The sequence below is a fragment of the Canis lupus genome, chromosome 27, assembly GCF_011100685.1.
Source record: "Canis lupus familiaris isolate Mischka breed German Shepherd chromosome 27, alternate assembly UU_Cfam_GSD_1.0, whole genome shotgun sequence".
NCBI classification, from domain to species: Eukaryota; Metazoa; Chordata; class Mammalia; order Carnivora; family Canidae; genus Canis; species Canis lupus.
Genome location: NC_049248.1, coordinates 40414507 through 40486595, shown reverse-complemented (window position 1 = coordinate 40486595; position 72089 = coordinate 40414507). Strand labels below are relative to the sequence as shown.

General features: G+C 38.0%; 1 protein-coding gene and 2 pseudogenes across 3 annotated transcripts; all 3 read right to left on the bottom strand.

The window, feature by feature from the left end:
* OR8S5P (olfactory receptor family 8 subfamily S member 5, pseudogene) lies at nucleotides 1735-2661 on the bottom strand (annotated as a pseudogene).
* Nucleotides 20100-23644, bottom strand: LOC100686805 (annotated as a pseudogene).
* A 5779-nt stretch (nucleotides 23645-29423) lies between these two features.
* On the bottom strand, nucleotides 29424-56355 carry C27H12orf54 (chromosome 27 C12orf54 homolog). 3 transcript variants are annotated; one of them, XM_038577499.1, is made up of 9 exons: nucleotides 56224-56355; nucleotides 55460-55569; nucleotides 49331-49361; nucleotides 48821-48859; nucleotides 45375-45407; nucleotides 43281-43305; nucleotides 41560-41608; nucleotides 30704-30874; nucleotides 29424-29628 (listed from the first exon to the last, which is right to left on the bottom strand). In XM_038577499.1, exons 2-8 carry the CDS (start codon nucleotides 55510-55512, stop codon nucleotides 30781-30783), a joined length of 324 nt encoding a protein of 107 aa, XP_038433427.1. In that variant the 5' UTR covers nucleotides 55513-55569; nucleotides 56224-56355; the 3' UTR covers nucleotides 29424-29628; nucleotides 30704-30780. The 3 variants fall into 3 exon arrangements, with proteins under 3 accessions (XP_038433427.1, XP_038433426.1, XP_038433428.1); XM_038577498.1 differs by having other exon boundaries at nucleotides 55966-56347; XM_038577500.1 differs by lacking the exon at nucleotides 48821-48859 and having other exon boundaries at nucleotides 55966-56349.
* Between the last annotated feature and the right edge of the window lie 15734 nt (nucleotides 56356-72089).

The window sequence follows — 72089 nt, the reverse complement described above, 5'->3', positions numbered from 1 at the left end:
TATCCTGTTCAATAGGGCAATCTGTTCTCCAACTTGGCTGTAGATTCATTTAGGGAGAAGGAAGATGACCTGGAGAAAGCATTTCTACATCTGGTGTCTTGGCAAAATTTATAAAATCCTATTGATGATAGAAAGCTTTACTGAATCTACACTAATAAATTTATATAGCCACAGGAAAGTTCTTTTTTTCAGAGTCTCACATACTTAGTTTTTCTTGTTTCTAACATCATATCTGTTACACAAAGCATTGTTTGGTTTTAATGAGTCCACAGAGCAGCCATGTTTAGGCAGCTGGAGGGTGTGATTCCCTGACCTTGGCAGGCTAGGCATGGTGAGGGCAACACCTTTTATATTCTATGGTCATAACCTGAAGTCATACTTAGTAGTAAAAATTTTTTTCAACATTGATTTTTATAAAGATGAGTGGGGATCAGTTAGGTGTGGCCTTCGGAACATTGAGGTGATGCAATGACCTTTAATCATTAATTCTAAACTCTTCTGAGTCTGTTGGGAGTTGAAAATAGAAAGAGTGGCCAAAGGGGTATTTGCCTGATTCCATAAGCAGGAAGAATAGTTTTCAATTGATAATCTAAGAGCTCTGTCTTCTCTTTGGGACTTCTCAGGCAAAATCAAGTCTACTCAAATTTGGTGTGTAAAAGTGATTTGTTATCAAAGAAGTAAAAAGGCTAAATAGAACAAGCACAGTTCTCTGCTTAAACTGTCTATCCAAATCCATTTCCTTTAGGTATGCATCTAGAGGCCTATACTTGGTCCTGTTACAGTTTGAATACTCCCATTTAGGAGTATTTAGGGAAGCATTGTGTAAAAGTTTATAATATTCTTAAGTACAAATAGACTGTTACAAAAATCAAAATTTTTATTTATTTATTTATAATTAGCTATTAGAATTTTAGTCAAAGTAGACTGTTCTGGTCCCCCATTGTTACTTGTCAAATAAATAACCAAAGGAAACATAATTCAAGGATGTTTGGAATAATTAAGAACACTTTTCTAAAAGAAAGTTTGCTTTCTTTGTTAACCTATATGTATTCTAAAGTATTTTGTTTTTAATTATTGTTATGATCATAACATCCATTCACACATGTAGCTAAGAAATTATACATATATGAAATTATATATACACATATATGAACACACATATACATGTTTAAGGGTTCTATAAAAAGATTATAGCAAGAAACAATAGGGTTTTGGAAGGTTTACTTGAGTCTGTCCTCTGTCTCAGTATATAAACTCACTTTCTTCAGCATCTTCAGTTCTTTTTTACCTACATCCAAGAATCACTCAGCTCAAGTTCATTATTTTCCTGCCACATAGCTGAAGTCTATTACTGTTTTTACTCAATCATCGAGAACCATCACTTAAGAGTAAAATATGGCTTTGCCTTTTCCTAAACTCAATTACTAATGATTGAAGACACTTTTTACATTTATTTTACTAATAAAAAGACTAAGGTAAATATTTGGGGAGTGGTGAGAATAATGAATGAACACTTTTATGACCACATTTTCTGAATTGAGATAGTTATTTAACCCATTGTTTCCTTCTATTTAGACTAAAGTAACACCTTTCTAATACTTCTATGTTCATTTCCTATGCACTGCTTACTTATAACATCTCACATAGTATAGACCTAGAAAGTTTTTTTTATTAAAGTCAGCTCATACAATGTGTGGCTGGTATCATATTATCCTCTAGCTTTCCTTTTGCACCTAGAATATGGCAAATAGGTTGCAATTTCCTTCTCACAGCTGCCTTCACCTCCTTGTTCTTCAGGCTGTAGATGAGAGGATTCAGCATGGGAATGACCACACCATACTGTATAGAGATCAACTCTAGGGGGTATCCAGAATTTGGCATGAGATAGCTGAGAAAAGCAGATCCATAGAAGAAGCTCACCACAATGAGGTGAGAGGGGCAGGTGGAGAAGGCTTTGCTTCTGCCTGAGGAGGAGCTGATGCTCAGGATGGTGGAGACAATGCAGGCATAGGATGAAATGATTGGGAAGAAGGTCCCAAGCCCATGAAGCAGAGTGGAGCAGAACAGCACTATGAGGTTGGTGAAGACATCAGAGCAAGACAAAGGGAAGAGAGAGGGCACCTCATAGCTGTAGTGGCTGGTGGTATGGCTCTCACAGAAGTCCAAGTTGGTAGCTCGGAGGATGTTGATGAGCGTATTCAAACCACCCACGACCCATGAGACCCACACAAGCTGTACACACAGCTGTTTCCTCATCATCTGTCCATAGAGCAGAGGATGGCGGATGTCAGCAAAGTGGTCATAGGCCATCACTGAGAGTAGAAAGCCCTCAGTTCCTGCAGGGATAAACACAAAGAAACCTTGAGCCAGGCAGCCCCTTACTGAGATGGTTTTTATCTCTGCTAGGAGGTCTTTCAGCATCTTAGGCACAGTAACTGAAGATAAACAAAAGCCCAGGAAAGAGAGATGACAAGGAAAAAGTACACGGGCACGTGGAGGTGAGAGTCAGCTCTGATCACCATCAGCAGCAGCAGGTTCCCCATGATGGTCAGCAGGTAAATATTCAGGAACAGCACAAAGAGTGCAGCCTGGGCGTGGGGGGTCAGTAGATAGCCCAAGGAGAAGGAATTGGGTGATGGTTCTGTGGTTCCACAAGCCCATTTATGAAGGCTTTTTCCTAAAAAGTATATGAAAAATCATGACGGTGAAGTTTTTTCTTTTTCTTATTTTTAAAAATTTTATGTGGGGAATGAACTCAAGACCCTGAGGTCAAAACCTGAGCTGAGATAAGTGAAGTTTCTTCTATCTTCTAATTAGATTTCACATTGGACTGATTCTCTTATATTATCACTATTAATCAGAAAATAAATTTTTAGCTTCTACACTAGGCTATAAGTTTTATGTCAGTCACTTTAAACGTAATGGGGAATAAGGCATGGTCTCTCTCATTTTAAAGGTCCCGTTTCAGTGAGATGTATATGTAAAGACAAGCAATTAGAAACCATGGTGATGGTGCAATGGCAGTTCTAAAAACGAATTTTGGAAGATTCAGTAATGAGTTAATATTGAGGTATTTGAACCAAGATTTTAAAATGTAAGTTTTCTCTAAAGAGACATGTAAATATACAGAAAAGTATGCTCAAAGGACAAGAATTAGGAAACTGGATAGTTCTTTATAGCTGTACCCTAGAGTATGAATTGAGCAGCATAGGTCGTCACAGGTGAGTATCAGCCCAGGTTCATCCTAGCTCCACCACTAATTAACTATGAGACCTTATACAAGTGACATAATTGTTCTGTACCTCAGTTTTACTGTCTATAAAGTAAGCTCATAACAGTAACAACCTTATAAGGTTTTGCAATGATAAATAGAATATATGTATTTAGAAACATGCCTACACAGAAAGCTCATGTATTATTTTTATCAGTATCATTACCATGGGCTACAACTGTAGGAAGAAGTCAGATAGCAAATCACTCTCACAAGGTGATGTGCTATCAGGAATTAAGTTTTTGCTGTAATAATCACTGCACTTGTTTCCCAAAGGAGGTGTAAGAAAATCATCTAAAGATCACTAAAGTGGCTTAACATTGACATTTTGAAATCACTCTGGTATTGTTCCCTCCAAAGTTAAACCATTTTACAATTGCAAGGGCAATTTCACTCAGAAGTGGGAGGGTATTGTGACTGCTTTCAAAAGGAAGAGCAGCTGTAAATGAGACAGGAAATATTAGGGACTCTGGGTATAAATTTGGTACTTGCACTTACATTATTCTCTGGGATAGATGCATATGTCAGTTGGGCAGAGAACTCTGGAAAAAGAAGAAACCAAAGTATGTGAATGGAAATCATGCTAGTGCTTGAAAGAACACCTAGAAAAGGAGACCCTCCCTAGAACAACACTCTCTGAACAATTCCCCTAGACAGAGTAGGACAGAGAGAAGGAGAAGAAGATTGGAGCTTATCCTCTCAATTCTGTGACAGCTTGAGCTTGACAGGGCCCTGTGTTCAGTTGAAATCATCAGTTGCTGCTCACTCCTGCCCCAAAGGATGTAGATTTCACCTTTCTTGTCCAGTCTAGAAGAGCTGCTTATAAACATTCAGTCCGGTATATACCACAGTACCACAGTTGTGTACCTCTTTGATCTTGATCCTTAAACACTTTGTCAGTGTCTAAGTTCCAAGTCCCATTCTCACGCCCAGATTATGTTCCTGTATTTATATTCCACGTTTTTTCTAAGATTCTGTATCTAGTTTATAACATCAGAGAGTGCAGTTAAACAAACATTGCCTGTCCTTTAGGAAACTTTTAGGATTCACCATGGTTCCCCAGCCTGATTCCTGGTTTTAGCTAATATTGAGTTGCTTGGTGGATGATAATGCAAGGTCTAGCCCAGTCTTAATTTTCCAACAAGGGTGACTCAGGAGCCCATACTTATCAATTCTTCATCCATGATCCTAGCTGCAAAGCCCTTCCTAGAGCCCAAATCCTGATTACCTATAAATTCTGTCTAATAAAACAATCTGATGCTCAAGAAGGCTATAGGAGTATGATTTAAATCCAGCTTCTAAGAAGATGAATGAACTCAAAAAGGTAGTTTATGCATCCTGGAACATGGTTAAATTCATAAAGTCCTATTGATAACTAGATGCATTACTAGATTATGAACTAAAAATATGAAATAGTCACAATACAATTGCTTCTTTCAAATGATATTCAAATGCCCTCATCCAGGCATCTCTTCATTTGAATTTCCACATGTTACTTTATAACATGTCTCAGCCACTCATTCAGTTTTCTGGTCTAAGTCTCAGAACAGCTATGGTTAGACAGCCTGAGCATTAACTCCCTGGCTAAGAAGCTCAGGGGAATGACAACTCTGTTATTCCCAATAGTCACAATTTGAAGTCAATTTTATAGTCAAGAACTTTAGCAACTGTACTCAAGAATGTAGGCAAGTTTATCTGCAAATGACATATTTGATAAAGGGTTAGTATCCAAAGTCTATAAAGAACATATCAAACTCAATAAACTCAACACCCCAAAAAACAAATAATCAGGAAATGGGCAGAAGACATGAACAGACATTTTTCCAAAGAAGACACACAAATGGCTAAGAGAAAAGATGCTCAACATCACTCATCATCCGGAAATACAAATCCAAACCATGATGGGATACCACCTCACATCTGTCAGAATGGCTCAAATAAACAACACAAGAAACAACAGGTGTTGGCAAGGATGTGGAGAAAGGGCAACCCTCTTGACTTTTGGTGGGAATGCAAACTGGGGTAGCCACTCTGGCAAGTAGTTTGGAGCTTCCTCAAAAAGTTAAAAATAGAACTACCTTGTGACCCAGCAATTGAACTACCAGGTATTTACCCAAAGGATACAAAAATACAGATTCAAAGGGATATAGAACCCTGATGTTTATAGCAGCACTATCTACAATAGCTGAATTATAGAGAAAGCCCAAATGTCCATCAACGAATGAATGGATAAAGAAGATGTTGGTGTGCCTGAGTGGCTCGGTTGGTTAAGTGTCCAAATCTTGGTCTTGGCTCAGGTAATGGTTTTGAGCTCTGCATTGGGCTCCATGCCCACCATGAGGCTTACTTAAAAAAAAGATGTGATATCTATATCTATATATCTGTATCTCCATTATATATATTGGAATATTACTCAGACATCAAAAAAATAAATCTTGCCATTTACAACAAACATGGATGGAACTAGAGATTATTATGCTAAGTGAAATAAGTCAGTCAGAGAAAGACAAAGATCACATGATTTCACTCATATGTGGAATTTAAGATGGTAAACAGATGAACATAGGGGAAGGGGGAAAAGAAAAAAAGGAGAGAGGTAAACAAGCCATAAAAAACTCTTAATGATAGAGAATAAAGTGAGGGTTGATGGAGGGAGGTGAGTCGGGGGGCTGGAATGATGGGTGATGGGTATTAAAAAGAGCATGTGTTGTTATGAGCATTGGGTGTTGTATATAAGTGATGAATCACTGAATTCTACTCTAGGAAACAATATTGCACTAAATAAGATATGAACCAGCATTATTAGCATCATTTGGAGAGTGTTAGAAATATAGACTATTGGGGACACTTGGGTGGCTCAGTGGTTGAGCGTCTGCATTTGGCTCAGGGCGTGATCCAGGATCGAGTCCCACGTCGGGCTTCCTGTGAGAAGCCTGCTTCTCCCTCTGCCTTTGCCTCTACTTCTCTCTCTGTGTGTCTCTCATGAGAGAATAAATAAAAACTTAAAAAAAAAGATTTTTGAACTTCGCCACAGCAATTTCTTGCAAGATGCATCTACGAAGGCAAGGGAAACAAAAGCAAAAATGAATCATTGGGACTTAATCAAGATAAAAAGCTTCTGCAGAGCAAAAGAAACAGTAAACAAAACTAAAAGACAACCTACAGAATGGGAGAAGATATTTGCAAATGATATATCAGATAAAGGGCTAGTATCCAAGATCTAGAAAGAACTTATTAAACGCAACACCCAAGAAACAAACAATCCAAATCATGAAATGGGCAAAAGACATGAACAGAAATTTCACCAAAGGCATACACATGGCCAACAAGCACATGAGAAAATGCTCCGCATCACTTGCCATCATCAGGGAAATACAAATCAAAACCACAATGAGATACCACCTCACACCAGTGAGAATAGTGAAAATTAACAAGACAGGAAACAACAAATATTGGAGAGAATGTGGAGAAAGGGGAACCCTCTTGCACTGTTGGTGGGAATGTGAAATGGTACAGCCACTCTGGAAAACTATGTGAAGGTTCCTCAAAGAGTTAAAAATAGAACTACCCTATGACCCAGCAATTGCACTGCTGGGGATTTATCCCAAAGATACAGATGCAGTGAAATGGGAGGACACCTGCACCCCAGTGTTTATAGCAGCAATGTCCACAATAGCCAAACTGTGGAAGGAGCCTTGGTGCCCATCGAAAGATGAATGGATAAAGAAGATCTGGTATATATACAATGGAATATTACTCAGCCATTAGAAAAGACGAATACCCATCATTTGCTTCAATGTGGATAGAACTGGAGGGTATTATGCTGAGTGAAATAAGTCAATCGGAGAAGGACAATCATCATATGGTTTCATTCATTCAGGGAATATAAAAAATAGTAAAAGGGAATAAAGGGGAAAGGAGAGAAAATGAGTGGGAAAAATCAGAGAGGGTGACAGAACATGAGAGACTCCTAATTCTGGGAAATGAACAAGGGGTAGTGGAAGGGGAGGTGGGTGGGGGGATGGGATGACTGGGTGATGGGCACTGAGTGGCGCACTTGATGGGATGAGCACTGGGTATTATGCTATATGTTGGCAAATCAAACTCTAATAAAAAATATACAAAAAAAGAAAAGAAATATAGACTTAAGACCTGTGCCTGCCTTACTGAATTAGGATATATATTCAACCATATTTCCATTTGTACATAAAAGTTTGGTAAAGAGTGGATTAAATCCAAATATAGTTTAGTCACATTGTTCTTTTCTTTCTTTCTTCTTCTTCTCCTCCTCCTCCCCCTTCTCCTCCCCCTCCCCTCCTTCTCCTTTCTCGTCTTCTTCTGGACACAGGGTTGGCAGCTCAAGAGGAGTGCTGAATTTTTACTGCACATGCTTAAAAATTCAGAGAGTAATGCTGAACTTAAGGGTTTAGATGTAGATTCTCTGGTCATTGAGCACATCCAGGTGGACAAAGCCCCCAAGATGCAACGTAGAACTTAACAGGGCTCATGGCCGGATTAACCCATACATTAACCTTGCCACATAGAGATGATTCTTACTGAAAAAGAGCAGACTGTTCCTAAACCAGAAAAGGAGGTTGCAAAGAAGAAAAAGAAGAAGAAACTGAAACTGAAGAAACAAAAACTTAGGCCCAGGAGTAAATTCTGCATAGAATAAATTCAAATAAAAATAAAACAATAAAAAATAAAGCATATGATTATACTTACTTTGTTAGATTTTCATCTATATTAAACATTAGTAGTATACTTTACCTTGCACATTTATTGGCTAAAAGTTAGATTTTATTTTATATTCACTAGTGTGAATAAATTTTGAATACTTACTAGACAATTCTATTTCTCCTATTGTGAAGTGCATACTTCATATTTTGCAAACATCTGATTGGTATGTCTGTATTTCTGAATGGTTTGTGAAATTTTCCTCAAAGTTTTCAATCCAAAACCAGAAAGGGCCAAACACAAAAAGGAACCTGAGCTGGAGAAGAGTTAAACATCAACTAAGAGTATTACAAAATAAATAGAAACAAATAGAATTTGAGTAGGTAAAATTAAATAAAAAATTTACTGAAATAAATCACATTTTAGAGTTTTAGAATAAAGTAAAGAATCTTTCTGGCATAGTGAAATTGAACTAGAGATCAATACAAGAAAGATAAATTGAAAAGTTTCCAAATACATTTCTAAATGTGCACAGGTAAAAAGAGACATTGCAAAGGAAATTAGAAAATATTTTGAATTGAAAGAAAATGAAAATAACATATCAAAATTTGTAAGGTGCAGCTACAAAAGTGCTAAAAGGGACAAGAAATCTTTTAATATACCTATTAGAAACAAAAAGATTGGGCAGCCCTGGTGGCTCAGCGGTTTAGTGCTGCCTTCAGCCCAGGGCCTGATCCTGGAGACCTGGGATGGAGTCCCACGTTGGGCTCCCTCCATGGAGCTTGCTTCTCCCTCTGCCTGTGTCTCTGCCTCTCTCTCTTTTTCTCTGTGTGTCTCTCTTGAATAAATAAATAAAATATTTAAAAAAAAAGAAACAAAAATTTTTCAATTTTTTGGAATTCAATTTTCTAAGCTTGCACCCCAAGAAGCTTGGAAATTCAATTCAATATTCTAAGCTTGCACTCCAAGAAGCTTGGAAAAAACTAGCAAATTATGTACAGAGAAAGTGGAAAGAGGAAAATAATCAAGAGCAGTAAACATAAAATAGAAAGCAGATGTACAACAGAGAAAATAAGCAAAGCCAAAGTTGATTTCTTTAAAAGATTAGTTTAAGTGATAAACTTGTAATACTGACACCCCGCCTCCCCGGGGGGCAAATTAGTGATACCTGAAATGAAAAGGAAGAATTACTACATTCTTAAAAGCATTAAAAAGTTATCAGAAGGATATCATACACAAATTTACCAAATACTCTTGAAAATATAAGTAGCAAACACTTATATTAAATATATAAATTCCTTGAGAAATACAACCTAGCAATTCTAACTTAAGAGGAAAATATGATTTGAATACTCCAATATCTATTAAATGGATTAAACATGTAATTACAAAATTTTCCATAAAGCAAACTCCAGCCCACATGGCTTCACTGGTGAAGAAATATTACCAGCTTTACACACAAATTCATTTAGAGAATAGAGATAGTAGGAGGAGTTCTCAACTTGTTTTATGAAGTTAATAATGATTCTGATACTAAAATCTGATGAAAATGTGACGAGAAAATAGTCCAATAATTATTATGAACATAGATGGAAAGATTGCAAACAAAATATAGCGAATATAGTCAAACAATTTATTAAAATATAATATACCATAATGAAGAGAGTTCATTTTGGGAATGCAAAATTAATCTAATGTCAAAAAACAATCAATGGAAAAGACAAGTCTAAATCACAATGAAATAATATTTTACACCCATTAACATAGCTATTATAACAACAGAAACAACTGCAAAAACCCAAAACAGAAAATAACAAGTATTGGTGAAGATGTGGAGAAATTGAAATCCTTGTATGTTGCTGGTAGAAATCTAAAATAGTGTAGCCACAGTGGAAGATAGTATGAATCATGTATGATAGTAACCATCATAGTATGATGGTTACTCAAAAAATTAAACACAGAATTACCATGTGGTCCAGCACTTCCACCTGACTATACCTGAAAAAATTGAAAGCAAGGACTCAAACAAGTGCTTGTACGTTACTATTCAAAGCAGCATTATTATTCACAACAGCCAAAAACTGGCAACAACCCATACCCCACCAAACCAAACAGATGAATGGATGACCAAAACATGGTCTATACCTACAATGAAAGATTATTCAGACTTAAAAAGGAAGGAAATTCTGATACATGCTACATTATGTTAAGTAAAATAAACCAGACACAATTATTATGTGATTCCACTTACATGAGACACCTAGAGTAATAAAATTCATAGGGACAGAAAATAGAATGGTGGTTTCTAGGGGTTTGGGGAAAGGGAAATGGGAGTTAGTGTTTAATAGATACAGAGTTTCAGTTTGGGAAGATGAAGATGTTCTGGAGATGGATGATACTCTAAATATTGTAGTCTCAACTGGTGAAATTCCAGACTGCAAATGGAGTAAGCCACTCCCAAAGGAAGTTCTTGGCAATTATAAAATTCTAGACGGTAAAGAGCTGGCCAAGGGTGAGATGGCTGACAGAGAGCTAAGCTCACTGAGACAGTCACTAGCACCCAAAGATGGCTGACAGAGAGACTCAGAGAGAACCATCCTTACAACCTGAAAATAACTGCCAGTGAGAGCAACACTTTAAACTGGACTTTATTAAAACTCATCCACTATATCCCAGCCTTTGCTGAAGATCTTATTTTGGAAATGCTCTTTTTCTAGAGTGCTATTTCTTTCCTAAATACTGTAAATCATAAAGGCACTTCTGTGGCAGGTTAAAAAAAATCATACTTGCAAATACTGATAAAAGATTAAAATAGCTAGAATTATAACTTCCACGAATAGCTAAGACTAAACACTACTGGAGGGAGTGCCTGGCTGGCTCAGTCAATAGAGCATGGGACTCTCCTCAGGGTGGTGAGTTTGAGCCCTGTGTTGGCTGTAGAAATTACTTAACAAAATCTCCAGTAGCAGAATCAGAATTACTGATCATATGACAGCTCTTTTTATAAAGTTTTGAGGAACTTCCATACTATTTTCCATAGTGGCTGTATCAACTTACATTCCCACCAACCATGCACAGAGATTCCTTTTTCTCCACATTCTTGCAAACACTTGTTTTTCTAGTTCTTTTTTTTTTTTATTTTTTATTTTAGCCATCCTGACAGGTAAAAAGTGATATGTGGTTGTGGTTTCGGTTTTTGTTTCCCTGATGGTTGGTGATGCTGAGCATCTTTTCATTTGTCTTTTGGGCATCTGTATACCCCCTGTGGAAAAATGTCTATTCAAGTCCACTGCCCATTTTTTAACTGGATTATTTGTTTTTTTTTTTTTTTGTGTGTGTGTGTGTGTGTGTGTGTGTGTGTGTGTATTGAGTTGTGTGGGTCCTTCTCCCATTCTGTAGGTTGCTTTTTTATTTTGTTGATTTCCTATTTATCCATTTATTATTTTTTTATTGGACTTCAATCTGCCAACATATAGCATAACACCCAGTGCTCATCCCGTCAAGTGCTCCCCTCAGTGCCCGTCACCCATTCACCCCCAACCCCCACCCACCTCCCTTTCCACCACCCCTTGTTCGTTTCCCAGAGTTAGGAGTCTCTCATGTTCTGTCTCCTTTTCTGATATTTCCCATTCATTTTTTCTCCTTTCCCCCTGGAATATTTTTTATATTCCCCAAATGAATGAGACCATATAATGTTTGTCCTTCTCCGATTGACTTATTTCACTCAGCATAATACCCTCCAGTTCCATCCACGTTGAAGCAAATGCTGGGTATTTGTCATTTCTAATGGCTGAGTAATATTCCATTGTATACATAAACCACATCTTCTTTATCCATTCATCTTTCGATGGACACTGAGGCTCCTTCCACAGTTTGGCTATTGTGGACATTGCTGCTAGAAACATCGGGGTGCAGGTGTCCCGGCGTTTCATTGCATCTGTATCTTTGGGGTAAATCCCCAGCAGTGCAATTACTGGGTCATAGGGCACATCTATTTTTAAATCTTTGAGGAACCTCCACACAGTTTTCCAGAGTGGCTGCACCAGTTCACATTCCCACCAACAGAGCAAAAGGGTTCCCTTTTCTCCACATCCTCTCCACCATTTGTGGTTTCCTGCCTTGTTAATTTTCCCCATTCTCACTGGTGTGAGGTAGAATCTCATTGTGGTTTTGATTTGTATTTCCCTGATGGCAAGTGATGTGGAGCATTTCCTCATGTGCGTGTTGGCCATGTCTATGTCTTCCTCTGTGAGATTTCTGTTCAAGTCTTTTGCCCATTTCATGATTGGATTGTTTGTTTCTTTGGTGTTGAGTTTAATAAGTTCTTTATAGATCTTGGATACTAGCCCTTTATCTGATATGTCATTTGCAAATATCTTCTCCCATTCTGTAGGTTGTCTTTTAGTTTTGTTGACTGTATCCTTTGCTGTGCAAAAGCTTCTTATCTTGATGAAGTCCCAATAATTCATTTTTGCTTTTGTTTCTCTTGCCTTCATGGATGTATCTTGCAAGAAGTTACTGTGGCCAAGTTCAAAAAGGGTGTTGCAAAAAGGGTGTTGTGTTCTCCTCTAGGATTTTGATGGAATCTTGTCTCACATTTAGATCTTTCATCCATTTTGAGTTTATCACGATTTCCTTTTCTGTGCAAAAACTTTTTAGTTACATAAATTTGAAAAGATATATGCAAAAAACCCCACCCTTCCCATTAGATAAAAAAACTATATCCATCCATTACAAACCAACTTTACCAAATAAGTATTACTCTAGAGACTGAAGAGATGACTTAGTATTGGGAAATAAATTAATAAATATATGTTAATTAGTTAAAACAGAAAACGTGTAACAACAGATGAATAAAAATATTCAATAAAATTTTAAAACCAAAAGAAAATTTGAAAACCATTTCTCACATTGTCTAAGTATCTAAAACTAGAGGGCTACTTCGGTAGCACTTCCAAAATCCTTTCTCAACCACACATGATGTGCTTTATGTTCAAGTCAAGCACCATCAAAATACAGGTGTGATAGCTTAGTCTCAGAGAAATCAGAAAAGGTGTTCCACATCTCTTTGGTCACACAGTCCAAAACAAGCTGCATGACCTGTTCAAGAACAGAAACCAAGATAACAGAAACTATGTGCTGCAGGCCATTAATCCATATATTTTCCATAAACAATGCTGACAAACTGACCCAGGGTTCCCCTAGTATATTCTGAACTTAGCACAGATGGGGATTAAGGAGTGCTCCTCATGATGAGCATAGGGTAATATATGGGAGTGTTGAACTACTATATTATACACCTAAAATTAATATAATGGGGTATGTTAACTAACTGGAATTAAAAACTAAAAAAAAAAAAGAAACATAGGCTGAAAAAAATAACTTGGCACAGAAATACACCAATCATGGGTTAATATATTCCTTTTAGATTTGGTTAAGGGTCAGCACTTTTGCTCCAAGCACCCCTGGAAATAAGCACAGGGATGCAATATTCTAGCCATGATTAACTCTGAACTTATATACTGCATTATTATTTACATATTTGAAAATTCTCCTACACTTGAGGTAATTTACATTTGTGGTAGATATGAGTCATTACTGACAGCTCACCATTTTTTAACATCCTCTCTAAATTTTGATGATTTTTGAGTCTTGCCTTCCCAAATTGTAATATAAAAAACTATATTATCTAACCTCTTTTGAAGCTAGATAGGGATCTAACTTCGACCAATCATTTTGATTCAGAAATGAAGATGATGAAACCTGGGTACAAGTTCTAGCAGAGATAGTGTGTCAGAAATACTGTAAGGTGACCCCCAATAAGTCATTCCCTTGGATAATTTCTCCCCCTGAGTGGAGACAGAATGTACATGACTTCTGGAATATGGTAAAGGTAAGGGGTGTCACTTTCCTGATTTGGTAATGCTATAAAGCACAGTAAAGAGATTTTGCAGAGGTAATAACGGTTCAAAACTACCTGAGTTTGAATTAATCAAAAGGATGGTTATGCTGGGAGAGTCTGACTTAATCAGCCATTAAAAGGGGGGCTTGACCGTTTTGTGCAAAGAGATGATCTTCCACTGACATTGAGAAAGTAAAATGTCATGTTGTGGCAGGTCTCCAAAAGCTGAGTGCAGCCAAAGAAGCTGAGAGTAGCTACCAGTGACTAAAAAGTCAGGGCCCTCCATCCTCCTCCTCCTGAAAATTTGAGTGAGCTTGGAAGAGGAATCTCATCCAGTAACCTCCAGATGAGGAGGCAGCCTGGCCAACATCACAAGGGCAGCAGAGGACCAGCTCAATTGTGACTTCACTTTTGACCAACAGAAATTGAGACTTATACAGTGTGGTACAATAAATGTGTATTGTGTTAAGCAGCTAAGTTTGTGGTAATATATCTTACAGCAAGAGAAAACTAAACTAAACGGTGCTGGCAGGAGAGGCAAAGTTGTGGGAATGGCAGTTGGGATGACTGCTTTTTGATGAGGGTAGAGTTGCAGATTAGTCCTAAAAGTTGTTTTGGAAGCTTAACTGTCTTAACCTGATTTTTCCAGTCAAGTGCCAGCTTCTATGAACTGGCTAATGAATGTTAATAGATTTCATTTCTGCTTCAACTAACCAGAGAGAATTCTGTAGTTTTACTAACACATTAACTACCACAGTTTACAAACGGATATCAATTATCCTTACAACCCAACTTCAAAACTCCTCATTGTTTCTAAATCTACAAATGTACTCAAATCCCACAATGATTTCAGCTTGGGGAGTGGGGCATTATAGAGTAAAATATGAAAGAAGAGGGCTTACAGTCAAAGGGAATGGCATGGTTTTGCAAATATACATGAAAGTAGACACTGATGATACAGGACCAGGGAGGGAGGGAGAATGTTAGATTAGGCTATGCTAATTGATATGGCACCTTTACCCAGGATTCTTTATTAAGAAAAAAAAATTTCTTTTCATTTTAACCATATGGCTTAAAAATTTATTTAAATTCAAGTTAGTTAACATACAGTGTATTATTAGTTTCAGTGGTAGAATTTAGGGATTCATCAGTTGCATATTAACACCCTCTCATTCTAACAAATGCCTTCCTTAATGCTTATCACCAGTTACCCCATCCACCCACCCACCTCCTCTCTAGCAACCCTTTTTGTTTGCCATAGTTAAGAAAGTCTTATGATTTGCCTCTCTCTCTGTTTTTATTTTTTCCTCCCTTCCCCTATGTTCATCTGTTCATTAAATTCCACATATGAGAGAAATCCTATAATTGTCTTTCTCTGATTGACTTATTTTGCTTAGCATAAAACCCTCTAGTTCCGCCCACATAGTTGCAAATGGCAAGGTTTCATTCTTTTTTTAAATTTTTTTTTGGATTTCATTCTTTTTTAATGGCCGAGTAATATTCCACCGTGTGTGGGTATATAACTTCTTCTTTTTCCATTCATCTGTTGATGGATATCTAGGTTTTTTCCATATTTTGGCCATACTGGTTCTTGATGCTATAAATATTGGGGTGCATGTGCCCCTTCAAATCTCTGTATCCTCGAATAAATACCTAGCAGTACAATTGCTGGGTTATAGGGCAGTTCTATTTTTAGCTTTTTGAGGACCTCCCATCTTATTTTCCAGAGTGGCTAAACCAGTTTGAATTTCCACCAAGTGTAAGAGGGTTCCTCTTTTTCCACATTCTCACCAACATCTGTTGATTCCTGAGTTACTAAGTTTAGCCATTCTGACTGGCATGAGGTGGTATCTTATTGTGGTTTTGATTTATATTTCCCTGATGATGAGTGATATTAGCCATTTGTAGGTCTTCCTTAGAAAAATGTTTGTTCATGTCTTCTGTGCATTTCTTGACTGGATTGTTTGTCTTTTTGGGTGTTGAGTTTGATAAGTTCATTATAGATTTTGGATACTAACCCTTTATGTGATAAGACATTTGCAAGTATCTTTCATTCCATAGGTTGCGTTTTAGTTTTGTTGTTTCCTTTGTCGTTTAAAAGCTTTTTATCCTTATCAAGTCCCAATGGTTCATTTTTACTTTTGTTTCCCTTGCCTCTGGAGATGTGTCTAGCAAGAATTTGCTGTGGCTGAGGTCAAAGAGGTTGCTGCCTGTGTTCTCTTCTAGGATTTCGATGGATCTTTGTCTCACATTTAGGTCTTACATCCAATTTGAGTTTATTTTTCTGTATGGTGTAAGAAAGTAGTCCCACTTCATTCTTCTGCACATGGCTGTCCAGTTTTCCCAACACCCTTTCTAAAAAGATTTATTCATTTATTTTTTAGAAAGAGAGAGCAGAGGGTGGAGGGGGAGAGGGAGAGAGAATCCTATGCAGGGCTTGATGTCAGATCACCATCTAAGCCAGAACCAAGAGTCTGATGCTTAACTAATTGAGCCTCCCAGGCACCCCTTGTCTTGGAAACTCTTTATTTCTCTTTCTATTCTGAATGACAGCCTTGCTGGATAAAGTATTCTTGGATTTATATTTTTCCCATTTAGCACATTGAATATATCATGCCAGTCCTTTCTGGCCTGCCAGGTCTCTGTGAGCAGGCCTGCTGCTAGCCTTATGTGTCTACCCTTGTAGTTTAAAGAACTTTTCTTCCTAGCTACTTTAAGAATTCTCTCTTTATCTTTTATTTGGCAAGTTTCACTATGCTATGTTGTGGTATTGACCTATTTTTGTTGATTTTGAGGGGAATTCTCTGTGCCTCTTGGCCTTGAATGCCTGTTTCCTTCTGCAGATTAGGAAAGTTCTCAGCTATAATATATTCAAATAAACCTCCTGCCCCTTTCCCACTCTTCTTCTTCTGGGACTTCTAGGATACAGATTTTTTTTTTCAGACAAATGCCTCTAATTTATTTGCCACACTGTAAGTCAAAGTGACCTTTAGGATACAGATATTAATGCACTTTGTGGAATCGCTGAGTTCCCTAAGTCTATATTCGTGATATAATAGTTTTTTCCCTCTCTTTTCAGCTTCATTGTTTTCTATAATTTTATCTTCTATATAACCTATCCTCTCTCCTGCTTCTTCAGTCCTCATAGTGATTATATCCTGTTTGTTCTGCTTCTCAGTTATAGCATTTTAAAATTTCAGCCTGACTAGTTTTTAGGTCTTTTATTTCTGCAGCAAGGGTTTCCTTCCCTGGTGTCTTCTATGTTTTTTTCAAGTCCAGCAAGTAGTCTTCTGTCGATCTAAGTTCTTCTTCAGATGTATTGCTTATATCTGCTTTGAGCTGATATATCCCTAGCTATGATATCTTCCTGGTCTTTCTTTTAGGAAGAATTACTCCATGTTGCCATTTTAACTAAGTTTCTATCTTTTGAGTGTTATGAAAGCTTGTTATGTTTCCTGTACATCAGAGTAATGATGGAATAAGAGATCATATACGGTCCAGGGCCTGGCACTAAGTGTTAATGGTATACGTTGTGTACACTTTTTGCTGCATTTTGGCTGCTCTTTCCCACTGCTCCATCCTCGGCAGACTTTCTCCTTGCATGAAGTGGGGTGTGTTTATAAGTGATCTGACTTTGGTACAGCTGTGTTACAGGGCTGGGGAAAGCCCAGAGTCCCCCTACTACTTTGCCATCTTAACTCCTCCATTAAAACATATGGTTGTTGAAGACAACTTGTCCTGGAAGATCTTATTATAGGCATGGAGAACTTCATTTCTAACCTTTTGGATCTCATCTTTTAGGTTTGTCCATGATTACTCTTACTTTAGTACCATCATAACCTCTACGCTTTTTAACACTGAAGACATTATTTTCCCTAGAGATTCTGGTACATGATGTCTATTATATTTGCAGGGAAATCAGAAAGCAACATTAAGGGGCTAAAAGTAAACCTTGTGGTGGTATGCTGATTCTATGGCAGAAGGTACCAAGATTAGGTAAAACTGTAGATAATCGAAAGAATGAGAGATATCCAGTGGAAGTATCATGTTGTCCCAAATATATATACAGAAGACAGACGATGCATGAATAGAGAGCATTGCTATTACCAGCTTGTAGCCAAATGTTGGGCAAAATCACCCTCTGCCTGGTTCTAATTACATGCTAAATGAGGTCCATTAGTATTGCCTGCACCCTCTTCTTAGTAATTAAGCAGTATCTGAGTACCAGAAGATAGTAAACCTCAACTCTTATTAAGAAAGCAGAATAGAGTGAAAGTATCCTCTAATTCTCTGTATAACATTCTGATATGGCTAATGAAAAAGCTTGCACAGATGACTGTTGACTACTCAATTTTTTTTTTGACTACTCAATTTTAAAAGGACTTCCATTGATAGCCTTTGCTAGGCCAGACATGAAGAAAACATTTCAAGAATTAAGCAAGTTAAAGAGGACCTATTTGCTAAAGTAAAGGTGACTTGGCTTTTGTATCCCATTCTGGAAAGCAGGTCAGGTACAGTTCATCTTCATGTGAGATGGACTCCATTTTGCAATTACTGTTCTTCTGTAAGGGTACCTGAATTCTCTGGCATACTGCCACAACCTGATAGGATGAGATTTAGATACGACCACTTTCAAAATACGTTGATTCATTACATTGATAATATGATAATTTACTCTTTGGAAGAGGAAGCCAAGGGTATTTGTTTGTTTGTTTGTTTTTTCCCCAAGGGTATTTGTAAATTACAATGTGCAGAAGTAGTCAAAGATAGGTGATTTAGGGCAGAGAACAATCAAATATCCAGGAATATCCCAAGTTGAGCCCTCTAGGGACATTTCACAAATAGTAAAGAACAAATTACTATCCTTCTGGGTCCCACTAATGAGAAAAGGACACAAGGTCTTATGGAGCAATACAGATTCTGGTAGATACATATACTGAATTTGGGTATCCTATCCTCTCTAATACAGAGTGACTAGGAAAGAAAAGACTAAATTCAAATGAGCTGGAAACAAAGGAAGTCTCTGAGGATCTGCCAAGGGTAAGAGTATAAGCAGACTATATAATCCTAACAGACCAATGATTTTATATGGGTATATTACTAAAACTCAGACAGACTGGAGTTATTAGTTTTTAGCTGACACCAAAAGGCAGTTACTGGTATTCTGAATTAGAAAACTATGCTATGACTAAGTACAAACCACTTGAGATACAATTACTAAGACACTTTATTTTATTTTGTTTTTATTTTTTTTACTAGTACACTTTTAAGCTCTAGTGGAAACAGCCCATATGACTGGCTGAAAGACAAACAATTACCAATATATATATATTTTGATATGAGTGATGTCAAAAGACATTCAATTAAAGAACTGTGCAGCAAAGTTCTTTGGTAAAATGTAAATGTTATATACTCCGGAATATGCTGAAATGGAGTAAGTGCATTCTATTCATGAGCAGGTAGTCTCTCTCTCTCTACCTGTAGGTTCTAAGATAGAACACTTTCTCTTGTTGGTCTAAATTTTGTGTCTTCCCACTGAAGTAGTCTGCAAGTAGTCTGCTTGCTCCATGAGTAGGAGCTCCTGTATTGAAAAAGGATACTTCATATGGTAGTCTGCTGTTATGTGCCCAGCAGATAGGAAAGGCACAGACAATTTAATAAAATTTATTCTCCTAATCCATAGGTACAGAAGGTCTTTCCATTTCTTTGTTTAGTCTTCAATTTCTTTCATCAATGTTTTATAGTTTTCAGACTACAGGTCTTTTACTTCTTTGGTTAAGTTTATTCCTAGGTACTTTATTACTTTTGGTGTGCTTGTAAATGGAATTGTCTTTTTAATTTCTCTTTCTGCTACTATGTTATTAGTGTATAGGAATGCAATAGATTTCTGTATGTTGATATTGTATCCTGTGACTCTACTGAATTCATTTATTAATTCTAGTATTTTTTGGGAAAGGGTGTCTTTTGGATTTTCTATGTATAGTATCATGTCATCTGCAAATACTGAAAGTTTTACTTCTTTACCAATGTGGATGCTTTTTATTTCTTTTTGTTGTCTGATTGTTGTGGCTAGGACTTCCAATGCTATGCTGAATATAAGTCATAAGAGTGGACATTCCCTGCAATCCAGTAAATGCACTTCTAGTATTTACCCCCAAAATACAAAACACTATTTCAAATGGCTACATGCACCCTTATGTTTATTGCATTATTTATAATAGCCAAAAACTACAGAAGCAGTCCAGTGTTTATCGACAGATGAATGGGCAAAGAAGATGTGATAAATATATCACATCACATATATACTATTCAGCCACAAAAAAGAAGGAAATCTTGTCATTTGCAACAACATGGGTGGAGCTAGAGAGTACAAAGCTAAGCAAAATAAGTCAGTCAGAGAAAGACAAATACCACATGATTTTACTCGTATATGGAATTTAAGAAACAAAACAAAGGAGCAAAACTGAGTGAGTGAGACGTGTGCATAATCCTTAAGACATTATTGTTACTATACAGACCAATATTCTTAAACTCACGTTAAACTTTCAGTTGCTCTTAATTTATCCCTCTATTTCAATGTTTCCATTTAGGAACATATTCCCTCTATATAAGCAAATCCTTCCAGTATTTCTGTTGTGAAAGTATACCGGTGCTAAATGTACTTAGCTGCTGTTTCCCTGAAAATATTTCCCTTTCAATTTTTCTTGAAAAGGTAGACTTTTAACAACGTTTTTTATTACCAGGTTAAGTCATGAAGTTACAAAGTAGTTAGCAATTTCTGAAAGAGTATTATTGTTTTTTTTAAAAAGTCTCATTCATTACATACCTAATGTCTAATATTTCATTGGTATACCACTGTTCAATAGGTCTTGGGCAAAAAAATTGTAAACACTCAATCCAATGTTTTAAGCTCTACTTTGTTATTTAAGCTTTGTGAATTTGGAGCCTCTAAAAGAAAAGGGAGATGGAATAAGGCAGGGCTGGAGACATTGGCAATGCTTAAGCTGTCAGCCAGACTCCAGACACCAAGACCAAATAGTTTTTTCCTGGGTTATTCTACTTGAATTATTGTTCAATTACTTAGTGCAATAGATCCTTAAAGAAATGAAAAATTAACATGATAAGGAGATTATTGCATTATTTGGACTACATGTCATAATTATATTTAGCAAATTCAGATAGCCACAATAAAAATAGTCTCCATCATCTGTAGTTATGAAGATAATGATAATCCATCTGGATTTTTATTTTTGCTGTACAATAATACAGTATGGATGAACTACAAATGATACTATTTTATGTCATAAAATATGAGTTTTTCATTTATGTCTATAAGCACTTACTGCTTGAGTCAAGGTTAGGCTTTTTAAATGACGCAAGGCAATTTTATTACAGCGACATGTACTTCTATCATTCTAAAGGAATGAAATGCATATGAGAAACAGTTTTTATTTTTGTTTGTAATCTGTGAAATTGAGTTATTTTGCTGATATGAAATAACAATAAGTAATTTTAGGACAATACTACCTTCTGAAAATGCCACACATCCACTTCTTAAATTGTATAAAATTTATAGTATATCCAATCTCAGACTTGGCTGGAGCAAAATTATGTAAATGCTGAGCTGAAACAAAAGGTAATCAACATGTTGGGAACAGGCTATGGAGCAAGGAACCATATAGTTAGATGAAAAGACTTTTTATTTAAAGGCAAAATATCCAAAGTGGCCCTCTGGCACAGTCATTTCCACTTTCACACTCATCAACATGTATGTGATGACCCTTAATTTCTTTCTTCTTAAAAGGCTGATTTGGACGGAGTTATTGAGAATGATGTCCATAAAAGAAAAATCTTTCTGTAGTTACGTTTAACTTGTGATAAGTCAAAGGTAAAGAGGATAGTGAAGAAGTCAGCTATGATTCATTTATTTGAAGGTCAAACCAGCCTCACTGTACACATTGAAGACTTTCTCAGTGGTGCTGACACAGGCAGCTGTTCTCAGGTCCAATCTTAGATTATACGTTGTGGCTGTGTACATTATTTCCCTGGCAGAAAACTCTATAGTGTAAGCTAAACCAGAGAGTACACTGCCTTCTGGATATTGTTTTGGAACCCTGCTGTGGATACAATGGGGAAAGTTCGATGGTGTTTTATAAATTTTCTTTCTAAACTACCTTGGACAGACACGAGAAAGCAGTGGTTAGAATCTCTTTCATACTTGAAGATCAAACAGCCATAGATGATATGATTTATATTCTTTAGCCACTCAAAGTAAAATACTATCACTCCTTCAGCATTCAAGTGTAGATGAGGAATAACCATAATGTTCCTCTTCAGAAACAATGAGTATTCCTCAGCCATTAGAAACGACAAATACCCACCATTTGCTTCGATGTGGATGGAACTGAAGGGTATTATGCTGAGTGAAGTAAGCCAATCGGAGAAGGACAATCATTATATGGTCTCATTCATTTGGGGAATATAAAAAATAGTGAAAGGGAATAAAGGGAAAAGGAGAGAAAATGAGTGGGAAATATCAGAGAGGGAGACAGAACATGAGAGACTCCTAACTCTGGGAAACGAACAAGGAGTGGTGGAAAGGGAGGTGGGCGGGGGCGGGGGTGACTGGGTGACGGGCACTGAGGGGGGCACTTGATGGGATGAGCACTGGGTGTTATGCTATATGTTGGCAAACTGAACTCCAATTAAAAAAAAAAAAGAAAAATCTTATCAGTTTCTGGAGTTGTTAGCTTGTTCGCAGCTTCAGCAATAGTCTTGGCTTTGACTGGGTGCACTGGATTTGGTCACCTGCTTTTCTCATTGGCAACAGGGATGAATATTTTGCTCAAGGAAGTTGGCTTGCAGGATGCTTCTTTCCCAGGGTTTAGGCTTGGAGAAACTCAGGACTGACCCATGTTGCAATCTGAATTCCATATGCTCCCATTAGATTCAGCAACACCAACACATTTAGCAAAATTACACTGTAAGCAGAGAGTCCAAAGCTGCCAAATCCCTAAAAAGCAAATATTTTATCTCCAAACCCTGGTGTCATTCCTGAAATGCTCATTAAACAGTCTTCATTAAGGAAGTTTTCAATACCATGCAAAACATTATTGCCAGTAACAGAGGGACGTGGGTGGATGTGACCCAGATTTACCAGGATGGCAGGCATGTGTTTTAATTTACATGCCCTATGGTGCTGGCATAGGTGTCAGCAATCTTAGACACCTCTTGCTCACGTGTGCCCATGTCTGGGGAAGGCACATCAACGCCAGGACCAATAAAACGCCTTTTTGTCAGTTCCCTGATGATCCCCCTTGTGATCTTTTCCAATTCATTACTGGTGTGGTTCTTGGTATAAATCTTAACACCAGCACTCGCACCCCCCAAATGGCACATCAACCACAGCGCATTTAGATGTCACAAGGGAAACCAAAACTTTACTTTATCTTCACATCTTTGCTGTAAAGGGAGCATGCAGTGCTGGCTGTGTTGGGCCCCATAACCTCAGATGACCTCCCCGCCGCTGTTGTCACGTGAGACGGGGAAGCTCAGGCTCAGCAGGGGTTGCAGGACTTGAGGATTCGCAGGATGCCACGCCCCCCCGCTCAGCTTCTGCTCCTCACTCTCTTCGTTCTGGGCGTGTGCCACCAGCTTGTCCTCCAGGATGCTGGCCTCGTGGCGGAAGAAGCTTTCCACCACCTCGAGGATGGGGTTTCCTCCCAGAATACCACGCCGTCCTGCAGCAGCGGCATTTCCTCCCATCAGCACCCGCTCTTCCCCTCCCGCCTTCCCGGCAGTCTTCTCTCCAGGCACCACCCACCACCTGACTGGGAGGAGTCAGCTGCGTCGCGCAATGCCCTCTGGGACCACCGGGCAGGACCAGCATGCCCCGCGCGCCTGCTTCCGGACCACCGGAAGCTCGGGTCCGCTACTTCCGTGGGGCGCTGGGCGCAAGGTGCGGGGCGGCGGCGGAGCTCGCTCCATCATTGAGGTACGTTTTTCTTTCGTTGTGAGGTGCATTTTGCATTCATTTTCATCTGCATTTATTTTCTTTCATTTCCAGAATATCAACCCGTGCGTTGCCTTACGGCTGCCATCGTGTATGTTGGGAAGTTTTCAGTCTACTCGTTGTTCTTTCGAAGGCAGGCGCGTCCCTGCTTCTTTCCTAGGCCCCAACGTGGAGGCCCCTGACCCCAGGCCCCTTCTTGCCCCACCCTTGGGTGGTTCCTAAGAGGAGAGGGTGTCTGCTTGCTTAAGGAATTTGCCCGGCACCACCCCGCTCTGAGCACACTCAGACCTGGGGCGCGCCCTCTGCGGGACAGGGGGCTGTGCGCGGCGCTGGAGGTGGGCCTGAGGCTCTGTGCGCGGGGAATTCGAGGCCCCAGTTTGGAGTCCGAGTTACAGAGTGTGATGCCTGCAGGTGGGCAGATCAGCCAGACTGCAGGACCCGCCCCCCCCCTCCCCGTCCCCCCCCCCTCCCCGTCCCCCACCTTGTGGAGAGTGACAGGTGGAAAGTGAAGTCCAGGCCAGAACCACAGCTGCCTGGGCTTAAAGGTGGTGCTGTTTAAAGGTATTTGTCTTTTGCCTCCCTCAGTTTTTAACATTTTCTATATCTTTGGTTTTCAGTCGTTTATTAATGAGGTGTGGTTTCTTTTATTTTCTATTTTTTTTAAAGTATTTATTTATTTATGAGAGAGGCAGAGACACAGGCAGAGGGAGAAGCAGGCTCCCTGCGGAGAGCCCACCATGTGACTCCATCCGGGGTCTCCGGGATCACGCCCTGGACTGAAGGTGGCGCTAAACTGCCGAGCCACACCGGCTGCCCTGGTTTCTTTTTATATTTATCCGGCTGGAGCTGTTAAACATCTCTCATCTTCAAACCCACCATTATGCTTTCTGATGTGCAGGTTCTGGGATACAAACACTGGTTCGAGGGGGCATGTGATTTTATGCTGTATTTCTCATTTTTTGTCTTTGTATTTCAGTGAGAATATTTTTTGTTGACCCCCTTCTAGTTTATTGATTCTTCTGTTCCTAATGTGTTTAATTTTGGTTATTATGCTTTTCAATTTTAGCATTTATGTTTGATTCTAATTCATAGATTCCAGTTCTCTGGAGAGATTCTCCATTTTGCCATCTATTTTCTTGAACACATTTATCAAAATCACTTTAAAATGTATGTCTAAAGAGTTCACAAGTGTTGCAAGAATATGGAGAAAAGAGAACTCTTGTGCACTGTTGGTGGGAATACAAATAAGCACAGTCATTATAGAAAACATTATGAGGATTCATTAAAAAATTAAAAATAGAACTGGCATATGACTCGGCAGTCCCACTTTTGGGTGTGTATTCAAAGGAATGAAATCACTATCTTGAAGAGATATGTGCATCTCATGTTCATTGCAGCATTATTCACAACAGCTAAGACATAGAAACAACCTAAGTGTCCTTCAACAAATGCGTGTGTGTGTACATATTCTCACTTATGTGTGGAACCTAGAAAAGCCAAACTCATAGAAACAGAGCTAGATGATGGTTGCCAGGGGCTAGGGGTTGGGGCAAATGAAGAGATGTTGGTCCAAGGGTACATACTTCCAATTCTAAATGAATAGTTCTGGGGATCTAATGTATAGCATACTAACTATAGATAGCAACGCTGTATGTTTTATATACTTTAAATTTGCTAAGATAGTAGATCTTTAACGTTCTTACCACACACACAAAATGGTAATTATGTGAGGTGATAAATATGTTAACTAGTCTTCTTGTGGTAATTATTTCATAAGATATACATATAACAAATCACCTTGTACATTTAAACTCACACAATTATCACAGTTATCACAAAATTCAATTATATCTTAATAAAGCTAGAGAAAGGCAGGTGTTTGAATAAATGCATGAATGAATGGACATGAGAAAAAAATAAAATGCGTATTTAGTCACTTCAATATGTAGGTCACCCATAAATCTTTCTATGGCCTTTTTTCATCTTTTTTTTGGTCATTTGACATTTTCAGAAATAAAACAGACTCTGGCTGATGTTATCCTACTCTAGAAAAGCATGGCTTTGCTTTGTGTAGGTACTTAGAGGTGAATCATCTTAATCCAATATAGGATTGAGCTGCTTCAAAATTGTGTTTCTGTTGTTGTGAGGACTGGTCTATTTCTTGTTTACTATTCTAGAGTGTAGTGCTTCTGTGACTTTCCATCTCTCTAACTAGAGAGGTCATTATCACTCATCTTTTCTTGACAGTCCCTGAGCTCCGGTTTTGAACTATAGGTCTGCTTGGCTTCTTAGCCTCATAGACACTACTTTCGGCTCAGCTTCTTTCTTTCTTTCTTTCTTTCTTTCTTTCTTTCTTTCTTTCTTTCTTTCTTTCTTTCTTTTCTTTCTTTCTTTTTTTTTAAGATTTTTATTTATTTATTCATGAGAGACACAGAGGAGAGAGGCAGAGACATAGGCAGAGAGAGAAGTAGGCTCCATGCAGGGAGCCCGATGTGGGCAGATGCTCAACCACTGAGCCACCCAGGCATCCCTCTGCTCAACATGTACCACTTAGGAAATGGCAAAAATTAATGCAGAATGTTAGTCTCATCTTAAAACATTTTGCTGCTTCTGGGGATGTTGTCCCAACAAATCCTGGCTGCCTTAGTAATCCTGAATTTCATGTTTTGTGTCTATATACCTGTGAACTGCCAAAAGTTCAGTGAGTTTCTCAGCCTCTTAGCTATCAGTTTCTGCTAGGCTTCTCAGTCCCTTGGCCATACACTACTTACAAATAGACAAATGCCTTGAGGATAGTTTAGGGTAATACAGAATTTCAGGCTCATTTCAGCACACTTCTCTTCCCTCCAAGGTCTTGGTCTCTGACTCTTGACACCCTTGTTAGACATTTCAGATGCTTTTTATGTTTCATTTATCTTCTGGTTCTCAAAAGGAATGTTGGACAAGCCAGTCCTACATGATCAGAAGTGAAGTGTCCATATACTTCATGATTAAGAAAAAGTGAAATTTCTAGAAAGATGGCCTAACATTGAAGGTAAAGCTTTTACTTTCCAAAATGTCTTAGTGTTGGCTGTCTCAAGTATTTATCATTTGGTTCTTTTTTTTTTCCTTTCAGAGAACCAGGTTTCTGCTCTCTTTGGCTCTTATCTGGTTCTCTCTGGTCATGCTCTGGCCTCTAAAGATTTTTTTTTTTTTCATTCGTGATAGACATAGAGAGAGAGAGGGAGAGACACAGGCAGAGGGAGAAGCAGGCTCCATGCTGGGAGCCCGATGCGGGACCCGATCCCGGGACTCCAGGACCATGCCCTGGGCCAAAGGCAGGCACCAAACCTCCGAGCCACCCAGGGATCCCCCCCTATCATTTGGTTCTTAATAACCTTTCTCTGGATGCTCCACTTTGATCTCAATGATACTTAGGCATTGTTATTTTTTTTTAAGATTTATTAATTTGGGAGAGAAAGTGTGTGTGCGTGAGTGGGGGGAGGGGCAGAAGGAGAAAGGAGGATCCTCAAGCAGACTCTCAGCTTACTATGGTATCTGACATGGAGTTCCATTTTAGGACCTTGAGATCATGATGTGACCCAAAATCAAGAGTCAGATGCTTAACCAAATGAGCCACCCAGGTGACCCTAAACATTGTTATTTTAATTTGCAGTTCCCAAATGACATTGATGTTGAGCATCTTTTCATATCCTTATTTGGTACCTGTATATCATCTTTAGTGAGGAATCTCTTACTTTGCCTATTTTTTTTAAAGGTTTTATTTATTCATGAGATTCATGAGAAACACAGAGACATAGGCAGAAGGAGAAGCAGGCTCCCTGCAGGGAGCCCAATGTGGGACTTGATGCTAGGACCCTGGGATCACGCCCTGAGCCAAAGGCAGAGGCTCAACCACTGAGCCACCTGGGCATTCCTGTTTTGCTCATTTTTTACTTTGGTGGTTCATTAACTTATTGTTGATTTTTAAGAGTTCTTTGTATATTTTGGTTTATCTGATGAATCTTTGTAAATATTTTCTCCCAATCCATGACTTGTCTTATTCTCTTGTCTTTGAGAAGTAAAACTTTGAAGATAACTCTATTAATACCTTTTCCTTTTTTTTTAAGTTTTGCCTATTCTGGATGTATCTTACTATTTTGTCAACCTCTATACATTTCTTACTGGAATTTTATATTTAACTGTTTTTGGAACTTGCAAAACCACTGAAAGTTTTGTTTTGTTTTTTGTTTTTTTTTTTTTTTTAATATTTGTGTGAGAGAGAGAGGAGTGGGTAGAGTGGGAGAGGAAGAGGGAAAGGAATCCTCAAGCAGGCTCTCCGCTGAATCCCAGGACCCTGAGATCATGACCTGAGCTGAAAACAAGAGTTGGACGCTTAACCAACTTAGTCACCCAGGCACCCCCCCCCCCCCCGCCCCACACTGAAAGTTATTTTAATACCATTGAATTAGCATTAAAATAGAAGACATCCTTGTATAGTTTTGTTTTCAGTACAAGCCCCACATCGGGTGTAGAGCTTACTTAAAAAAAATTAAAATTGGCATTTTAATAAATACCAAGTCAGCATCTAATGATTTAATGTTTTTTAAAAAATGTAGTTTGTTGCTATAATGCATTCTGCTTATTTTACTGGTGTTATGATAAATTTTCACTTCTGGGGTTAAATTTTATGTTGTATAGTTTTTTGTTTTTTTTTTTTTAGATTTTATTTATTCATTCCTGAGAGGCAGAGACATAGGCAGAGGGAGAACAGGCTCCATGCAGGGAGCCCGATGTGGGACTCGATCACTGGACTCATGCCCTGGGCCGAAGACAGACGCTTAACTGCTGAGCCACCTAGGCATCCCTGTTGTATAGTTTTTGTATGTTATATTCAGTTGTTTAGATTTGTTTAGAATGGAAAGAATTTAAAAACCTTACCTTTCCTGTCATGTAATATATGCATTTGTATGTTCAAAGGTCACCATCTTTGATAAAATCCTAAATATTACTTCCTTGTAGGAAATATTTTTGGACAAGATGGCTTTTTTTTGTATATATTTTTTTATTGGAGTTCAATTTGCCAACATATAGCAACCCAGTGCTCATCCCGTCAAGTGCCCCCTTAGTGCCTGTCACCTAGTCACCCCATCCCCCCACCTACCTCCTTCTCCACCACCCCTTGTTCATTTCCCAGAGTTAGGAGTCTCTTATGTTCTGTCACCCTCACTAATATTTCCTACTCATTTTCTCTCCTTTCTCCTTTGTTCTCTTTCACTATTTTTTATATTCCCCAAATGAATGAGATGGTTTTTTCATAGTCTGGAGAAGAGCTATATACTGTGAGACAATTTAGATCACAAGATATTAAAAATGAAAGCTTTCAGTATTTTCCAGTTATGCCTCATTATTTGCAGAGGAGGAAACTGAGGCCCACTAAAGCAGAATAACTTAGACAAAGTCAAAATGGGTTTGTGACCTTATAATCCATATCTTTCCCTAATCTACAGTGTTGTTTTATGAACCAGCCTTGGACATCCAGTGTCTATATTCTATTACCCAGTAAAGATCAATAAAGTAAATTGTCTTTTGTATCACATTTATTTTATCAGTTGTTTGCTGGTTTCTTTGCTTGGTGATTGTGATGTGCTTGGGTTTCATTTGATTTCCAAGTTCCCAGGTGCAGCCATAGATCCTGGAGTCTCTGCCCATGAGTATCACTTTTACTTCTGGGCAGTGGTGATGTCTGCTAATGACTTCTCTTCTTCAGGTAACTAAAGCTGTGCCCTAGATGTCGTAGTCACATGAATGGAAATGAAAGAAATTTGGTTCACTAGGCAGGTGGCACTGCTTTGATGACCCTGTCCCAAGATATCCAACATGAGGCAAGGGATGAAGTATACTGGTTGTATACCATCTTTCTATGTAGTGTTCACTCTTTGCTGTCCTACATTGCTGCCTATGTTTTACTGGAGGAAAAGGAAGCTCCCTGCCTTAATTTCTGAACCAAATTGAATTTTGAATGATGACAGAGTTTTTGTACGTGTATGTGTTCTTTCAGAAAGCTGCATTCTTTTTTGCCAAAATATTGGAAACCTGTGTATTTTGCTGATATATGGGGGATAAATATGAGATAAAGTATTTAAAGGGGACTATTCAAGGAAATACAGTTACTGTATTTAGACACATGCAGATAAGCCCACTTTCTTCGTCACCCATCACTCAGGCTCTTTCTTGAAAGGAATTCCCAACACAGGCCATATAGAGAGTGTGGCTAGCTTAGTATATGCCACAGGTAAGTGTCTGAGAGTCACCTTCTCTAAATGATATTAGGTATCAGATGAAACTAGAGAGTAGGGAACTGTGTCATATGCACAGTATGTGTCATACGTCACTCAAGCAATGCCTTTGAGGGCACACTCAAGTACTTTAGTAATGAAAATCTTGGCAATGTAGTCTATTATGGACCTATTGTGTTTAACTCTTGAGTCTGAATTAAGCCACAGAGGTAATTCAGGATTCCAGAGTACTTTGCAGAAGGGAATAATATGCTGCACATTTCTTAGTAAGTTTTTAAACTTTCTTACCTTTCCATCTCTTTATCCCATACTTGTCTCTCCATGATTTTCCCTATATGGAACCATCCACACCTGACATACTTTGATCAGAGAGACAAGAAATCATGACTTGGCCCTGCCCTCAGCCTTCCACTCTTTTACTCCTTGTCCCTTGTATTGGAGCACACCTGCTTGGTTTGATGCTGCCCTGCCATGTTAGAGTGAAGATCCATGAAGCCTGGTTTCCTGACTATGTAAGAATGGACAGAGTGGAGCTCACGGGAAAGATCATGTGGGTGAAACACCTGGCAGAAGCAGAAGAGGCTTTCCTCTCTTGATTGTAGGGTTAGGGTCCAGGGTAGCAAGCTGATCTATCAGAGAACTATCTTCTTAGGTTGTGGGGGTGGACCCTTGATGGCAGCTCTCCAGTGCTTCTCAAATTTAGGGTCATCCCAGAATTTGGAGGCCCGACACTTCTGTACCAAATAAGAGAAAGTTGTGAATATATGAGAGAGGGAGAGATCCCATCCTTTCCCACCATTCCCCCCTGCCCTGGCCTCCACTGTCCTTAGGGATTTTATTATCACATTTCACAGAAATGGGCATTACTAATGCTCTGGGAGTTGCAATTCTCTGATGATCATGTGTCCCACAGGAAATAGCCCTTGCCAGGTCTTAGAAAATGTAGTGTCATAGCTTATCAGAGCTTGTGTCTTCATCAAGAAAGGACAATTCTTCATGCTTGCCTCAGAGAAATATTAAAATTAAGTAAAAACCTAGGTCAAATATGTTTTTTGAAAGATTTATTTATTTGAGAGAAGGAGAGAGAGAAAGAGAGAGACAGTGCATGGGGAGGGGTAAAGGGAGGGGAAGAGAAGCAGACTCCACTAAGCATGGAGTCTGGCATGGGGCTTGATCTGATGACCCTGAGATCATGACCTGAACCAAAATCAAAAGTTGGATGCCCAATGAACTGAGCCAGCCAGGCACCCTGAATATGGTTATGACCAAACTAAAGTGCCCCTCATATGTAAAGGTTTATAATAATTACATTTAAAATGTATGTGAGTAGAGATTACCTGTCAGTTATTCCTCTCAGGTTTTTAATACTTTTTTTAAAAAAAGATTTTATTTATTTATTTGACACACAGAGAGAGGTAGCTAGAGAGCACAAGCAGAGGGAATAGCAGAGGGAGAAGGAGAATAGTGGGGAGCCTGATACGGGACTTGATCCCAGGACCCTGGGATCATGACCTGAGCTGAAGGCAGACGCTTCACGGACTGAGCCACCCAGGTGCCCCCCATTTCCTGGTTTTAGCACTGATAAGTTTAAAGTATAATGCTCTATCTCTTTAAGAGGAATTGTTTTTATTTCACTATAGCTAACTGAGAAAGGGCCAAAATGGTTCAAACAGAGATCAGGGAGGAAGTTCACCTTCATTTCCTGGTTCATGAAGGACCATATCTGAAACATATCCTACTGACTTTTAAAATAAAAGTGTGTCTGAACTCCTCTGCAAAACATGCTGCCATCTTTTTTGACTATCCAGTCCTCTTTTTTCTTAGTTGTCATTATTGAGAGGCTATTCCTAATGTCTAAATTAAACCTCTGTGTTGTAGCCTGATCTTTCCCTCCCCTAGTCTTTTTTGTCTTATCATCATAATATATATAGTTTTTAGTCCCCATCACCTATTTCATTCATCACCTCTGGTAACCTTCCGTATTTTTCTCTATAGCTAAGAATCAGATTCTTGGTTTGTCTTTCTCTCTCTTAGTCCTTTACTTGTTTGTTTTGTTTCTTAAATTCCATATATGAGCGAAATCATATGTCATTTGTCTTTCTCTGACTTATTTTGCTTAGTATTATAACTCCATCTATGTTCTTTTTTAAAGATTTATTTATTTATTTATTCAGAGAGAGAGAGAGAGAGAGGCAGAGACACAGGCAGAGGAAGAAGCAGGCTCCATGCAGGAAGCCGGATGTGGGACTCGATCCCAGGTCTCCAGGATCACACCCCAGGCTGCAGGCGGCGCTAAACCGCTGCGCCACCGGGGCTGCCCTAACTCCATCTATGTTGTTGCAAATACCAAGATTTCATTTTTTGATGCTTAGTAATATTCCATTGTAGGTATATACACCACGTCTTCTTTATCCATTCATCAGTCAGTGGCCTTTTGGGCTCTTTTTGTAATTTGGCTGTTATTGATGATGCCGTTATAAACATCAGGGTGCATGTGCTCCTTTGCATCAGTATTTTTGGTTCTTTGGGTAAATACCTAGTAGTGCAATTGCTGGATCTAGGGCAGTTCTATTTTTAGCTTTTTGCAGAACCTCCATCCTGTTTTCCAAGTGGCTACACCAGTTTGTATTGCCACCAACAGTGTAAGAGGGTTCCCCTTTCTCCACATCTTCACCAACCTGTTGTTTCTCATCTTAGTTTTTAAAAATTTTTATTTAAATTCAATTTAGTTAACATATACTGTATGATTAGTTTCAGGGGTGTAGAATTTAGTGATTCATTAGCTGCATACAGTACCTAGTGCTCATTACTTCAAGTGCCCTCCTGAATGCCCATAACCCAGTTATCCCATCCCCCCACCCTCCTCCCTTCCAGTAACCCTCAGTATGTTTCCTATAGTTAAGAGTCTCTTATGGTTTGCCTCCCTCTCTGTTTTCATCTTCCTTTATTTTTACTTCCCTTCCCCTATGTTCACCTGTTTTGTTTCTTAAATTCCATGTATGAGTGAAATCATATGGTATTTATCTTTCTCTGAATGACTTATTTCACTTAGAGTAATACCCTCTAGTTCCATCCAGGTGTTTGCAAATGGCAATATTTCATTCCTTTCTGATGGTTAAGTAATACTCTATTGGGTGTGCATGCATGCGTGTGTGTGTATACCACATCTTCCTTATTCATCTGTTGATGGACATCTGGGCTCTTTCCATATTTTGGTAATTGTGGACATTTCTGCTATAAATATTGGGGTGCATGTGCCTCTTCAAATCACTCTAGTATGTATCCTTTGGATAAATACCTAGTAGTGCAATTGCTGGATCATAGGTAGTTCTATTTTTAACTTTTTGAGAAGCTTCCATGCTGTTTTCCAGAGTAAACCCACAATTATATGGGCTGAGTAGCTGGTAAGTTTGTATTCCCACGGACAGTGTAGGAGGGTTCCCCTTTTTCTACATCCTTGTTAACATCTGTTGTTTTCTGAATTGTTAATTTTAGAACTTTTCCCCAAAGATCAGGAACATGACAGGGATGTCCACTCTCACCACTGTTGTTCAACATAGTACTGGAAGGCCCAACCTCAGCAATCAGATGACAAAAAGAAATGAAAGGCATCCAGATCAACAAAGAAGAGCTCAAACTTTCACTCGTTGTGGACTACATGATACTCTATGTGGAAAACCCAAAAGACTCCACCCCAGCATTTCTAGAACTGATCCAAGAATTCAGCAAAGTCGCAAGATATAAAATCAATACACAGAAGTCAGTTGCATTGCCTCACTAACAATGAGGCAGAAGAAAGAGTAACCAAGGAATAAATCCCTTAAAATTGCACCAAAAAACACAAGATACTTAGGAATAAACCTAACCAAAGAGATGAAAGATCTGTACTTATTGTAGTTTTGATTTGTATTTTCCTGATGATGAGTGATGTTGAGCTTCTTTTCATGTGTCTGTTAGGCATCTGTATGTCTTCTTTAGAGATATATTTGTTCATGTCTTCTGCCCATTTTTAAATTGCATTATTTGTGTTTTTGGGTGTTGAGTTGTGTAAGTTCTTTATATATTTTATATAGTAACCTTTTGTCAGATGTGTCATTTACAAATATCTTCTCTCATTCCGTATGTTGCCTTTTAGTTTTATTGTTTCCTCCTTTGTGCAGAGCTTTTTATTTTGATGTAGTAACGATTGTTTTTGCTTTTATTTTCCTTGCCTTAGAAGACATATCTAGAAAAACATTGCTGTGGCCGATGTCAGAAGTAACTGCCTTTGCTCTCTTCAAGGACTTTTGTGGTAGATAAACTCAAAATGGTTGAAAGATCTTAATGTGAGACAAGATTCCATCAAAATCCTAGAGGAGAACACAGGCAACACCCTTTTTGAACTTGGCCACAGTAACTTCTTGCAAGATACATCCATGAAGGCAAGGGAAACAAAAGGAAAAATGAACTATTAGGACTTCATCAAGATAAGAAGCTTTTGCACAGTAAAAGATACAGTCAACAAAACTCAAAGACAACCTACAGAATGGGAGAAGATATTTGCAAATGACGTATCAGATAAAGGGCTGGTTTCCAAGATCTATAAAGAACTTATTAAACTCAACAGCAAAGAAACAAACAATCCAATCATGAAATGGGCAAAAGACTTGAACAGAAATCTCACAGAGGAAGACATAGACATGGCTAACAAGCACATGAGAAAATGCTCCACATCACTTGCCATCAGGGAAATACAAATCAAAACCACAATGAGATACCACGTCACACCAGTGAGAATGGGGAAAATTAACAAGGCAGGAAACCACAAATGTTGGAGAGGATGTAGAGAAAGGGGAACCCTCTTACACTGTTGGTGGGAACGTGAACTGGTGCAGCCACTCTGTAAAACGGTTTGGAGGTTCCTCAAAGATTTAAAAATAGATGTGCCCTATGACCCAGCAATTGCACTGCTGGAGATTTACCCCAAAGATACAGATGCAATGAAACACCGGGACACCTGCACCCCAATGTTTCTAGCAGCAATGTCCACAATAGCCAAACTGTGGAAGGAGCCTCGGTGTCCATCGAAAGATGAATGGATAAAGAAGATGTGGTTTATGTATACAATGGAATATTACTCAGCCATTAGAAACGACAAATACCCAGCATTTGCTTCAACGTGGATGGAACTGGAGGGTATTATGCTGAGTGAAATAAGTCAATCGGAGAAGGACAAACATTATATGGTCTCATTCATTTGGGGAATATAAAAAATAGTGAAAGGGAATAAAGGGGAAAGGAGAAAAAATGAGTGGGAAATATCAGAAAGGGAGACAGAACATGAGAGACTCCTAACTCTGGGAAACGAACTAGGGGGGGTGGAAGGGGAGGTGGGCAGGGGGTGGGGGTGACTGGGTGATGGGCACTGAGGGGGGCACTTGACGGGATGAGCACTGGGTGTTATTCTATATATTGGCAAATTGAACACCAATAAAAAATAAATTTATTAAAAAAAAAGGACTTTTGTGGTTTTAAGGCTCACATTTAGGTCTTTAATCCATTTTGTGGGGGTAGGGGCAGAGGGAGAGAGGGAATCTTAAGCAGGCTCCATGCCCAGCATGGAGCTCAAAGTATAGTTTAGTGTCACAACCTTAGATCATGACCTGAGCTGAAATCAAGAGTTGGATGCATAACCGACTGAGCCACCCAAGTGCCCCATAGATCTTCCCCATTTGGAGTCTTTTTTTGTGTGTGCATGGTGAAAGAAAGTGGTCTAGTTTCATTCCTTTAGATGTAGGTGTCCAGTTTTCCCAACACCATTTGTTGAAGAGACTCTTTTTTCCCATTGTATATTTATGCTCCTTTGTTGACGATTAATTGCCCATATAATTGTGGGTTTATTTCTGGGTTTTCTATTCTGTTGATCTATGTGTCTATTTTTGTTCCAGTACTACATTATTTGATAACTACAGCTTTGCAATTTAACTTCAAGTCTGGAATTGTGATGTTCCCAGCATTGCTTTTCTTTTTCAAGATTGCTTTGGCTATTTGGAGTCTTTTGCGGTTCTATACAAATTTTAGGATTGTTTGTTCTAGTTCTGTGAAAAATGCTGTTGGCATTTTGATAGGTGTTGCATTAAATATGTAGATTAAATGTGTAGAATTTTAAGAATATTCTTTTTTCTAACCCATGAACATGTAATGTCTTTCCATTTCTTTATCATCTTGAATTTCTTTTATCAGTGTTCTATAGTTTTCAGAGTGCAGGTTTTTCACCTCTTGTTAAGTTTATTCCTAGATATTTTCTTGTTTTTTGGTGCAATTGTAAAGGGGATTATTTTCTTAATTTCTTTCTGCTGCTTTATTATTAGTGTAGAGAAATGTATCAGATTTCTGTACATTGATTTTGTATCCTGAGACTTTACTGAATTCATGTATCAGTTCTATTTTTTTTTTTTTTTGGTGGAGTCTGTAAGGTTCTTTCTTATATGTCATTTACAAATAGTGAGAATTTTACTTCTTCCTTAGCAATCTGGATGCCTTTTATTTCTTTATGTTGTCTAATTGCTGTAGCTAGGACTTCCAGAACTATGTTGAATGGAAGCAGTGAGAATGGATACTTTTGTCTTGTTTCTGACATTTGGGGAAAAGCTCTCAGTTTTATCACCATAGAGTGAGATGTTGCCGTGGGTTTTTCATATTAGGCGTTTATTATGTTGAGTTATGTTTCCTTTAGACCTGCTTTGCAAAGGGTTTTGGCATGAACGGATGTTATCCTTCATCAAATGATTTTTCTGCATTTGTTAAAATGATAATATGGTTTTTATCCTTTCTTATTGATGTGACATATCACATGGATTGTTTTGTGAATACTGAACCAGCTTTGCATCCGGGAATAAATCCCATTTGATCATGGTGTGTAATTTTTAAAAATTTTTGTTGGATTCAGTTTGCTAATATTTTATTGAGGATTTTTGCATCTATATTCATGAGAGATATTTGCCTGTATTTTTTCTTTTTTTGTGGTGTCTTTATCTGGTTTTGGTATCAGGGTGATATTGACCTCTTGGAATGAATTTGAATTTTTTTTTTTTTTACTCTTCTATTTTTTTTGGAATAGTTGAAGAATAGTTAGCAACTCTTTTTTAAATATTTGGTAGAATTTACCCATGAAGCCATCTGTTCCTAGAATTTTGTTTTTGGGGAATTGATTACTGAATCAGTTTTATTGCTGGTAATTTGTTCAAATTTTCTATTTCTCTCTGCTTTAGTTTTGGTAGTTTGGTAGATTGTGTTTCTAGGAATTTATCCATTTCTTCTAAGTTGCCCATTTTGTTGATATATAGGTTTTCATAATCTGTTGCAATTGTTTGTATTTATGTGGTTGATGGTTGTTAATAGCTCCTCTTTCATTGGTGATTTTGTTTTTGAGTTTTCTTTTTTTCAGGAGCCTCGCTAGAGCTCTATCAATTTTGTTGATCTTTTCTAAGAATTAAGTCCTGGTTTCATTGATACGGTCCCTTTTTAAAAAAAATTTTTTTTTTTAGTTTCATATCATTTAGTTCTTCTGTAATCTTTTTTATTTCCTTCCTTATGCTGCTCTTAGATTTTATTTGTTGTTCTTGTTCTAGCTTCTTTAGGTGTAAGGTTAGGTTGTTTATTTGAGATTTTTCTTGCTTCTTGAAGTAGTCCTGTCTAAATTGCCCTTCTAGAATCAATTTTGCTGCATCCCAGAGGTTTTGGACTCTTGTGTTTTCATTTGCATTTGTTTCCATTTACTTTTGGATTTCTTGGTTAACCCATTCACTGTTTAGTAGCATGTTGTCTAAAGTCATGCTTTTGTGGTCTCTCAGATGTTTTCATGTGGTTGATATCTAGTTTCAGAGCATTGTAGTCAGAAAAGATGCATGTTATGACTTTGATCTTTTTGAATTTATTGGGACTTGTTTTGTGGCCTAATGTGTGATGTGTGTTTTGGAGAATATTCCATGTGCACTTGAAAAAAATGTATATTCTGCTGTTTTTAAATTTTTTTTTATTGGAGTTCAATTTGCCAACATATAGCATATCGCCCAGTGCTCATCCCGTCAAGTGCTCCCCACAGTGCCCATCACCTATTCTGCTTTTTGGATGGAATGTTCTGAATATGTTAAATCCACCTGGTCCAGTGTGTCATTCAAAGCCACTGTCTTCTTGCTGATACTCTGGATGATCTCTCTGTCAATGTAAATGGGGCGTTAAAGTCCCCTACTATCATTGTATTACTATTATTTCCTTTATCTTTGTTATTAACTGTTTTATATATGTGGATACTCTCATGTTAGGTGCCTAATATTTGCAGTTATTGTATCTTGTTGGATTGTCCCCTTTATTATTATATAGTGTCCTTCTTTGTCTCTTGTTATAGTCTTTGTTTTAAAGTCTAGTTTGTTTGAGGGATCCCTGGGTGGTGCAGCGGTTTGGCGCCTGCCTTTGGCCCAGGGCACGATCCTGGAGACCCGGGATTGAATCCCACGTCAGGCTCCCGGTGCATGGAGCCTGCTTCTCCCTCTGCCTATGTCTCTGCCTCTCTCTCTTTCTTTCTCTGTATGACTATCATAAATAAATTTTAAAAAATTAAAAAAAATAATTAAAAAAAAGTCTAGTCTGTTTGATACAAGTATTGCTTCCTAGGCTTTCTTTTCATTTCCATTTGCATGGTAAATGTTTCTCCATCGCCCTACTTTCAATCTGTGGGTGTCTTTTAGTCTGAAATGAGCCTCTTGTAGGCAGCATGTAGTTAAGTCTTAATTTCTTTTTACCTACTCTGTCATCCTGTGTCTTTTGATTGGAGCATTTAGTCAATTAACATTCAAAGTAATTATTGATAGATATGTATTTGTTGCCATTTCATTACTTGTTTTGTGTTTGTTTCTATAGATTTACTCTGATCCTTCTTTTGTTTTCTTTCATGGTTTGTTTGCTTTCTTTAGTGATATGCTTGGATGTCTTTCTCTCTATTCTTTGCATATCTATTACTGGTTTTTGATTTATGGTTAGGTTTGTATATAACATCTTTTGTATATAGCAATCTATATTAAGTTTATGATTACTTAAATTTGAACTATTCTCCACCACCATGTCTTAGGTATATGGTATTATATTTTACATTCTTTTATTTTATGAATCCTTTTTTACAGAAATACTTATTTTGTTGCTTTTGTGTCTTTTCATTCTCTCACATAATTATGTTCTTTCCACTCAAAGAGTCACCTTTAATATTTCTTGTAGGGCTAGTTTAGAGGTTATGAACTCCAGTAGGTTTTGTGTGTCTGAGAAACTCTTTATCTCTGCTTCCATTCTGAATGATATCCTTGCTGGATAGAATATTCTTGACTGCAGACTTTTCCCTTCAGCACTTTGAATATATCATGTTGCTCTCTTCTGGCTTGTAAGGTTTCTGCTGAAAAATCTGCTTATAGCCTTATGGAGCTGTATATAACTGTCTTCTTTGATCTTGCTGCTTTAAAATCTCTTTTCTTTATCACTACTTTTTGCCATTTTAATTACTATTTGTCTTGGTGTGGATGTCTTTGAATTGAATGTTTTAGGGAATCTCTGTGCTTCCTGGACCTGGATATCTGTTTCCTTTCCCAGGTTAGGGAAGTTTTTAGTTGTTTCTTCAAAAAATTTCTGCCCTTTTTCTCCCTTCGTCTGAGATCACTATACTCTGAATGTTACTACACTTGATGGAGTCACTGAGTTCTCTAAGATTATTCCCAATATGCATAATTTTCTTTTCTCTTCTTTGCTTAGCTAGATTACTTTTCATTACTCTGTCTTCCAGGTCATGAATTTGTTCCTGTGATTTATCTAGGTTGCTGTTTATTCTATCAAGTGCTTTTTAAATTTCATTTATTGTGTTCTTGATCTCTGATTGGTTCTTTTTTAAAAATATCAGAAAGGGAGACACAACATGAGAGACACCTAACTCTGGGAAACGAACAAGGGGTGGTGGAAAGGGAGGTAGGCGGGAGGTGGGGGGTGACTGGGTGACGGGCACTGAGGGGGGAACTTGATGGGGTAAGCAGTGGGTGTTATGCTATATGTTGGCAAATTGAACTCCAATAAAAAAAAAGAGAATAGCAAAAAAAAAAATCTTTGTTAAGTGTCTCATTAATGACTTGCACATTTTTCTCAAATTCAGTGAGTATCTTTATGATCATTACCCTAAATTCTCTATCAGGCATATTACTTATATCTGTTTCCCTTAGGTCTCTTGCTGTGGTTTGGTCCTATTCTTTCATTTGGAACTTATTTCTCAGTCTCCTTTTGTCTCTCTGTATCTGGCGCCAATGCTAGTTCCCATAGATGACTGTTGTTTGTGCAGGGAGGGAGAAGTGGGGGAGGGAAATGGAGCCTGGTAGCTCCTTTGTTTCTGGATAGGTCTCTGTGATCTCTGTCTCTGCAAGCCATGTTGCTCTGAGATGAACAAGTTGCTCTCTTTCCCTTCTGCCCTGGCATTTTTCAAACTGATGGTTCTACACTATATCTGTACAGGCTGTTTGTCATGCTGTCTTTTTAAGAACATGGCTTCCTAACATCCTCTGGACTCTCCCAGAGCTTAGTTGGCTGATTTTTAAAATTCCAGGCTTTAAGTCCTGCTGGTTGTGAGAACTCATGGCATTCAGCCCCTCTTGCTTTCAAAGGCAAATATTATGGGAATTTATCCTCTCCATTCCTGGGCTGCCTTATGTTTTTTTCCCTTCTCAAGCTCCCTTCCCACCTGAACAGCCATGGTCTGTTTCACTTTCCAACTGTGTCTTAATCCTTTCTACCTTCTTTAATGTGGCCTCTTCTCTACCTTTAGTTGTGAAGTTTGTTCTACTAGTCTTCAGATCATTTTCTGGGTTATTTATGCTAATGTGCGTGTTACCTAGTTATATTCATGGGATGAGGTGAGCTTAGGGTTCTTCTACTCTGTTATCTTCCCAATCAATCCTAGTCTTTTTCTTTTGGAAAAGAAATTGACGTCTCCCAATGTTGGGGCATTGGACTTTCTAATTCTTATTGATTTTATTCTTCTAAGTCCTTCTTCTAACTCCTAATTTTTTATTCCTTCTTTAGTGCTTTCTTTTCTTACCTGACATTCTTTCTATATTCCCTTATTCCATCAACTGAATGATGAGACTCTCTCCACATCTATTATGGTGAGGCCAGGACTGTTCCTGAGATTACAGGTATTTCTAATGGGGCTGAGGATGGAGGAAGAAGCCCTGATTCTGTAGTTCACCACTACTTGATAGTGGGGGGCTACCTCCTGCCCCTTTAGGAGAGATGTATATTGTAAGTATAGGCTTCTGAAAGCTTAAGGCTCAGAGGCAGCTATATTCCTAGCCACTATACCCGTATCTTGGTGGTTGCCATCTCCTTTGGGGATTATCAAAAAAGAGCTACTTACCCAGTCCTAGCTGTAGATGACCTGGGTGTCATGGAGAAGTTGCTCATCCCTGAGGTGGACACATGAAGGAGTCATTCTCTTACAGGAGTTTAGAAATGTCTCCCTGAGGGCCCTGAACCCTGCTCACATCCTAACTTTGGACTATAGCCAAAGAAGGAGAAGTTAGAACTTAACTAGAAACTTACAAATCTGTCAGACAGTTGCAGAATGTGGCACCAGTCATCTGGTCACTTGCAAAACATAGTGAATCATAGCCATCAGATCTGTTTAACCAGGGCTGGGCATTAGGAGTTATCAAAATGTCTCAATTCCAGGGCACTTCCACTAGAGCCCAGGTCCTTGATTTCTCACTTCTTGTCTCCTTTTTTGTATGGACAATGTGTACAGTGAGGCTTGAATTCTCATCCTATTCTGAATCCCCTCCTCCCCCACTTTTAGGAAGCAGAAAACTAATAGCAGCAATAGTTAGGATCATAAATCAACATTTTTACATTCTAGGTCATCAGGTGGGTATTCCCAGAACCCTGCAGTGACCTCTTTGGAGGTCACTTGGATAAAGAAGAAGCTGAGGTAAGCTCAGCTCTTTTGACCTGTTGACCCTTAAGGATCAGCAGCCAAGACAAGTTTCCTTTGTATCTCATAATGGATGCTGCCTGGTCATATTTTCTTACATTCTGGAATGAGGTGATTGACTAGGCTTGGAGAAAGATCAGAGGGTTTTTTTCTGGACTGGCTATATTTAAAGATCAAAGAAATTTTGGACTCTTATGAGCTCTGTTTTGGGGAGGAGCTAGAAAAGCATAGGGTAGTTTTAATTCCCAGAGAGACCTCTAGACTAATCAGAAATTTCCTTTTGATTTCCTCCTCTCTCTGATTCCTCCACCCACATCTGAAGACTCCTCAATATTTCCATGGGACTTGGAAATCCCTGAAATAAATCTTATTTTATTCTGACATTGGAGGATATTTTACTGGGCTCAGTTACTTATATCCTCAATACTCAAAGTCTGATTCATGAATCAGCAGTTTTGGAATCACATGGTAGCCTGTTAGAAATATAGGATCTCCGGCCCATGCTAGACCTACAGAATTGGAATCTGCTTTTTAACAAGGTATACAGGTGGTTTGTATACATGTACAAAACAATGAGGTTTGAAAGCCCCGATTTATACATTCTTTCTTGAATGGGTGAAGGAAGGAGCTCCAGATATGGCTTTTATGCTATAATTCTAGGCTTTTGGATGTTTTGGTTATTTTTCTTAAACACTAGAATTTGCATCTGGACATTTGAGAATTTTAATTTGACTACTCTGAGTAAGCATTCTGTTCTGATCTCCCCACTATTTAATCCCAATGCCAGTCCTGCTAAGCCCATATAGCAGAGCTGGGAAGCTGCTTACCTCTATGCTTGCTGTCTCTCCTCTATTGAAAAAAGCCATGTCTTACTGAGGTCTGAGAGTATCCTCAGGTCCTCTGTTGCCATCCCATTGGGGTAAAGGATCCCTCTGAACCTGTCCAGCTAATTGGGTTGGACAGAGGAAAGACTAGCAGTGCTCATGGGAGTTCAAGGAAAGCCAATGTTTCACTTGGCTGAAGGGGGAAAAGAAAAGAACATCTCAACTCCAGCTCTTAGCCAAAGAGAAGATGAGACTTTGGGTTGAACTCCTCCTTATTCCCTCCCACCACTCTTGGCTTATCCAAACCTGGAATACTGCTTTTACCTCGAATCCGAGCATCTTCCTGCAGCTGAAAAATAATGAGAATTCAGAGATAATCAGAGACTTAGAGGCCAGTCTCCTCTGAAAATTTGGTGTAACAGCTATACACTTGGTCAAATGTAGGATGTCTATGTGGGAAATATGGGCTTTTAGGGAATGCAATTAAATTCTAAGTTTCCTAAAAGCAGAATTTGTATTGTTTTTGTATCCCTCATACCAAACCACCTAACATAATGCCCTGCATACAGCATCTGCTCAATAAATGTTTACTGAATAATGAATAAATAAATAAGATGAGGTGTGGCCTCTTTAAGGGTGGGAGACACATGATTCATTACTTGTAGTCATAATTGCTTATTTAGTGATCTCTCCTTTTAAATTTTTTTTTGGCTTTTCTGCTCTCCCTTTCCTGGCTGCATTTTTTTACCGTTTTATCCTCACTGCATCTCCAGTGGTTCTCTAAGGGGAGAACCTTTAAGTATCTGTGAAAGTCATTCAGAAAAATTCATACCCATCCTAGAGTAAACAACTGTTGATGATACACTTTGGGACCCATGAGCAAACAGGAGTCTGGTAGATCATCTTTCTCCATAACAGTGCTCTAGGCATGGGTCCTTATGTTTGTCTAATTAAAAAGAAAGCACGTTCTAATTCTACATCTTCCTACTATCTTTTGCTTGATATTCTTCTCTCAGTATTTAAGTACAAAAATTGTTCTTAACAAGTCTGTGACTAGGGTGTCTGTTTTGCCTACCAGCCTGGGGACCTTTGAAGGAAGGGACTTCTCTGGTGGACCCCATGATGAAGCACGAGAAGAGAGTTTCAGCATAGAGGACATCAGATGAGACTTTTAACTTCATATATAGGCCCTGAGAGGGTGGAAATCAACACACACAAGTCCCACTTATAGACAGGCTTCCTCCTCTTACTAGCTGAAATGTTGTCTGGAGGATACGCAGGCATCAGGGGACTAAAGTTTTAGGAGGGTGGAGACACCCTGACCCTCAGGCAAAACTTGGGTAAAAATATCAAGTTTCTGATCTCTACCCAGTGTCTCCTTTTACTTGCAGCCAGTTGGAGGCAAACACTGCTATAATTTTTCCCTAGAGTAAGTCCCAGACATAGCAGCAGGATACAAAGACATAGCTTCTTGGGACTATAGAAATATTTCATTTCTAAGGCCAAGAGTGGTTCAGATAGTGAATTAGAGGAAGTTTATTTTCAGTGTCCTCTCAATTAATTTATACATCATTTCTTGCCAACTAGGAAGAGAGAATTACTGTTTCTAAGATCATGGGAGGCTCATATTATATTTAGATGCTAATCTTAATGAAACTGTATCTTTACTCAGAGAAACAAAGGAAATCTGTCTAAAATTTTCTCATTTGCCTTGGTTTTATAATGTTAGTACTTGTTCTAAGGTGTGTGTTTACTTATAGAAGTAGCTACTGATAAGAAATTGTATAGATAGATAGTGCCTGTTCTTCACTCTAACAGACAGGAAAAAAAGGTGGGACGGCAGGCTCGGTAGGACCCAGATATATCAACACCTTGAGGAAGCTAATAAAATAACCCAGTGTCTGTGACAGGCCAATAATAATAGTACATGTTTGACTGTATTTTTAAAATATTTGATCATTGCATAGGAAAAAGACTGAAATCTGTATGGAGGAAGAGCAGAGGAAGAGGAATGTTTCTCTTTAGCAAAGACATTTAGCTCTGGCCTCTAATTTGTGCTTCTTTACAGTTAGTAGACATCCTTGCCCAATAAGGAAATTTACTATGTCACTTGGTGACTCCTCTTAACTAAGTTACTTATCAGTGTTTTGTATGACCATACAGAGTATTCTTGCTGAGAGAAGTTCTGATAGATACAGCTTTCTCTGTTATCCTATTTCCACAAGGAGATTGTTAAGCATTTTCTTCCCTAAGCTTCTTGAACTGACAAGTCCATGCTGCTCTTTAGGGAGAAGTCACTAGATAAAGGGATGAAACTAAAACCTTAATCAGGGTCAACATCACAGTAGGGTATAGTAAAATGGGAGCAAAGGAAAATGATATGGTCAGGAAATTTAGAGAATTGAAATTTAATCTCACCTCCTTTTGTATATCCCTAAAAGCCATTCGTACCTGAAAGAAGACACAAAAATTTTGAAAAATTAGTATTATAGGCTTTATTATAAAGGAACTATATATGTGTGTGTGTGTGTGTGTGTGTGTGTGTATAAAATCTTGCAGCTATCAGGCTGTAGTGTGTGTGGCTTCCTAGCTTTAGCAATAAATCCCAGTGACTTCTACTCTACATATAGAGTAGACTTCTGGGCCACCATTTTTCCATGTGATAAATGAGTGAAACACAGGAAGTTATTTAAAGAAGTCTCGAGGATCCCTGGGTGGCGCAGCGGTTTGGCGCCTGCCTTTGGCCCAGGGCGTGATCCTGGAGACCCGGGATCGAATACCACGTCGGGCTCCCGGTGCATGGATCCTGCTTCTCCCTCTCCCTCTGCCTATGTCTCTGCCTCTATCTCTTTCTGTGTGTGACTATCATTAAAAAAAAATAAAGAAGTCTGAGTTGTGAAAAGAATATAAATGAAACCCACTATTATATTTCATTTGTTTAATTGGTCATTGTTCTGAAGCAATAATAGCTGTTAAAATCAACACATATTTGTATTTAGATTATAATACACAGGAGGACAACACCAAATATTGGTAAGTGTACAGAACAGCTAGAGTTCATACGTTGTTGGAAGGAGTATAGAATTGTATAATCACTTTGGAAAAAGATCTGGCAGTCTTGTAAAACTAAATATATATTTCCACTTGCACCTAGCTATGGGTGGATATAATGACTATTGGAAATCTGAGTTGCTTCATTTTGGGGAAGGGATGAGGATTTTGAGATGGATAGTTGTATCTTGTTTGGTGGAAATATAGAATTCAGGAGTTTCAACGTGTGTATTGGTGCACATGGAAGCTGAATAGTCAATGGGATGGACTGTGCCAGTTATCAATTTACTGCCTTTGTTCATTCTTTGTTGTATCACTGTCATCCTTTTTAATGTCATAGGTATCCAATTATGTACTGGTTCCCAACAGTATGGTTTTCTGATGCTTACATAAGCAATTTACTCTATCTAATATGATAATTTTAAGAACATTAAATAGTTATTCTACCCATTTTTAGTTAAGAAGATTGCTTTCTTCTGTAAAATTTATAGAAGAGTCATCGAAAATCATAGAGTAAAAAAGTTGATTACATTATTCATTTCATATAATATTCAATAGGAGCTTGCAGGAGAGACTATGGAGACTTTTACTCATTTAAAAAAATTTTATATTTTAAAATTTTTAATAAAAAAAATCCAGGCATTAATTTAATAGTCTTTTCTTGCTTGGCTCCATAGGGAAACTTATAGATTCAAAGTGATCAATTGTCTTCTAATTCCCATCTCTATCTAAGAATTTAAGTATACATGAATGTATACTTAATGTATACTAGAATGTCAAGAATGGGAAGCTAAAGTAGTTGATATTTTGGGGAAGTCATCAGAAACTCCAAATAATGTCTATGTTCTATAAACATAACAACTTGCTCTGGCTATCTAATGGGCATAGTTAGCTTCTGCACTAATATACCATTCAAATATAAAGTGAAATTTGACATTTTCATGTTTGAGAATTGGCCACTTTGTTATTTTTATATAGCTAGGAAACCAAGGGCATTTTGTGAAAATAGAAAAGACACCAGTTTTTAGAGAATAAAAAGAAGCTACTCTCAAATTCTTTAAATTTAAGTCTGTTATAAAGCAATTTCAAAATCAAGGCTGAATAATCTAGATTCTGAGACTTAGTGCTCATGGCATTGTTTTAGTAAGAAGACTGAAGGCAACAAATTCACACTGGTGACCTAGTGGACCTATTTTTTATTTTCAACTCATAGTTGTCAGATTCTAAAACACACTCGTAATTGGATTCAGCAGTTTCATTTATTATCAAACGTTTGACTTAACGAAGGATTTTTTTTTTTTACTGGATCTCTTTAAATCAGTTTCATGAAATGAGATTTAGCTATCTTTTCCCAACCACAAAAATGGCAATTATTCTTCACATCCAAAGTACAGACTTATATTCTTTTACTTCTCAACACTTTAGAAGTCTTCAACAAAAAGTAGGTCTGAGTCTAATAAATTTTAAGAACAGGAAAGTTCCAGGCATAGTTTTCTATTGTTAGCCATTATTCTCATTTAAACTACTGTCAATAAATTTGGGAATATGTAGGACATTTTGAAGCATAAAAAATTTTTGTTAGCAACCTCTGATCCCATGGAATGAATCTAGTATTCAAGCTCCTCCAGAATCTTTATTAAAATACTCTAAAGAAATTCACAACAGAAATGCCTTACTAAAGCAATTTCCTATTATAAATAATTCAAAGAAGAGTGGGATCCAAATATTAAAATTATGTTGAAATTATATCTGGAGGACAATCCAGTTTTGATGTCCTTTAATGTCTTAATATAGACCTACCAGCCATAACCAGTAGGAGAAAACAATCCTCCTCTGTGCTAATGATAAAATCCCATCATGTTCCAGGCAAGACCTTTAGAAGCAATGGAGATGTTACTCTGAAACTCACTAGCAATTATATGAAAATTAATTTTTTTGTATATTTTTCTGTTGGAGTTCAATTTGCCAACATATAGCATAATACCCAGTGCTCATCTCATTACGTGCCCCCCTCAGTGCCCGTCATTTTTAATGGACTTAGTTTGGCATTCAAATGAATACCTCTACTCTTCAGAGTGAGTCATTTATTTTTTGAGAGATTTATTTTGAAGCTAATTCATTCTGGGGGGGGGCGCGAATGTTTCAGAAAATTATGGTTTATGATATGTGAATCAAGGGCTACAGTCAAGTATTTGTTAGACAATTTGAGTAGCTCTGAAGGTAAAATAACTTCCTTTTGGATCAGCAATAGAATTAAGATATATAATTTTCATAACAAAATGGTAACTTTGCCTTCTTCTCATCCAAGATTTAAAGTATATGGATTTCTCAATAGTTGCCATAAGGTTGTTTGTGGATCAGATTTATTCATTCTATAGTTCTTTTTAAAAGGTTGGCAGAGAAAACATATTTGAGAGGGATTATCTAATGGACAGGTGGATATCTAGAAGGGTGCCAAGGTACACAAACATGAGTTTCTGATGATTTGGGACTGGATGAGTAATAGAACAAGACAAGAGAGGCATAGAGATCCTTCACTATCAATCTGCAATTACTTTTTTTAAAAGGTTTTATTTGTTTATTCATGATAGACACAGAGAGAAAAGGCAGATACATAGGCAGAGGGAGAAGCAGGCTCCATGCAGGAAGCCTAATGTGGGACTCGATCCCGGGACTTAGGAATCATGCCCTGAGCCAAAGGCAGACACTCAACCACTGAGCCACCCAGGCATCCCAGCAATTACTTTCTTAATTCCTCTCTCCTTTCTCCCATGTCTCAACATGCTGTCAAAAGATGACCCCTTTGTACTCACTTGGTCCCAAAGAGCTTCAGTGATTGTTAGCTGTATTTCCTGTTGAAATAAGAGATATATCTTGGGAACATTACCCTAACTCTTCCAGAGTCTGAAAAACATCATGAAACTGATAGAATACAGGGTATTTTTTTTGGAAATTGAGATGGACACTTGAAGTCACCCTATTTTTCAGGCAGTTCAAAGTCCCTTCAGTCTTATGGGGTCATTTTTAGGTGGTATCTCCTGTCATCTCTTGATCTAGCTAGTGGGTGACAGGTAGAAACAGACTCATATTTTATCCTTATAAATACCCAGATAGCCTGCCTGCTCCTAGAGTTATCTAGTGAAGTAGTAGCATTGAAAGTATTACCTAGATTCACTAGCTAGTTAAGAGCACCCTGAATTACAATGCCCAAGTCCTCCAAGCTATGGTCCTTACTAGGCAGCTTTCTTGCCTCCTGGCTGCAGTCCCTTCTGCATTTTCAGCAGGAACCAGGAGTCCCAAAGGAACTTGGAAGTCTTACCCACCTTTGGTCTCATTGTGTCATCAGTGGATTTTCTGGAAAGAAAAAGTGATATAAATCTGATGAGGCACCGAGTGTGTGATGTCAGCAAGATGGCAGAAAAGGAGAGTCCAGTCCTCATACCCCCTACACAAACATGAATTTTGACAACCATCATGGATGTGAATACTTCTGTGGGAAACCAGGAGTCTCACAAAGAGGTTCTAGCACCTCACTGAAACAAAATATCCATAAATAGATGCATTGAAGAGGGTAAGAAAAACAGTTTCACTTTGCCTATGTCATCCTTCCCCAAGGACAGCATAGTTCAGTGTCAGGAGAGACACTCCCAGCTTGTGACTTCTCCCATGGGAACCTTGTGAGACATTGCCCAAGAAGCCAACTTCTGTTTTGTCCCACCGAGGTCACTGAGATGATTGGCACAACTAAATAGTCTTGGGGGGGATCTGGGAACAGAGAAAGGGAATGGATACTCCTAGAAACTATGATATGGATCTCAAAAATCAGCTACAGATCCTACTACTACCTGGTTTGTGAACTCTACCAAGAGAACTACTCATGAATTCCATGGGACTTCTTATCTGCAGATGTACCCCCTCAACTGGCTGACAGATGCCCCCAGAATTCTATATACACCCTGAGATGATGCATACAAGCCTCTGCAGATGGCAAGTGCAAGCATCTGCACAGTATGTAGATATGAGCAGCTGGCTCAATTAAGTAGGAATGAGAGAAGGAAAACAATCTTGAATGTTCCAGGACACCATCTTGGAGGAAATAAACAGGAGGCTCTCAGTACCTAGACTGACTTTATAGAATCAAGAGAAGACAGAAAATCTTAAATACTCCTGAAGAGGAAATAAAAGGATGGGGTTGAGTGCATCCATAAAAAAAAGTCTGAGGAACCCCTCACATTTTTAACTGGTCCAACTGGTGAAAGTCTTTCATTCCCAAAACCAGTCAGTAAAGATTGGCAGGAAGGACTGCTTCTTTAAATGCAAAGATGGCAATAGAAGAATTCAAAGAACAAAGAATCAAGGAAACCAGTGTCACTAAAGGAAAAAAATAAAACTGCAGCAGTGGGCCCCAAAGAAATAGAAATCTAGGAATTGCCTGGAAAATGGCTCAAAATAATCATACTAAAGAAGCTCAGTGAGCTTCAAGAGGATGCAACTAGTGGAAATCAGGAAAGCAATACATAAAGTTAAAAGATTAACAAAGAGATAAAAACCATTAAAAAAAAGAACCCAATAATTTCAGGAGCTGAAGAATATGATGACTGCACTGAAGGATTCAATAGAGAGCTTCAACAATAGACTCAAGCAGAAGAAAGAATCATTAAGCTTGAAGACAGATAACTTGAAATCCAAACAAACAAAAAGAAAAAGACAATGCAAAAGAGTGTAGAAAATATTTGTAACTTATGGAATACCATCAAATAACACAATATAGACATTTTGAGAACCCCATAAATCACAGGGAAGGAGAAAGGGGCAGAAAACGTATTTAACAAAATAATGCCCCAAAAAATCCCTAAGTCCAGGGAAGGAAATAAACATCCTGATTATGATGCTCAAAAATCACAAAGAGGCTGAATATTGAGAGATCTTCACTGAGACATAATCAAATTGTCTAAAGTCAAAGACAGAATTTGGAAAGCATCAAGAAAAAGTGAATTGCTATGTACAAGGCTACACCCAAAAGATTATCAGCTGACTTCTCAGCAGACACTTTGTGGGCCGGGAAGGAATAAGATGAAGTAGCCAAAGTATTACGAGAAAAAACCCTGCTAACCAAGAATACTTCGCCTGGCAAAACTATCCAGAAATGAATGAGAGGCAAAGACTTTCCCAGACAAACAAAAGCTAAGCAAGTTTATCACCACCAGACTTGGTGTGCAATAAGTGCTAAAGGGAGTTCTTCAAGTTGAAATGAAAAGATGGTGAACAGCAGAATGAAAACATCAAATGTAAATCTCCATAGAGAAGATAAGTATATAGTCTAATTCAGAATACTCCAGTGCTATTATGGTGGTGCTTTAATCATTTTTAATGCTAGCATAAAATTTAAAACCCAAGAGTACTAAGAGTAACTGTAGTTACAATAATTTGTTAATGGATACACATTACAAAAAGATGTAAATATCAGGGCACCTGGCTGGCTGTTAGTAGAGCATATGACTCTTGGTCTTGGGCATCACAATCCCTGATTTCAAGCTATATTACAAAAGTATAGTTATCAAACATTATGGTATTGGCATATAAACAGATACACAAACCACAAGAGAGAGAAATTAACACACACACACACACACACACATATATGTAGTTAATTAATGTTTGACTAGGGAGCCAAGGATACAAAATGGGAAAAATATGGTCTTTTCAAAAAAACTTGAGGAAGCAGGATTTCCACATGAATAAGAATGAAATTGAGCCCTTATTTTACAGAATGTACAAAAATCAAGCCAGCATTGATTAAAGACTTAAGACAAACTGTAAAGCTCCTAGAAGAAAACAAATGGAAAAACTCAACATTATTTTTGGCAGTAGTTTTTTGGATATGACACCAAGAGCCCAGGCAACAAAAAGAAAAATAAACAAGTGGGAGTATATCAAACTAATAACTTTCTACACAACAAGGAAATCAACAAAATGAAAAGGCAGCCTCTAGAATGAGGGCCTAATATCCAAAACCTCTGATAAGGGGCTAATATCCAAAATATGTAAGAAACTCCTACAACTCAGTATCAAAAAAGCAAATAACCCAATGGTAAAATGGGCAAAGGATCTGAATAGACATTATTTCAAAGAAGACATACAAATAGCCAACAGGTACATGAAAAGTGCTCAACTTCATTAGTCATCAGGGAAATGCAAATCAAAACCACAGTGAACTGGAGGGTATTATGCTGAGTGAAGTAAGTCAGTCGGAGAAGGACAAACATTATATGTTCTCATTCATTTGGGGAATATAAATAATAGTGAAAGGGAATATAAGGGAAGGGAGAAGAAATGTGTGGGAAATAGCAGAAAGGGAGACAGAACGTAAAGACTGCTAACTCTGGGAAACGAACTAGGGGTGGTAGAAGGGGAGGAGGGCGGGGGGTGGGAGTGAATGGGTGACGGGCACTGGGGGTTATTCTGTATGTTAGTAAATTGAACACCAATAAAAAATAAATAAATAAAAATAAAATAAAAATCACACCCATACTTGAAAAAAAATAAAAAATAAATAAAAAATAAAAAATAAAAACAATAAAAATGCTGTAAAAGGAAAAAAAAACCACAATGAAAATGAAAATGATCATACGAGTTAGAATGATTATCAAAAAGACAAATAAGTGTTGGCAAGGTTGTGGAGAAAAGGGAACACTTGAGCGCTTTTGGTGGAATGTAAATTGGTGCAGCCATGATGGAAAACAGTATGGAGGTTCCTCAAAAAATTAGAAATAGAACCACCATATAAGCTAGCAATTCTGCTTCTTAATATTTACCCAAAGAAAATGAAAACACTAATTAAAAAGATATATGGACCTCCATGTTCATTGTAGCATTATTTAAAGTAGTCAAGATATGAAAACAACCTAAGTATCCATCAATGGGTGAATGGATAATGAAAATGTGATCTATATTGACATGGATATCTATATATAGATCTATACAATGGAGTATTAGTCATAAAAAAGGAAATCTTGTATTTGTGACATGGATGGAACTTGACATTATGATACATGAAATAAGTAAAAAAAAAAAAAAAAGATACAATATGATCTTATCTGTGAAATATCCCTCCCCCACAAAAAACCCCCAAACTGAACTCATAGATACAGAGAACAGATTGGTGATTGCCAGAGTGGGGGAAGATGGTGGGTGAAATGGATGAAGAGGTCAAAAGGTACAAATTTTCAGTTATAAAGTAAGTCATGGGGCTGTGTGTACATCATAATAACTAGTTAATGATACTGAATTGCATATTTGAAAGCTGCTGAGTAGATCTTAAAAGTTCTCTTTACAAAGAAAAACATTTTGTAACTATGTATGGGGACATATGTTAATTAGATATATTGTGGCAGTTATTTCACAATATATAAAATAACAAATCATTTTGTCCTACACCTGAAACCAATAAAATGTTATGTTGGTTATAACTCAATTTCAAAAAAGGTATCAAGTGTTGGTGAAGATGTAGATAAAAGGGAACCTTGGTACACTGTTGGTGGGAATGTAAATTGGTACAGACATTATGGTTAACAGTGTTAGAAAAAAATTTTTAGTGGAATTACCATGTAAGCCAGCAGTCCCACTATTGTGTATATGTGTGTGTGTGTGTGTGTATATATATGGAATATATATATACATATATGTGTAATATATATATGGAATATATGTATATATATGGATATATACACACACACACACACACATATACACAATGGAACTGAAATTATTTTTCTTTAATAGATACCTGCACTCCTATGTTCATTGCAGCATTATTTATTTATTTTTTTTTTTTTTTATTTATTTTTTTTTTTTTTAATTTTTATTTATTTATGATAGTCACAGAGAGAGAGAGAGAGGCAGAGACGTAGGCAGAGGGAGAAGCAGGCTCCATGCACCAGGAGCCTGATGTGGGATTCGATCCTGGGTCTCCAGGATCGCGCCCTGGGCCAAAGGCAGGCGCCAAACCGCTGCGCCACCCAGGGATCCCTGCAGCATTATTTATAATAGCTAAGATATGGAAACAACCTATTGTCCATGACGGATGAGTGGTTAAAGAAAATGTGGCATATTCATACAATTGAATACTAAAAACAAGGAATAGGGGATCCCTGGGTGGCTCCACGATTTATCGCCTGCCTTTGGCCCAGGGCGCGATCCTGGAGTCCCAGGATCAAGTCCTGCGTCAGGCTCCCAGCACGGAGCCTGCTTCTCCCTCTGCCTGTGTGTCTCTGCCTCTCTCTCTCTCTCTCTCTCTCTCTCTCTATGTCTATGAATAAATAATAAATAAAATCTTTAAAAAAAAAAACAAGGAAATCCTGTCATTTATGACAACACAGATGGACCTGGAGGACATTATGCTAAGTGAAATAAGCCAGACAGAGAAAGGCAAGTATTATGTTATCTATATTATATGTGGAATCTAAAATCTAGAGATCTAATGTATAGCCTGCTGACTATAAATAATACTGTATTGTATACTTGAAATTTGCTGAGAGGGTAGTTTGGAGTTGTATTATATGAAGGCCTTTGTAACTATAAAGTTCGTTTTAAATATTATTATTTCTGTTTTTCAGTGTCTTGCTCATTCCCACTGCCAGAACATCTATTGTCAGCTGAGAAGTCAGGTCTCTCATGTTTATGTGCTTTCTCATATAGAACTCTTAGAGACTCCAATATCTACTCATTATTTTCTCCTTATACTCCTGCAGCTGTCTGCAAGAGACATCATATCCTTAGAACAGGTTTCCATCTTCCTACAAGTTTCAGGCTTCTCAGTTTCTCACTGGCTCTCCGAGTTGAGATCCAGTTTACTATTCTGAGCACTTTAATTAAAGATAGCTTGAAGATACATTGACTCTCTTCCTGAATTCCTGCAAACTCTTTATCTCAAAACATCTGCATGCCTCAAAAACCCAAGCCAAGTCCTAATTCTTTGCTGAAGCTTTTGGCCCATAAGCTCACAGTAAGCCTCCTTTCTTTCAACTTTATGGATAACATTGCCGGGTCTCATACTCAGTCTCATGGGGCAGATTCCGGCCCTCCTCTCTACCCTAGTCCAAGGGACACATGGTTTTGGATGGATGGCCTTAATTTATTTATAGATGATATAAGGACTTCTAGCAAAAGTTTACACTGGGATAAATAAATGTCCCTAGGTTATATACCTAAATGACTCTAAGAGGTATTTCAGATTGATGCCCACCCTCTAAATTGGAATGACAAAGATCTACTAATGTTCCTTCCATTGAGGAGGTGGCAAAGAGAGAGGACACATGAAAGTCCCCATCTTTCTCTGTCAGATAATAGGTGCAGCCAGAAGGGGGTTGGGAGACAGGTGACAATGCCAGTTTGTGTCCCATACAGCATATCTAATCTAAAAACTTTTGAAGATCATCATTAGCTCCATTTACCTATTCTGCCCAGATGTCCTTTGCTCTTGATCTTGGAAGATATGCTGTGCCATTTGTCCTTGAACAGAAACCAGAAACTCTGGAGCTGAAGATGGAGATCTCTCTAGGCCCTGGGAAGGCACAAATGATAGAGGGGAGAGACAGGTGTATAGTGAGAAGAGGAGCACTTAGCTACTAGAGAACTGTCAGGGCAGAGGTCTCCGTAATTCCTGAAGCATCTGTGTTTTGAATGGGTCAGTGGGTATATGTGTGCACATATATGTAAAGAAAGATAAGGGTGAGAGTAAGAAAGTGTAACCCCAGGTAAGCCTCTCCCCTTTTTTTTCAGTAAGAACATAAATTCCAGTGAGCAAGTAGGTGAAAACAACCTGACTAAAAAATAAAGCTGGCTGAGATTGGGGCTAAGTTGCTGGCTAGAGACTCCTTGAGGTGAAGGTGGGCTCTAAGGCAAGGATAGGAAGTAGTGCATAATGAATTTAAGATAGGAAAATTCCCTCTCCCCCTACCTCACAGAATCTTCATGGTTAACTAAGGGTAGCTCTACAGGCTGGAAGTCTATCAGCTCTAGCCTTCAAGTGCTTTTGTAGAGGAGGGGAACCTTATAGTTGATGGTGTCAAAAAGACATGAAGCTGAGATGCTAAAGCTGTGACCTAGACAAGAGTTAAACCCTCCTCTGAAAAGTTGCCTCCTAGTTTCCCCCCTCCCATTCTTCTCCACTTCTAAACTCAAGTCAGAACTAGGCCAGTTATGCTCAGAAAGTTACCCAGCTGGGCTTCCCAAGTTGTACTTCACCCCACCCCTTTCCTCCTAGAATTTTTTCTATTTGAGCCCCATCTCACAACACCCTCATCTCATCTATTCCTTATCCATCTTGCCCTTTTCAACTCTCTGTGACTTCAGCTGTGACATCACAAATCTGACAGTTGGTTCTCCCCTCCTCATCTCAGCCCAGGCTCCATTCAATCCAAATGATAATGATAAAATAATGGGATAATATTATGAAATTTGAGTTTTAATTTCTAAGATTTTTTTCTTGCTTCATTGCCTTCCATTCATTGTATTAAACATCCAGTGCTTTTGAGAGACAGTAGGAATGATCTTCAAAAAATCCACCTTTAACTTTGAATTTCAAAAGAGGGTCCAAAAAATTTGGCTTTCAATTTCTTAAAAATTAAAAAAAAATCTAGTATACTTAACATACACTGATTTATATTAGTTTCAGGTGTACAGTATAGTGATTCAACAATTCTGTATATTATTCAGTGCTTGATAAGCAAGAGAAAAGATAAGTGAAGAAGATTAAGTACTCTTAATCTTCACTTATTTCATCCTTCCCTCTGCCATTTCCCCTCAGGCAACTACTAGTTGTTCTCTGTGTTTAAGGTTTCACTCATACATGAAATATAAGAAATAGTGAAAGGGATTATAAGGGAAAGGAGGAGAGCTGAGTGGAAAAAATTAAAGAGGGCGATAAACCATGAGAGACTCCTAACTCTGGGAAGCAAACAAAGGGTTGTAGAAGAGGAGGTAAATGGGGAGATGGGGTAACTGGGTGATGGACACTGAGGAAGGCACTTGATGGGATAAACACTGGGTGTTATACTATATGTTGGCAAATTGAATTTAAATTTTAAAATTCTAAATAAAACGTGGGGTTTTTTTGGTCTCTTTTTTCTTTGTTCATTTGTTTTATTTCCTAAATTATACATATGAGTGAAATCATATGGTGGTTGTCTTTCTCTGACTTATTTTGCATAGCATAATACCCTTTGGTTCCATCCACATGGTTGCAAATGGCAAGATTTCATTCTTCTTTATGATTAATATTCCATTGTATATATGTATACACACCACCTCTTCTTTTATCAATTTATATATCATTGGACATTTTTAATAATAAATTTATTTTTATTGGTGTTCAATTTGCCAACATACAGAATAACACCCAGTGCTCATCCTGTCAAGTGCCCCCCTCAGTGCCCGTCACCCATTCACCCCTACCCCCCGCCCTCCTCCCCTTCCACCCCCCCCAGTTCTTTCCCAGAGTTAGGAGAATTATATTTGCTGTGGGTTTTTCGTAGATGGCTTTTAAGATGTTGAGGATTGTTCCCTCTATCCCTACACTCTGAAGAGTTTTGATCAGGAATGGATGCTGTATTTTGTCAAATGCTTTCTCTGCATCTAATGAGAGGATCATATGGTTCTTGGTTTTTCTCTTGCTGATATGATGAATCACATTGATTGCTTTACGAGTGTTGAACCAGCCTTGTGTCCCAGGGATAAATCCTACTTGGTCATGGTGAATAATTTTCTTAATGTATTGTTGGATCCTATTAGCCAGTATCTTGTTGAGAATTTTTGCATCCATGTTCATCAGGGATATTGGTCTGTAATTCTCCTTTTTAGTGGGGTCTTTGTCTGGTTTTGGAATTAAGGTGATGCTGGCCTCATAGAACGAATTTGGAAGTACTCCATCTCTTTCTATCTTTCCAAACAGCTTTAGTAGAATAGGTATGGTTTCTTCTTTCAACGTTTGATAGAATTCCCCTGGGAAGCCATCTGGCCCTGGACTTTTGTGTCTTGGGAGGTTTTTGATGACTGCTTCAATTTCCTCCCTGGTTATTGGCCTGTTCAGGTTTTCTATTTCTTCCTGCTCCAGTTTTGGTAGTTTGTGGCTTTCCAGAAATGCGTCCATTTCTTCTAGATTGCCTAATTTATTGGCGTATAGCTGTTCATAATATGTTTTTAGAATCGTTTGTTTTCCTTGGTGTTGGTAGTGATCTCTGCTTTCTCATTCATGATTTTATTAATTTGAGCCTTCTCTCTCTTCTTTTTAATAAGGCTGGCTAATGGTTTATCTGTCTTATTAATTCTTTCAAAGAACCAACTCCTGGTTTTGTTGATCTGTTCCACAGTTCTTCTGGTCTCGATTTCGTTGAGTTCTGCTCGAATCTTTATTAACTCTCTTCTTCTGCTGGGTGTAGGATCTCTTTGCTGTTTTTTCTCTAGCTCCTTTAGGTGTAAGGTTAACTTTTGTATTTGAGTTCTTTCCAGTTTTTTGAGGGATGCTTCAAAATTCAAAATTCAAATTTTTTGAGGAAATCCTCAGGGATTTCCCCCTGAGGACTGCTTTTGCTGCATCCCAAAGATTTTGAACAGTTGTGTCTTCATTTTCATTAGTTTCCATGAATCTTTTTAATTCTTCCTTAATTTCCTGGTTGACCCTTTCATCTTTTAGCAGGATGGTGGTCCTTAACCTCCACGTGTTTGAAGTCCTTCCAAACTTCTTGTTGTGACTTGGTTCTAATTTCAAGGCATTATGGTCTGAGAATATGCAGGGGACAATCCCAATCTTTTGGTATCGGTTCAGACCCGATTTGTGACCCAGTATGTGGTCTAATTTATTTTTTTTTTAATTTTTATTTATTTATGATAGTTACAGAGAGAGAGAGAGGCAGAGACACAGGCAGAGGGAGAAGCAGGCTCCATGCACCGGGAGCCCGATGTGGGATTCGATCCTGGGTCTCCAGGATCGCGCCCTGGGCCAAAGGCAGGCGCCAAACTGCTGCGCCACCCAGGGATCCCGAGTATGTGGTCTATTCTGGAAAAAGTTCCATGTGCACTTGAGAAGAATGTGTATTCAGTTGAGTTTGGATGTAAAGTTCTGTAGATATCTGTGAAATCCATCTGGTCCAGTGTATCATTTAAAGCTCTCGTTTCTTTGGATATGTTGTGTTTAGAAGACCTATCGAGTGTAGAAAGCGCTAGATTGAAGTCACCAAGTATAAGTGTATTATTATCTAAGTATGTCTTAACTTTGGTTATTAATTGATTGATATATTTGGCAGCTCCCACATTCGGGGCATATATATTGAGGATTGTTAAGTCCTCTTGTTGGATAGATCCTTAAGTATGATATAGTGTCCCTCTTCATCTCTCACTACAGTCTTCAGGGTAAATTTTAGTTTATCTGATATAAGGATGGCTACCCCTGCTTTCTTTTGAGGACCATTTGAATGGTAAATGGTTCTCCAACCTTTTACTTTCAGGCTGTAGGTGTCCTTCTGTCTAAAATGAGTCTCTTGTAGACAGCAAATAGATGGGTCCTGCTTTTTTATCCAGTCTGAAACTCTGCGCCTTTTGATGGGGTCATTAAGCCCGTTCACGTTCAGAGTTACTATTGACAGATATGGGTTTAGTGTCATCGTGATATCTATTCAGTCCTTGTTTTTGTGCATTGTTCCACTGAACTTCTTCTTAAAGGGGAATTTTAAGAGTCCCCCTTAAAATTTCTTGTAGAGCTGGTTTGGAGATCACATATTCTTTCAGTTCCTGCCTGTCTTGGAAGCTCTTTATCTCTCCTTCCATTTTGAATGAGAGCCTTGCTGGATAAAGTATTCTTGGTTGCATGTTTTTCTCATTTAGGACCCTGAATATATCCTGCCAGCCCTTTCTGGCCTGCCAGGTCTCTGTGGAGAGGTCTGCTGTTACCCTAATACTCCTCCCCATAAAAGTCAGGGATTTCTTGTCTCTTGCTGCTTTAAGGATCTTCTCTTTATCTTTGGAATTTGCAAGCTTCACTATTAAATGTCGAGGTGTTTATTGATTTTAGGGGGGGATCTCTCTATTTCCTGGATCTGAATGCCTGTTTCCCTTCCCAGATTAGGAAAGTTTTCAGCTGTGATTTGTTCAAATACATATTCTGGCCCTCTGGCCCTTTCAGCGCCCTTGGGAACCCCAATTAAACGTAGGTTTTTCTTCCTCAGGCTGTCGTTTATTTCCCTTAATCTATCTTCATGGTCTTTTAATTGTTTGTGTCTTTTTTCCTCAGTTTCCCTCTTTGCCATCAACTTGTCTTGTATGTCACTCACTCGTTCTTCCACCTCGTTAACCCTCGTCATTAGGACTTCTAGTTTGGATTGCATCTCATTCAATTGATTTTTAATTTCTGCTTGATTAGATCTAAATTCTGCAGTCATGAAGTCTCTTGAGTCCTTATGCTTTTTTCTAGAGCTACCAGTAGCTGTATAATAGTGCTTCTGAATTGGCTTTCTGACATTGAATTGTAATCCAGATTTTGTAACTCTGTGGGAGAGAGGACTGTTTCTTTCTTTTGAGGTGAGGTTTTCCTTCTAGTCATTTTGCTCAGTGCAGAGTGGCCAAAAACAGGTTGTATTGGGAAAAGGAGAAAAAGAGAGGAGAGAAAGAAGGAAAGAAAAGAGAAAAAGAAAAAAGGAAAAAAAGAAGAAAAAGAGAAAGAAAAAAAGGGTGGGGGAAGCAAACAAATCAAAAAGAAAAAAAAAACACGGGGGAGGGGGAGTATCTTCATTTAGGTTGCCTGCATATCTTGGCTATTATAAATAATGCTGCAATAAGTATTTGAGTGCATGTGTCATTTAAATTAGTGTTTTCCTTTTGAAGTCATGTGTACTGCTGGTAGGAGTGCAAACTGGTGGTACAGCCACTGTGGAAAACAGTATGGAGGTTACTAAAAAAATTAAAAATAGAATTATCATATGATCCCTTAGTTCTACCATTGGCTTTCGATTTCAGGAATTAGGTCTTTGAGAGAAATGGTTTTGTTTTGAATTCCAAAAGTCTTTGACTTGGAAGATCAGCAAATATTGGTGAATGATCCTGCCTGAACAGCCTTAGTGGGGATGGAAATGATTTTACTGCAGAAAAAAAAGACAAGTGTCAAAAAGAAAAGCAGGAAGTAAATATTAGAGATTTAGCGGTAGGTGTATAACTCTGAAAGGGGCCTGCTGGTTTTTGGTGATGGCACATATAAAATCTCCCAATATGTTTTAAAACTGTAACAACAGAGGCAACCAAAGACCTACTTCCTTCCTATAATTGAAACCCTAGAAGAAGCAGCCTCAGAGAAGATGCTTTGCCAATGTAGGGAGGTTATGGAAATCGTGGTATGGTGTATTTAAGCAGATATGACCTAAGATGGTAACTTCCAGTTCCCCACAACCTGTCCAGGTGATTGTGGGAGAGATCAAAATTATCTGTATGATTCCTCATACAGAAATGTAGAGCAAAGAGGGAAAGTTCTGATCTCTGAAGAGGACTCACAGCATATTCACCTGTGGCAAAAGATAAGGGTAGATAAGGGTATGGACATTTGCTTCACCTGTCTTCAGCAGGGTTTAAGGGAAGACATACTACCCATCTCTGGTTTTGAAGGGAGATTTTAGAGTTCTGGGTGCTGCCAGTGAGTCTACTATGGTCCCTTCCTGAACACTACCTTCTGTTATGAACTCCTTAGATCAGTCACCATAGGAGGTTCTGTTTAGAGCTTCCCCAGGGCCAGTCCCATCATGACCTACCTCCCTATTTGCTTTAGTTCAACAAAAAGTCTAAACTCTTCCCTCCCCATCATCCCTAATCACATTTTTATCCCCCCACACACACACTTTTTTTTTTGAGAGAGAGAGAGCACATTGGAGTCGGGGGAGAGAGCAGAGGGAGAGAGAAAATCTCAAGCAGGCTCTGCATCCAGCCTAGAGACCACACAGGGCTTCAGCCCTGGGATCATGACCTGAGCTGAAATTAAGAGTCAGGCACTTAACTGACTGAGCCATCCAGATGCCCATTTTCATCCTTTTATGGCCAGATACATCCCATAATCCAACTTTAGTCCTGCCTCTCTCTAACCACCCTAATCTTTCACTATCCAAAATTAACTTCTTGATTCTACCCATCTTGAAAGTCTCTTCTTCTCCATCACATTAAATGGTGGCACCAGGTATCCACTTGCCTAGGTCAGAAACCTTGGAAACAATAAGTCTCTCTTTTTCTTAAAAAATCCTACTGGCTATACCTATATTTTTTAAAAGATTTTTATTTATTTATTCATGAGAGAGAGAGAGAGAGAGAGAGGCAGAGACTCCGGCAGAGGGAGAAGCAGGCTCCATGCAGGAAGCCCGATGTGGGACTCGATCCAGGGACTCCAGGATCATGCCCTGAGCTGAAGGCAGCCACCAAACCGCTGAGCCACCCAGGGATCCCTGGCTACACCTTTAAAGTGTACCTCGAATCTGATCATTTTTCATTCAGGCAAGTCCATATCATTTATCTCCTGGACTGTTGCCAAAACCTCCTAATTGTTCCATTCTCATCTTCATGCAGTACCCAAAGTGATCATTGAAAAATGCATATGGATTACATCACTTTCCTGTACCCTGTGTTCCCTTTGCTTCGTGCTTAGAACAAAATACATAGTCTTTCCACGTCCAAGTGTATCCCTCAGACATTGTTCTCTATCCAGCTCCATCCTGATCATTCTGTTCTAGTTGCACTGTCTTTCTTGCCTTTTCCAAAGTGTGCCAAACATGCTTTTGTCCCAGGGTACTCTTCTAAACATTATTTGGCAACCTCAGCCACTTCCTGACTTTGTTCAAATAACATTTCCTAAGAGAAGTCTTTCTGTGTCACCTAAACCAGGGGCTGCCATCACTCTTACTAGCCCTTTATTTTGATTTATGTTTCTTTTCATCACCACTGGCCATTTTAATATAAATACCTGTTAGTTTTGTTTGTCTGTTTCATCTTACAGAATGTAAACTCCATGAGAGCTTTTGTCTTTATTCACTATACATTGTATTTACAGTGCCAAGAATTATGTCTGGAATATATAAGGAACTCAAATGTACATTGAATGAATAAGCCCATCAACAGTACAGATAATTCCCCCAAAGGCGTGGGTGGGAAGCCATTGTATTATTAGGCCAGGACAGTGATGAGGATATAAAAGATTTCTGGTAGAGCAGAGGCACACTGCCATGATATCACTCCCCTGCTGCAAAAAAGTCCCTTAGAGGGAGAAGGAGAGAAAAATCTGTTGTCACACTAAGACTAAATTCATATGACAGTTTTTAAAATTTTATTGAGAACGTGTTTGGTAAGTTTGAGCATTTGTATACACCCATAAAATCATACATCAATGACACAAGATAACATATCCGTGACTCAAAATGTTTTCTTGTGAATTTTTGTAAATTTTTATCTTGTTTTTCTCTGCCTATGTCACCTCCATCCTCAAGCAACCACATATACTTTCAGTTATTATGGTATACATTTTCTAGAATTTCACATAAATGATATATACTTTTTTACATGAACTCTTGCTCAGAATCTTATTTTGAAATTAATTTATGTTATTGTGTATTTCAACAGTTCCTTCTTAGTTGTAACAAGGGAATCCTGCCATTTGTGACAACATGCATGATCCTTGAGGGCATTATGCCACATGAAGTAAGTTATACAGAAAAAGACATATATTGTATGATTTCACTTACATGTGGAATATAAAAAAAGCCAAACTCATAGAAACAGTAAAATGGTGGTTGCCGGGGGTGGGGTGGTGGTGGTGGTGGTGGTGGTGGGAGGGGAGATGTTAGTCAGCGGGTGCAAAATTCAAGTTAGAAGATGAATTAAGTTCTGGGGATCTAGTGTACAGCATAGTGGCTATAGTTAACAATACTGTATTGTATACTTGAAAATCGCTAAGAGTAGGTTTTAAATGTTAACTATGTGAGGTATATATACACAAAAAGTTAACTATGTGAGATAAAGGTATGTTAACCTTATTGTGGTCTTCATCATTTCATAATATATATGTCTATCAAATCATCATGTCATACACCGTCAGCTTACACGATGTTTTCATTCAATGTTCTCAATGCTGGAAAAAAATTGTTCATTTTTATTGCTGAGTAGTATTCCATCACGTGGTATATTAGTTTCTTAGGACTGCCCTAACAACTTACCACAAACTTTTAAAAAGATTTTATTTATTTATTCATAAGAGACACACAGAGAGAGGCAGAGACATAGACAGAGGGAGAAGCAGGCTCCCTGTAGGGAACCTGATGCGGGACTTAATCGCAGGACCCTGGGATCACAACCTGGGATGATGGCAGATGCTCAACTGCTGAGCCACCGAGGTGTGCCAAATTACCACAGACTTAATGGCTTAAAACAACAGAATGTATTCTCTCACAGTTCTGGAGCCCAGAAGCCTGAAATCAGATCCGCCCTGGGGGCTCTAAAGGAGAATCAGTTTCATGCCTCTCTCAGCTTTTGGTGGCTTCCAGCAGTCCTTGGAGTTCCTGGGCTTATAGATGTATTACTTCAGTCTGCCTCCATCTTCACATCACTTTTCTCCTCTGATGTGTCTGTCTCTCCCTTTCTTTTCTCTTACAAGAATACTCATCATTAGATTCAGGGCCCACCCCAATCTAGGATGATCTCATCCCAGGATCCTTAACCTAATTAATTACATCTGCAAAGACCATTTTCTTAACACATTTACGGGTTCTGAGTGGACATATCTTTTGGAGGGCCACCATACAATCCACTAATACAGATATACTACAGTTTGTCTATACAGTTTACTGGTTGGTGAACATTTGAGTTATTTTCAGTTTGGTTTTATTAATTTCCCTTTGTTTTCTGTTTACATGATGTCCACTATAATCTTTATTATTTCTTTCTCCTACTTACTTTCGATTTTATTTGCTCTTTTTTTACCTAGCTTCTTAAGCTGGAAGCTGATATCATTAATTTTAGGCCTTTTTCTTTTTTTTTTCAAAAAAGATTTTATTTATTTATTCACGACAGACACAGAGAGTGAGAGGCAGAGACATAGGCAGAGGAGGCCCTCCACAAGGAGCCTGATGTGGGACTCAATACCAGACCCTAGGATCATGCCCTGAGCCAAAGGCAGACACTCAACCGCTGAGCCACCCAGGTGTCCCTTTATTCTTATATAGACATTTAATGCTTTACATTTCCTTTTAATTACTGATTTAATTGTATCCCACAAATTTTGAAATATTATTTCCATTTTCATGTAGTTCAAAAAACTTTCTAATTTCTCTTTTCTTTTTTGACTTTTGTCAAAATGTGTGTTAGTTTGTCAGGTCTTTACAAATTTTGGAGCTGTTTCAGATATCTTTTTTTATTATTTATTTAGATACACACACATAAATATGTATATATATATATATATTTTGTTGAAGTTTGATTTGCCAACATAAAGTATAATACCCAGTGCTCATCCTGTCAAGTGCCCTTCTTAGTGCTTGTCACCCAATCACTCCATCCCCCCTGCCCGCCTTCCCTTCCACTACCCCTTGTTTGTTTCCCAGAGTTAGGAGTCTCTCATGGTTTGTTACCCTCTCTAATTTTTCCCACTCATTTTCCTTCCTTTCTCTTATAATCCCTTTCACTATTTCTTATATTCCCTGTATGAGTGAAACCATATAATGATTGTCCTTCTCCAACTGACTTACTTCACTCAGCATAATACCCTCCAGTTCCATCCACGTCGAAGCAAATGGTAGGTATTCATTCTTTCTAATGACTGAGTAATATTCCATTGTCAGACTATCTTTTTTTTGTCAGATTATCTTTTTGTCATTGATTTCTAATTTAATTCCATTATAGTCAGAAAATGCTTTTTCTTTTTTGAAGATTTTATTTATTTATTCATGAGAGACACACAGAGAGAAAGACATAGGCTGAGGGAGAAGCAGGCTTCCCAGAGGGAGCCTGATGCAGTACTTGATCTCAGTACCCCAGAACCACGACCTGAGCTGAAGGCAGATGCTCAGCTGCTGAGCCACCCAGGTGCCCCAGAAAAATGCTTTTATGACTTAAACTTTTTGTTATATTTTTGTTTTTTTCCAGTTTTATTGAAATATAATAGAAATACAATACTGTATGAGTTTAAGGTTTACAGCATAAGGTTTACAATGATTTACATATATTGTGAAATGATTACCACTATGAGGTTAGTATCTATCACCTTATATATATATAAAAAAAAAGAGAAAGCAAAAAAAAAGGAAAAATAATTTTTCCTTGGGATGAGAACTCCTAGGATTTACTTTAAAAAATATTTTCATATATATTTTACAGCAGAGTTAACTATAGTAATCATGCTGTATATCACGTCCATAGTATTTATTTATCTTGTAACTGAATGTTTGTACCTTTTACCACCTTTTTCCCATTCCCTTTTCCTCTCCCACCTTCCCATCTCTGGTAAACACAGATCTTTCATATGAGTTTGTTTTAGATTGCACATATCTTACATTATTTGTCTTTGACTTATTTTACTTAACATGATGCCCTCACAGTCCACCCATGTTGTTGCAAATGGCAGGATTTCCTCACATTTATGACTAAATAAGATTCCATTGGGTATATATACCACATTCTTTATCCATTCACCCACTGATGGGCATGTATATTGTTTCCATGTCTTGGCTATTGTAAATAATATAAGTAATGTAGGTAAATGATATTGTATTAGAACATGGGGATGCAGATATCTTTTTGAGTCAGTATTTTTATTTTCTTTGACTATATTCCTAGAAGTGGAATTTCTGAATCATATGATAGTTCTATTTTAATTATTTGAGGATCTTCCACACTGTTTTCCATAGTGGCTGTATCAGTTTACACTCCCACCAACAGTGCACAATAGTTCCCTTTTCTCCACATCATCACCAGCTTCGTTATCTCTTGTCTTTTTGATGGTGGCCATTCCACTAGGCATGCAATGAGACCTCATTGGGTTTTATTTTGCATTTCCCTGATGATTAGTGATTTTGAGCATCTTTTCATGTACCTGCTGGTCTTTTATTTGTTCTCTTTGAGAAGTGTCTATTCAAATATTTTGCCCATTTTTAATTGGTTTATTTGGGTTTTTGTTTTGTTTTTTGTTTTTTGTTTTTTTGCTTTTTGTTAGTCTGTTATAATGAATTTTATTTTTTATTTTTTGTTTCAACTTTTTATTTAAATTCTAGTTAGTTAACATATAGGGTAATATTGGTTTCAGATGTAAAATTTAGTGATTCATCACTTAATATAACACTCAGTGCCCTCCCTAATCTCCATCTCCCAGTTAGCACATCCCCTGCTGCCTCCCTTCCAGCAATTCTCAGTTTATTCTCTATAGTTAAGAATCATTTGTGGTTTATTTCCCTCTCTTTTTCCTCCCTTCCTTTATGTTCATCTGTTTTGTTTCTTAAATTCCACATGTGAGTGAAATCATATATTTGTGTTTCTCTGACTGATTTCACTTAGCATAGTACAGCCTAGCTCCATCCACGTCATAGCAAAGGGCCAGATTTTGTTCTTTCTGATGGCTGAGTAGTATTCCATTATATATACACCACATCTTTATCTATTCATCAGTCGATGGACATTTGGTTTCTTTCCATAATTTGGCTATTGTTGATAATGCTGCTATAGTAACATCAGGGTGCATGTGCTACTTTGAATCAGTGTTTTTATGTCCATTGGGTAAATACCTAGTAGTGCAATTTCTGGATCATAGGATAGTTCTATTTTTAGTTTTTTGAGGAATCTCCATGCTGTGTTCCAGAGTGGCTGCACCAGTTTGTAATGCCACCAATGGTGTAAGAGGGTTCTCCTTTCTCCACATCCTTACCAATACCTGTTGTGTCTTGTATTGGTAATTTTAGCCATTCTGGCAGGTGTGAGATAGTATCTCATCATAATTTTGATTGTATTTACCTAATGATGAGTGATGTTGAGCATCTTTTCATGTGTCTGTTAGCCATTTGTATATCTTCTTTGGAGAAATGTCTATTCATGTCTTCTGCCCATTTCTTAACTGGATTATTTATCTTTTTCTTTTTTGGATTATCTTTTTTGGATTATTTATCTTTGAAATGTTGAGTTTGGTAAGTTTCTAACCCTTTATCAGATATGTCATTTGCAGCTATTATCTCCCATTGTAAAGGTTGCCTTGTAGTTTATCAAAACTACACTTCACTGTGCAGAAACTTTTATCTTGATGAAGTCCCAAAGGTTCCATTTTTGCCTTTATTTCCCTTGCCTCCCAGAGATGTGTCTAGTAAGCAGTTGCTACAGCTGAGGTCAAAGAGGTTGCTGCTTGTATTCTCTAGGAGTGTATTTTTTTTTTTGGTGTTTTTCTTGCTGTTGAATTCTATAAGTTCTTTATTATTTTGAATATTAACTCATCAGATACCTTGTTTACAAATATTTTTTCACATTTTATAAGTTGTCTTACCATTTTGTTGATTTCTTTTGCTGTGCAAAGACTTTTTAATTTGATGTACCTCCACTTGTTTCTTTTTGACTTTATGCATGTACTTCAGGTGTCATATCCCAAAAATCTTTACCATACAGGACTTGAATTTTAAAAAAATGTATTGAGACATGGCTTATGGCCCAGAGTGTAGACTCTTTTGGAAGAGGTTCCATGTGCACTTGAAAAGAACATGTATATTATACCATTATTGGGGCAGTGTATATAAATTAGTTGGCTCATGTTGAGTCATAGCATATTTCAAATCTTCTATATGCTTACTGATTTTTAGTCTTCTTGTTCTACCAGTATTGAAAGAGGGTAAAGGGTATTTAAATCTCCAACTATAATGATAAATTTGTCTATTTCTCTGTAGTACTCTGTTTTTGTCATGTTATTTTGTAACATGCTCAGATATTTTATTTATGAATTAACCCGTTTATCATTATTAAATAACTTTCGTTAGCCCTAGTAATATTTTTTCTAGTAATATTTTTCCAAAATCTACTTTGTTTAATGTTAAAATGGATACTCCAAATTTTTAAAAAAATTTTTATTGAAGTTTGATTTGCCAAATACAGTATAACACCCAGTGTTAACATCAAGTGCCCTTCTCAGTACCCATCACCCAGATACTCCATCTCCCTGCCCGCCTGCCCTTCTACTACCCTTTGTTCGTTTCCCAGAATTGGAAGGCTCTCATGTTTTGTTACACTCTCTAATTTTTCCCACTCATTTTCCCTCCTTTCCCTTATAATCCCTTTCAGTATTTCTTGTATTCCCTGTATGATTGAAACCATATGATGATTGTCCTTCTCCGATTGACTTACTTCACTCAGCACAATACCCTCCAGTTCCATCCACGTCAAAACAAATGGTGGGTATTTGTCCTTTCTAATGGCTGAGTAGTATTCCATTGTATATATAGACCACATCTTCTTTATCCATTCATTTGTCGATAGACATTGAGGCTCCCTCCACAGTTTGGCTATTGTGGACATTGCTGCTATTAACATTGGGGTACAGGTGTCTCGGTTTCTCACTGCATCTGTATCTTTGGGGTAAATCCCCAGCAGTGCAATTGCTGGGTCATAGAGTAGCTCTATTTTTAACTCTTTGGGGAACCTCCACACAGTTTTCCAGAATGGCTGTACCAGTTCACATTCCCATCAACAGTGCAAGAGGGTCCCCTTTTCTCCACATCCTCTCTAACACTTGTTGTTTCCTGTCTTGTTAATTTTTGCCGTGTGAGGTTGTATCTCATTGTGGTTTTGATTTGTATTTCCCTGATGGCAAGTGATGTGGACCATTTTCTCATATGCTTGTTGGCCATGTGTATGTCTTTGGTGAAATTTCTGTTCGTGTCTTTTGCCCATTTCATGATTGGATTGTTTGTTTCTTTGCTGTTGAGTTTAATAACTTCTTTCTAGATCTTGGATACTAGCTCTTTCTCTGATATGTCATTTGCAGATATCTTCTCCCATTCCGTAGGTTGTCTTTTAGTTTTGTTGACTATTTCTTTTGCTGTGCAGAAGCTTTTTATCCTGATTAAGTCCAGTAGTTCATTTTTGCTGTTGTTTCCTTTGCCTTCATAGCTGTATCTTATAAGAAGTTAACTGTGGCCAAGTTCAAAAAGTATTGCCTATATTCTTCTCTAGGATTTTGATTGATTCTTGTCTGACATTTAGATCTTTCATCCTAAAACGGCTAACTCCAAATTGATTTTGACTCGTGCTAACATGGCACAGCACTTCCTTCACTTTTCTTTTGATATAGTTGTGTTTTTATATTTACAGTGGGATTCCAGGAGGCACGTAGTCAGATCTTGCTTTGTTCTTTAACTAAATTTGGTTATTTCTGCTGTTTGAGAAATTTATTTTACAGTTGATGTTATTCTTTTGTTCATTTTTTAAAAAAGATTTTATTTATTTATCATGGGAGAGGCAGAGAGATAGGCAGAGGGAGAAGCAGGCTCCCTGTAAGGAGCCCAATGCAGGACTTAATCCCAGGACCCTGGGATCATGACCTGAGCTAAAGGCAGACGCTCAACCGTTGAGCCACCCAGGTACCCCTGTTTTGTTTCTTAAATTTTTATTTAAATTCCGGTTAGTTAACATATCATGTAGTATTAGTTTCAGGTGTACAATATAATGATTCAATACTCGTACAACACCTGGTGCTCATTATAACAAGTGCACTCTTTAATCCCCACCACCTATTTATCCATTGCCCCACCTACCTCCCTTCTGGTAACCATCAATTTGTTCTCTGTAGTTAAGAGTCTGTTTCTTGGTTTGCCTCTCTCTTTTATTTTTCACTTTGCTTGCTTATTTTGTTTTGCAAATTCCACATATGAATGCGAAAATATGGTATTTACCTTTCTCTGACTTATTTTGCTTAGCATAATACTCTCTAGCTACATCCATGTTATTGTAAATGGCAAGATTTTGTTCCTTTTTATGGCTGAGTCATATTCCATTGTGTTTGTGTGTGTATGTATATACATACCTACATATATATGTATAGATATACCACCTCTTCTTTATCCATTTATCAATTGATGGACACTTGGGACTGTTTCCATAATTTGGCTATTGTTGATAATGCTGCTATAAATATCAGGGTGTGTGTGTCCCTTTGAATTAGTTTTTTTGTTTTCTTTTAGTAAATACCTAGCAGTGTAATTCCTGGATCATATTTTTAACTTTTTGATGAACCTCCTTACTGCTTTCTAGAGTGGCTCTACCAGTTTGCATTCCCACCAACAGTGCAAGAGGGTTCCCCTTTTTCCACATCCTTGCCAACAGCTGGTGTTTCTTGGGTTACGGATTTTAGCCTTTCTAACAGGTGTGAGGTGATAGCACATTGTAATTTTGATTTACGTTTCCCTGATGATGAGTGATAATGAACATTTTTTCATGTGTCTGTTAGACATCTGTATGTCTTCTTTGCAGAAATGTCTGTTCATGTCTTCTGTCCATTTTTAAATTGTATTATTCATTTTTTGGGTGTTGAATATTATGATATATATATATATTTTTTTTTTGAATACTAACCCTTTATCAGGTATTCCATTTGCAGTTATCTTCTTCCATTCTGTAGGTTGCCATTTAGCCTTGTTTTCTTTGCTGTGCAGAAGCTTTTAATCTTGATGAAGTCCCAATAGTTCATTTTTGCTTTTGTTTTCTTTGCCTCCAGGATGTGTCTAGTAAGAAGTTCCTACAGCTGAGATCAAAGAGATTGCTGCTTGTGTTCTCCTCTGGGATTTTTATAGTTTCAGGTTTCACATTTAGTTTCTTAATTCATTTTGAGTTTATTTTTGTATATTGTATAAGAAAATGGCCCAGTTTTATTCTTCTGCATCTTGCTGTCCTGTTTTCTATTTGATTTGATTTTTGATACATTTGATGTAAGTTTACCATCTTGTTCTTTGTTTCTATTTGTTCTAGCTATTCTTTGTTCCTTTGTTCCTCTTTTTCTGTGTCTTTGTGAATTGAGTATTTTAATGATTTTCTTTGATCTCCTTTGTTGAA

Coding starts and splice junctions, on each gene's coding strand:
- C27H12orf54 (XM_038577499.1), bottom strand. CDS start 55,512: ATGGCACAGCATATCTTCCAAGATCAAGAGCAAAGGACATCTGGGCAG. Junction 49,362..55,459: donor AGGACATCTGGGCAGAATAG/GTAAATGGAGCT, acceptor TTTTCTTTCCAG/AAAATCCACTGATGACACAA. Junction 45,408..48,820: donor CTGAAGCTCTTTGGGACCAA/GTGAGTACAAAG, acceptor GTCTTCTTTCAG/GTACGAATGGCTTTTAGGGA.